Source organism: Ammospiza caudacuta, chromosome 9 (genome assembly GCF_027887145.1).
Source record: "Ammospiza caudacuta isolate bAmmCau1 chromosome 9, bAmmCau1.pri, whole genome shotgun sequence".
Classification (NCBI taxonomy): domain Eukaryota; kingdom Metazoa; phylum Chordata; class Aves; order Passeriformes; family Passerellidae; genus Ammospiza; species Ammospiza caudacuta.
The window spans coordinates 20,515,946-20,587,032 of record NC_080601.1 but is presented as its reverse complement, the minus strand read 5'-3'; the positions used below and the strand labels follow the sequence as shown (position 1 = coordinate 20,587,032).

Genomic DNA, 71,087 nt, shown 5'->3' with positions numbered 1-71,087 from the left:
AAACCAAAACTCCACCACAAAACAAACAGAAAACCATAAAACAAATTAGGCATCTTTGAACATATACCAGTTTGCATCACCCTCAGTTTCCTTGCTTCCATGTGCAGGGGAATGAGGACATTGTGGAGCACCTTCTGTATGCTTGTGGACCATATGCTTAGAGAACTAAAAGTCATTATACAGCCAAGAAAGTGCAGTGACAATTTGAGATGAAATTTACAAGTGGTGGGGACAAATAAAAAAGTTTCAGCGGTGAAATGAGATTGGTGGAATGCAATGCATCACTGATTTAGAGGAAGCAGTTACTAAGAAGCATTCAGTGTTTTGCCAGGTGGTGGGCTCTGGGAGGCAGCTCCTAAAGCAGATCCTGAACTCTGAGACTCCATGTGAAAATCAATGCCCTGACAAGATCCAGCTTGGAGATTTACATTCTGCAACCAAGCAGAATGGAGGGGAGAGCTCTTGCTCGTGTTCTCCTTGCTTTGGCATGGTTTCAGTGTACATGAAACTCATCCTGGGCAAGCCACACACGCTCTTCGGCCACGTGCCTGTAACAGGACACAGCTGCTGGCTGTGACACTGAGCAACACCGCATGCAGCAGTTGTACAAACGGGTGAATTTCACTCAGGGCAGCAGAACTTCCTTGTGCCTCAGGTTTCTCTTCTGCCAAGTGACTGCCACGTTTGCCTGCTTCAGGACACTGATATCAAACTCCAGGTGTGTGTGTTTTGAAAGAGGCTGTGAATTGCAAACGGGCCTCATCGTGTCTCTTTTACAGGTATCATCTTGTCCTGCTCTTGTCATGAGCTGCTGCCTAGTGCTGTTCAACACTGAACAACTGCAGTATTTCCTCTGGAGGGGGAATACTGTTTTGGAGGAAAGGTGATATATGAGAAATCACATGCACTGTGCACCAAAGTTTCAATCCTGTAGTACAGCTTGATTTTCAGGGATAATGTGGGTGTTATCCAAATACTTCAATGTACTAAGAGAGGCTCTTCCAGTTTTATGTCCTCTTTTTTATGTCATTTGTTCTGTCATTTTGGGTACTAGCAGCAGATGGTGTTAAGGAACCTTTCAAGAAAACTATCAGCTTTTCTGAGCATCTCTGTAGAAAATTGGCCACTCATTCCTTTGAATTCTAGCTTTTATTATTTACCTCTCTGTTTTGCTACTTTGTTCTTAGCTGCAGGATAAGACTAGCTATTTCACTACTTTGAGATTCTAAAGCTTGGAGTTTTAAGTGACTGGAAGAGGTTTGCCTCAGCAACTTTTCACTGGAGATGAGATGTTTTCTTCACTTGTACACATTAAACAAGGGAAGCCTACAGGGAGTATGTCCAAAGACTCACAGAATTTTTCTAGACCTGATACTTAAATACCTCTATCTCCCTGTTTGGAGGATTATTAAAACTTGAACTGTAAGGGTAATAGGAAACTGTCATAACTGCAGGGTGAACTGTTACCTTTTGATCAGTTGTAAATGCATTTTCCTTTGGGTTGATTCCCATTGTTCATGATGCTTGTTTTGTTGCAGGAATCCCTGCTCACCAGTCTCAGGTCTTGCCTGACCTAAAGAATCATTTAATCTCATCCATGAATTTCCTCCTAGATGCCTGTGAAAACAGGCATTCCTCAAAGCATAGCACATATGTGTAAGAAAAGATGAAAGGAAAACAAAGAGATAAAATGCAAAAGATGATAAATGTATCTAACCCTTAGCTTTTCCTTGCAAATTCAGATCAGTCTCACTCCTGTTTGGTAACTTTGTATTGAAGCACAAAACCTGGGAATTTTAAATATAGCGGATTGTGAATGTGGGCTACAATGTTCTGGTTTGAGTCCTTGTACATTTAAGTCTCTGTATTTCAGAGCCCAGTCCAGTTTTTCATGCGGGTTGCATCCTTATCCCATGGTACTGTCTGATCACTCTCACTGCCTGCACTTGCAGGATGCAGCTCAGCAGCATCTAATCCTTCCCCCTGCCTTTTCCCACTGTGCTTGTTGTGCCAAATCATCTGTTTTGTCTTTTAGAGAATGCTTTGCATATTTTTTTTCTTGCTGGCCGCCTTCTGAAGGGCCCCTTTAAAACTAAAATCTAAGAGAGATTTTTGTTCCATTTTGTAATGTCCAGATAAGCAATATTGTTTGCCTGGGATTTGGCTTTTAAGAAAAATGGATTTCCAAAGCAGTTGTTACTTTTCTTCAATCTCTAGGAAGATGCTTCAGCAGTCATTTCACACTGGAAGGATGGTACTTATGTTCAGGGATGATGGGTTTTTTTGTGTTTTTAAAACTAAGGGGAATCAGAAATAGGCTTTTTGGGGTGTGTGGACTGAGAAGTTTCAGTTCTGGATCAGAACTTTGTTTTAAAAGGATCAGTAAGCATGTGATTGGTGTGGTGTTCCAGGTATAAAAGCTTGCAAACTGAGGATCCTGCCCCCAAAGGGAATCTTCTCTGCTGGATTCTAGTACCAGTGGTGAAGCTCCTCTTTCATTGTTTCAACTTTTCACTTAATTAAGAGGTGTAAAGGCTAAGAGAAAACAGCCTCCCTTAAAGGTATGATTATATATGTTTGTAGCAAGTATACAAAAAGGCCTTTAATTGTTCATTGGTTCTTTGTGACGTTTTAAAAGTTAATTCAAAAAATTTAAAAAATGTGTTTTAATAATATGTATTGTTTTCTAAACCAGTTGCAGATTGCACAGATTGCTAGTGTGATTTCTACAGATAATGAATGTGTAGAGCAGTGAGCATAGAAAAGATGGAAACTGAGTTTTTAAAATCTAGGTTTGGTGGAGGTCAATTTAAAGTCAATTTGACAAAAGTCAAATTGTATAAGTTAATACAGTTTTCCTGATAACTTTGATGCAATTTCCTGTGACAAAAAAAGTCCTCAGTCAAAGCTTTAGATAAACAAAGATCAGGAGATTTAATGTGAGTATGAGGCTTAGTTATAACCTTTTCCTCTTGGGAAGTAAACTTTACAAAATGCTGCGTCAGTGCAGAAATGCAGCACTGTCCCCAGTAGGTCAGCCAGCACACTCCACAGCTGCAGTTCCTTTTCTGTTTCATAGGAATACATGAGTGAGACAGAGGAACCCAAAGAAGTGAATTGCTTAATACTGCTTGCATAATATCAGTACTTTTGAGCTGATGCATGTGTGTTTCCATAAAAAACTCCGAGACTGAGCAGGATTTCACTGGAACTGGAGCATGAGAGTTGCAGAAAGAGAATGAGTAAATGTCTTCAGTTAAGTGGAAAAGCTTCTGTTTCAATAGGCTAATGGCCCAGAGATTTTATTTTAGCAGGAAATGCAGGCGTTCCTGGGACTGTAGTGGTAAATTTAGTTCTTAGGCAGCTGCTGGCATTTGGCTCATTCAGACACACAGAAGCCTCAGCCCTCCTTATTAGACAGTGTGTGTGCCGAGTTCCCCAAATGGGTGAAGGGCAGTGCTCTCCTTCTCTTCAGCTCATAGGTTTTGTAAGTCTCCCATCCAGTTGCCTCAGACAGTCTTCTGCTGTTCTCTAGGTTTTTAGGTTTTGAGGCTGCCCACACGGAGCATCCCCTTTCCAGCTTCAGGCACCATACTCTGTATCCACACCACCTGCTCCAGAAAAATCTCTTTTTCTTTTCCTTTTACTGTATGCTGGCCTGCAGATTGATGGCCCTGCTGTGCTGGGTCATCCCTGTTTAATTTAGCCAACAGGGCTTCATTGGCTTCAGTGTTGCACAGTGTAAGCACTGCACATCTGTCCCTTCCTGCACACGGGTTCTTTAAGATGTGTTCCTGCTTCTCCCAGCTGATTGTGTAGTAAATGTAGATTTCCATGTGCAAAGGCAAACATGTTTTTCTAGCTGACTCTTAGTGCAATTTTTTTCATCTCTGTTTCTCATGCCTTAAGGTAAATTAGTGTTTTTAAAACTACCTACTACCACTTGTAGCTATTGAAATACTTTTCTTCCGGTCAGCGTGTTGTAGTGACTCAGTCAGAGTCTTTGAGCCAGCAGTGCCCAGATGGCAGGAAGTACATTTAGAGTGTGTTAAATCCTGTGTGCTTTTGCAGCCTCTAGCACTGTGCAAATCACAGGGTTTCTTGGTCAGTGAGAAATGACCATCTCAAGTCACTCTTGTTCACACATGACTGTGAACAAGCAGAATGGCCCTGACAGACAGACGTGTAAAAGCAGGAGATATCATACCTTGGCTTCTTCAGCTCTGAATTTCTGCAGGAAGCCCTGAATTTCACAGTTGCAGAAGTGTTCTGCTGAGCCAGGCTGTGGAGGGTGTGGTTAACAGTGGCATAGGAGGCTGGGGTGCAGCCAGGTGTTTCAAAGCCCTGCCTTATCAGGTTCTTGCCGTGCACTGTACTGCAGGACTGCAGTGACTTTAAATGCTCGCAGCACCAAACAGTGCAGAACACCAGTGGGTGCCCATGAATGATGCCCCAGGTAGCCCACTATGGACTCACACTAGCATCAGGAGAGGCCTTGTGTGAGAACAACTGTGCTTTCTTGACAAAATTATATAAAATGCTCTTGGGTTACTGGGTAGGGTAGCCTGCTACATCTCAAGGGGCTTTTGCCATTTGTTTCTGGTATCAGGGTGTGACTTTTGGGGAAACAGAGAAGATAGATGGCTGTATATGTGCTTTCTCTAGTTTTGTAGGGGTTTTTCTAAGAGGAGAAGGGGAGTGGAACATTTTTAATTTAAAGAGCAGAAAAGTATGTAAATGTGGGCATTCACACATGCATGCATGTTCTTCAAATTTTTTATGGTATATAGTCAGTCAACATGTTTGGAATTTACTGGATAATTAGTCAGGAACTCTGAAGAGTCATTTAATAAAAATTTTTATTAGCTCATTTATGCTTTAAAAGATTCTCATTTTGCAGTTCAAATGCTCTGTCTTTTAAATAAAAAGTACATTTTCCCTTAGGTGTGAATAATTTTTTTTTCCCAGAGCAGTGTTTTCTTTAAGGATGGCTGAATATTTTGCTTTTCTAAGACCCTATTTGTAGTGAGTTGTCTGAACTTACAAACAAATGTTGCTAGAAATATAACATGAATAAAACTCTCTAGAACATCACAATTTAGAGTCTTACAAGAATCTCAGTGTAACCAGTGCTTGGCTCGGTGAGTTTAATGGCAAATGTAGGCCCTAGTTGATCATTTGCCTAAATTTTTGTGATTGTTCAATGCTAAGTTTGAAATGCTTCAGGCAGAATATTTTGCTGACCGCACTAATAAAAATGCAAAGATAAAATTTCAGGAAAAAGCAAGCTGGTCTGTACTGATTAGGTATTGCTAAATGTGTATAATGTCTACAAGTGTTCTTTCAAGAGTTCTTTTGTCATGTGCTTTCAGCCATATCACGTTAAATGGTAACAAAAATACCCTGAGCACTTTCCCAGCATCATTTGGGAAGTGATCTCTCCAATTTCTCTAGGGAACATTGTTTGCCCTTATGATCCATGCAGTCAGAAATAGGTTAATAAGCAATCATGTTACATTAAGATGTAAAGGGAGGAAAAGAAGGTCAAATCTTTGAGCAATATAGAAACTACTTGAAGTATCAATATTTATTTGGGAAATAGACAGTTTTCTAGTGTTGTTCTGAATCTGATTTTAGATTGAGGAGGCCTTTGTTAGCTTGGCTAGGAGATTATTTCGCTGTTTTAGCAGTATACTGTGGTGGTATGAGTTGAAGATAAAAGCAGCTTTGTGGACCATGTTAGATGAGCAGAGGCAGTGATGTGAGGAGCAGGTGCCAAAACATGGCCTGACACCTGCAGGGCCCTGCAGACACGGGGAGCTCAAGGCCAGCTCTTCTCACAGGCTCTCCAGGATGCAGGCTTCCTCCTGCCCGCTGGCAGCTTGAGAAATTCCAAGTTACCAGTTGCCTGGAGGTTTTTTTAATCGGTGAATGTTTAAAATAGTCAATTGATTTGGCATATTGACATGTTTAGTGTACCATGAGAATTCCAGTGGTTGCATTAAATGCAATTACTTTGTAAAAGATAGACTGTTATTCCTCTTAATGTGTTTATAATTGCAGACTTCCTCAGCGCCTGTCTCTTTCTTTCTGCGGTTAAATACACAAAATTGTTTGAAATGGCATTTTTGCTGTAAGCTTAACGTGTACTGCTTCCATTATCAAGAAAGGTGTGTATTTTTGGATCACGTCTTTTGTAGTTCATATAATTTGTTCCCTGAGGGAAGGATTCATTTTTTTGTGTTGCATCACATAAAGTCGTGCATCGATTTTAGGCAGGTTGTCTGGCAACAGCAGATAAGAACATCAGTAAAACATGTTGGGTGCCAAACTTTGTAGTCTACTTTCTTTGTTTGAAATTGGGCCCAGGGGACCTGCATGTAGAAAGTGTGCAAATTGATACATTTTTAGTGAAATGTACCAGACTGATGGTCTTGCACAGAAATAAAAATTTGTGCTTCCAGGTAAGGCAGCCTTTGGTCATCAAGAGGAAAACACATATATCATCTTCTAGCTCAGACGGTTAAAGAAGGGAGATGGAAGTCAGGTGTCCATTTTGTACTAGCAGCTGGAGATGCAGGGTATCCATGATAGGAGGCACTTTGCAGAGTGTTTGCAAGTAAAGCAAAGCAATGAAAACCCCAGAAAAATGGTACGTTCAACAAAGCCATGGAGAAGAGGGCTTTTTGGAGAGAATGCTATTGTCACCTTATCCACCATCTGGCTGGAGGCAAGAAAGATTCCAGGCATTGTATCTCTCTCATAGTCCTAGGACCAAACTGGCAAAGCCAGGCACAGAACAGTACACAGCAAGTAGCCATATCTGTTCCATGTAGGGACCTGTGCCTGACGAGTCTGCACATCCATGGATGTTGTGAGAGCTGCTCCTCAGGCAGGGGGAGATGGAGTGCATGGTGCTTCTGGCCACACTAGGTGCAGACATGGGCAAGAGATTCCTGCTTAACTTCTGCACTCTGCTGTGTTTGCCTTGTTCTTTGAATTTCTTCTCAGTTCTATTTCTTGTTTGTGATCTGCTAGCCTCCTTGACCTGCGTCTCCAAACCCCCAGGGCCATGGCCGGTTTTTGAATTCCTCAGTTCCTTGAACTTTGCCACTGAAGCCATTTGGTCTGTTTGTTGTTTTCTGCTTTTGTTGGCCACTCTTTTCTGTTAGAGCCGTATGAGCTCATGGTTTTATTTCTGTGGCTGATGATTTCAGGCACAGCTGTAAGTTCAGTGCCTGGAATAAAGCTTGTTAATTCTCCTATGTTTTACTTTCAGGCTTATCTTTTGCCTTCAGGTTGTTTTTCTGCATTTGTCTCCCACTATGTGAAGTGGCTTAATATGAATATGAATAAACTAGTTAGAGATCTCTCTGAATTATCCACAGTGAACTTGCTATAGATTTTCCCTTATGATACATCTGAAATCTTACATTGGTTTTCTGCACTTAGCCATGGATTGCTGGTTGCTATGAATCAAGTGGGATTATCCAGTAACAGAAGATACTGGACTAGATGCAAGGGGCATGATTTGGATTCCTATCTCAATATTGATACTGTGTCTCCAGAAAAGCAAAAAAAAAATGGAAATAGGTGATGTGATTTCCATCACCCTTTTGCTTTCAAGTGTCAAGTAAACACTGCACAAGTATTTTAAGTTAATACTCCACAAGAGCAGAGATGCTAAGCATAGATGCCATGAATGTTTTTTGACCAGGCATTACTCTTGTATGGCATTACTCTTAATTTCATTTCTCTTCTAGCTATGTGCAAAAATCATTGATGAACCTTGATGATAGTTATTGCTCTTCCACAATGACATGGTAACTAGAAAGAAATAAAGGTCATAGTCAGATGATAAGATGCCATTTCTTACTTGAGTAATTATATGTCAAGTTCTGTCAGTGACAAGATGTAGTGCTGACAAAGCTTTTGTAACTTAACAATCCATTGGTTTTGACAGGTGAAGGAAATAATTGCCAACAAAAGTGTTCTCCCATTTCTTTCCTCTCATTCTATCTACTTCAGACAATTAAGTGCACTTGCCAATATTATCAGCAGCAATTTCCTATTCCCAGACTAAAAGCATATGCTCTTTTTAATATAAATTGTTCAGGTTGCAGAGCAAGATTTGCAGAGAAATTCTTGGAAGAAGTTGTCAGGAAATTTGACCCAGTCATGAAACCTGAAACAATACCTGGGTGTGTACAACTGCATGTTTGTAGAGCAGTGATGCATTCATGCTCTGGCTGTGGGACTCAATGGAAGAACAGAGTTTCACTTCTGATTTGCTGCTTTGCCCTGCATGGATCAGCTACTCAGTACTTCAGCACCTCACCATTCCAAGCAGTGCCATTCTGTGTTCCATTCTGTAATTCTCATCAGATCTAAAAATGAGAATTGCTGTATGAATCAGAGAAGTTTTTACTTATTTATTCTCTTCTGCAAAGTTTTTTATTAAGAAAAGCAACCATTTACCCAGAAGACTTTGTTAAAATTTACTGACATTAATTGTTGATAACAGTAAGTATTTTGCTAGATATCAATCTCATGCTTAATCTGTCATTGTAAAATGGAATTGTAATGCACAAAATAAAATTAAAATGCAGTTCAGAGTCCACGTAGAAAACCACAAGTTGTCAGTGCTCTAGCCAGTCTGACCTGGTTTGGTTTTCTGTCTCTTTTGGGGTGAAACATTAGTACTTGCCTTGTAGGGATGTCTCTCTCTGTGGCTTTGCAGTAACACAGTCCTCAAAAAAATGTCTCTGCTCTTTGTTACTGGGATTTTAGATGGAGAATGCCTATCTTCAGATGAAGCTCTTAACCCATGATATTGTGTAAGATAATGTAAAACAGAACTCGTATTGCAGAATGGGGAATACAGTGCCCTAACAGGTCACTGGTGTGTTAAAGAATGAAGACTTCAGGAAGCAAGGAATACCATCCTCTGGTGCCCTCTGTCCTCCTTTCCCAGATGGAAAGAGAATAAAAGTCATCTTGCTAACCCATTGGGATCTGGCTTGCAGTTTCTTCTGCAGGTCTATGAGCAGAGATAAAAGATGGGTTTAGCATTAATCATAGGACTGGATTTAGGTGTGTAGTCACAGTTGTAACCAGAAGATAGTTGCACAAGCTATGAATCTTCTTCCTCTCTTGTCTTCTATTTGCCTGCCTTAAGGACTAGAAAGCAGAGTGTTGGAAATACAAAACCAAATTATTTTACTGATATATTGTTAACCTTTCATCTGGCCAAGATACTTAAGTTTATTTCTTTCGGGTGCCCACTTGCTGATGCTGCAGTAAGTCTGCAGCTAAGTTTGGAGAAAGGTCAGTTTGATACAGTGGTGTTTGGAGTGGACAAGAGCAGCTGTGGCTGCTGTGGCTCTCATGGTAGGAACTGATGTGTTGGGGTTCACAGGAGTTCTGGGCTTGGCTGTGTGAGCTATGTAGCTGTTGTGCTTAGTGGAAAATGGATACAGTAGGGTAGGGAAGCAAGGTTAAAATAACTTGAAATGCTGAATATATGAAAGACTGAGGCAAAAGAAAGGACAGAAGGGAGTTATCATCTTCTAGATATCTGAACTGAAAAGGCCTTGAGAGATGGCCTCTTTGGAGAAGGCAAAGTTTAGAGCCCTGAAGAAAGGCAGATGTGAGCTGAAGCAGCTGGTGAAGGAAAAAGGCAGCTCTGTCACTCACAGTTGGGAGCAAATTCAAGGGGAAGGTAGAAAAAGAAAGGAAAGCTGGGAGGAGTATTCTGGTCATTGCAAGCAAGTGCATCCAGAAGACTGGGTAGCAATTTTTCTGGTTTTCAGTCATTTTTCTAGAGCCACACTAGCTGCTGGGGACCTCAGAGCAGCATCTGCTGGTGAATGGCTCAGGAGGAGTAACAAGCTTCACTTGTAATTTTTTCCTATCTGGGTGGAGTTTATTTGTTCGTTTTTTAAACACCTGCCAGGTGGTTCTAGTTGGGGAGGATGCCTTCAAAAGGCAGGATTCCCATTATTCCATACAGAAAAACTGAATTGCTAAAGGAGAGTGACACTTACTTTAACTGGTGATAATTGTAGGGTCCTTGCTTGCAGATGTTGCTTTTGTCTTCCTCTTTCATTCAAGTGCAAAGTACAATGCTTTTGCATGAGGGAAGGAGAGCTTATTTGGAGCTCTGATTACCAGCCAGAATGTCTTACTGTGCAGTGGGAACATACTAGAAATAGTCTGAAGATTTCTATTTGTTGAGAGTACCATGAGAGTTTAGCCTTGCCATTCCCATGTCTTTGTTAATTTGTGCATAATTCTATGAGATCCCAGGACTGATGTACTGGTGATGGATATAGAGTGAAAAGTGAGATTTGTTTGTTTGCCTTTTAAATAGTTTTTATCTATTTGATGTTTCTTTTCCTCATTGATTGTGCCTGCTATTAAAATCTACTACTGTGAATCTCCTGTTGATGTTATGAATGTACCTGCATTGTATGGCTGAGAAACAGAGATGTTCAAAAGCACTTAGGTGCTTAGGAGTCCATTAGGAATATCACAGATTCCTAAATATATGTGTGCATGCATTCACATGTAGCCCTTATGGGAATACTTTTCAAGATTGTAATTTTGTTTTAAAATGGTCACTTTTTCAATAACAAAACCAATAGTTTGGGGTCATCTGCTGACTGAAACCTCTGATAGATATGTTTCCAACAGTAGATGAATAAAGATAATATGTGCAGCTGTCTCTTGGAGGCTCCTGGAATCTATCAGATAAAATCAGTTCTGGGAGCAGAGGCAGAGAGACAAGTTTCTGTGGCAGCAGCTAAAAGTCTGTTTACTCTGCATCATCTACTGTGTTGTGCAAATACAGGTCTTGTCTTCCAGCCTGTGATGCTTATTGAATTTCAGCACATCCTTTTCAGTGCAGGTGCCTGTGTAAATTCAGTCATGCTCCCTTGCAAGCATCTTCTTCAGCTAGACAGGAGTTTTGGTGGGGGGGAATTGAGTTAACATGAAGAAACCTCTGCTCTGTTTAATTTCGTCCTTGTCTTTGGCACCTTGGGCTGGATTTGAGACTGTCACCTGTCTTGCTTCAGGGAGACTTCTCACCCAAGGGTTTCACTCTCTGCTGTCATTTTCTCTTGTTGCATGTAGCCTTGCTCTGTTTGCTTCCCACACATCCCTAGAAGGCCAAGCACAGCCTGCTCCCCCCACACCTCACACAGGCAGTGGCAAGTCTTTGTGCTTGCCAACTGGTGTTGGTCTCTTTTCGTCATAGCTTGAGAACATGTTCCTGCCCCCTTTTTTCTTCCTCCTGTCTCCTGTAGCTTCAATGAATTGTTTTTTGCCCTGTTGCTATGGTTACAGTGCCTTTGATGAAATCAGCTAGGCTGTCCCTTATGATTGGAGCCAGTTCTTACCACACAGGTTCTGGCAGTAGTCCTGTTCAACATTAGTCTTTGCATAAGTATTATGTCCATATTTTTGAGGGTCTTTGTGTGTTTGTCTGTTTTAGATGAAGCAGGTCTTCATGATACTGAGAAGTATCCTTTCTAAAATTGATGGCATCTGAGAAAAGGCCTTTACAGTACCCTCAGAAAAAAGAAATAACTGTTTTAGTATTTGTCAGTTTGTACATGTGTTGCCTATGTGATATTCTGCAAGGTAATATCTTGTTAAACAGACAAAGCAATTCAGTGATTATTGTAAATCAGGCTGATGTCAATAGAAGCAATGTCCTTAAAAGCCCCCAGCTGTAAGACTGTCTCCATGGAATTTGATTTCTAATGCCAACTTTTAAGTATTCTCATAGCTGTGACTTGTTGCTGCAGTGATCCTGTTCTTGCTCTTTCAGAACGAGAAGGCTTTGGGGCATTCCGTGAGCCGCTCCAGTAACATCTCAAAGGTATGTTGCTCCATGTAACTCCGTTTTGATAAACTTGGGGATACTGGGATTTCTTTCATTTCGAAATTGGGTGATACATTTGATGATGTGACCAGTAGAAAATGTTTTTTATGCCTGTCATTGATAGTCACTCCTGAAACATTAGAACTCTGGTGTTTTGCAGACTCTCTTTACAGGTCAAACGAAATGGAAGCTACAGTCGGTTTTCTCTTTCACACTGTCAGCCTCCTTAGCTTGATAGGAGCAAGATAGATGACAGATGCCTGAGATCTTATCTTGGAGGGGAAAGTGGCTCCAAAAACATCACTCCAGTGTGTTGTTTTGTAAGATAAAGCTGTGTAAGATATGTACTGATGTGCATCCCCTAATATGTGTAGGATATGTGGTTAAATGTTATTCTGTTGTTACTTCAAGACCAAATTATTTTTAAGTGCCATGAGCTTATTATCAGGACATGACTATGTAAGTATTTTTAAATGTTTGATTTTACTGAGCCTGGTCATGTAAGGCAAGCAGGATGCTCCACCCCTTCTAGTCACTCTTCAGCATAGCCAGTGGGCACATCCAAAGCATAACTGCTTTGTTGTGCCTTTAGGAAAAAGGTATCTTCTGTCCAAGATAATTATTGCAATACTTACTGTTCTTTCTGCATTGCACATAAGATTTTCTATTGGCTGTGTTGATTGAACAGTACTTTTTATGGGGTGTATAAGCTTCAACTCTTTGTTGCCACAGTTTTAAGTGGCTGCTTGTAGTTACTTTTAATGAAAGACTGAGTCATTACGGCTGCAACATAATAAGTATTGTGAGTACTTCTGGATCTAGGGAACTGTTCATGACTGTCGGCAGCAGAGGAGACAGTGTCTGCATATAATATTTGATTTATATGGGCACAGACAACTTTCACTTTGGAGCCAAAAGGGAGGGTTACTGGGTGTCCTAAACAGTGAGCAGGGCAACTTCATGGTGCACAAGGTGTTGACCAAGCTGTAGGTGTTGTTATCATGGATTGATAAGAGATAATTTTGCATTTGGCATCAGAAAATGTGCACTCATATAAGGGGTTTTGAAATAAAAACTGTGTGAGTATAATAGTCATGTAGATTTTTCTAAAAACGGACTATGCTTATGCCTTTTTACCCTGGTTCTTGTCTTCTTAGGGATCTTTAATTGGATTTTCAGGTTTTGTTCAGCAGAGATAGTAGTTTTGCCATTAAGTATCATTGTACTTTTCCCAGTGTCTCAAATCAGCACAAACCTTTTGGCAGCAGCACTTTGGTACCCAAATGAATCTGCACAGTTCATTCTTAATTCATCAAGAACTGGTGGTGTGGCAGTGCAGTGGGAAGGACCTTGCACTCTGGTAAAGCTCTCCCTGGCAGTGCTGGCAAGTGAGACATCAATATTTACATTCATCTTGCAGTGCTGAAATGTTCAACATGACTGCTGTGTGTTGCAAAAGCTAAAGTTCTCAAGGGGATCAAAAGTCAGTCTTGCCAGTTTAATGGAGGAGACTTTTTGGTTGCAAAATGAGCTTCCCAGAGGTGTTGATGTTCTTGCTGCTCTTGTGTCACCTCTGCCTGATCCATTCTGTGCACCTCTGGAGATAAGTTCAGGCAAGGGCAGAGGGTGAAAGCCCCATCAGTGAAGTCAGCCCCTGATTTGCCTGCCTGTCTGAATGCTGCCTTGTGCATCCAGGCAGTTCAGTGCTAAACTGCAGCAATTATTTTGTAGTTGACAGGTGTTTTGGCTGTTGCATGTAATTTCAAATGACAAATCATGAAACATTGCAGTAGTGGAATGCTGCATGAAAGCTTAAGTACATGAAAATTTTTTCTTTAATTGTGAGTTTGAATAGGAAAGGGCCCATTTTTTAAATTCAGAATACCATAGCAACTTGGCCAATAAGGCAGACTGGGTACACATTTTGAGTATGGAAATGCTTGGCTGCCTGTATAGCCCTTTCTGAAATCCACAGGATTTGTTGATCCGACACCATTTTAAGAGGAGCTTTTTAACCAAAATTGGATTAAATCAATTACATGCTGCATTTCCAGATGTGTTGAAGTGCGTGTGAGTGTGTACAGAAATAATGGTCATGCTTTCTGCATGACTGTTTCAGCCATTGTTTTTCCACCCAAATCTAGCTTACAGCACAGGAACATAGCAAATCTGCCACAGATTCTTGGCACTGGCACTTGAATCAAAGCCTTACTGGTGCTGATATGTCATTATGAACCCGCTGTGATTATTACTGTGTATCTTTCCACTGCTCTCAGTTGCACAGTGCAATTTGAGTGGAAAGGATTGAGTCAGAACTCAGCCTTCAGCCAAGAGAGGATGCTGTGTTACTTATTGTGACCAAGGAAAGCAATGCCCATGGGCTTAAAGTGATCAGGGAGGGAGGCAGACAGATGGTGCTACTGCAAATGTGATCAGCTGGTAGAGGTAGCAGGACCTCTCTGAATGTAGACCCCCAGTGTCAGGGCCAGGTGGAGCTGTCCCCTGGGAGAAAGGGGCAAAAAGGGCACTTCTCCAAGAGGCAGATGCTAAGAGAGGCAGAGGAGATGCTAGTACATGTGGCCAAGCCAAGAAAAAGCAATCACCTGAATACTTGGCTGGGGATGGAGGCCAGAAAGAGCAGAAAAAGGAGCAGGGAATAAGATGTAGGAGGATCTTCATATGGTGTCATTAGGCTGTGTGCAGTATGTTGCACACTGGGGGATGTGGCATTCCTCCAGGCCCTTCTTTGCTTTTTTGGTATATATAGTTCAAACACTCCTTTTAAGTCTGCTACACACGAAACATTTAATTTTTTGAAATCTTTTATATTTGTTTTTAAAATGAAAAAAAAAAACATAGAAGGCAGATTTAATTGATTTAGTCATGACACTTGAACACAGCCCATTTTCCCCAACTTGCCCTGTTCAGACACATAAACAGCACTGATGCTGATTGAAACAACCCCAGTTGGCACAAGGGAATACAGCTCAGATCCACATCTCAGCTGTTTACCCTATGCCAGCATTTTTTCCAAGCAGCCACTGATTGCTGCAAAGTGCCTTCATCATTCAAGCCCCACAGAGAAATAATTAAGCTTTATAGAAGTTTCGTCCTCTAAATATAAAAGAAATTGACCCTAACACACAGCTAGTCACTGGGAGCAGCTAAAAGTGGGATTTTCACAGTAATGGTAATTCATGCCCTCAGTTCATAGATAAAGGAATTGTGCTTACAAGCAGATGAAATGAGGTCACTTACAAAGCTGGTCTCTAAATAGTTATTCTCAAATTAGTGGTATTGTTTACCTTTAAAGTATCTGATAAATCCTGAAACTGATGATGTGATGTCTGGAAATACCTTCAGGTCATCTGTGTGCTGTTCTTGTCATCTGATTGCTTTGGAAGGTTGATTCTAATGTAAAGGGGAAGCATTTTGTGGTCTTATTTTCACAGCCCTCCAAGGGACTATGAAACTTCCAAACTTTGAAAATGCTAATACTGGGAACACAGCAAAGGAATCAAAAGTGAACTCCTTAAAAAATGTAAATTCTTTGCCTTTTCTGAAGGCCTGTGTAGTTTTATCTTTTGAACAGAAGCATGCTGTAAAGTATTAGATTATTCTTAGGCTGAATAGCAGCCAGTGCAGACACAAAGTGGTAGCCTAAGCTTGCTATGAAATTTAAAATCCATTTAGGCTGTTCATCAGCTTGGAACAGATTGAGGAAAGCATATGAATACACACGTCCACTGTTGCCTGAAGCTTTAATGCATTCAGTGAGCATTTGTCTGTAGAAAGTAGTCCAGGTTTTTGAGTTGCAAAACTTAACTATCCTGCAGTCTGTCAGATGACCAAGGCTTACTGAAAAAACTGTTCCTCAGAGGTGTTCTGTTCAGGTACGTGAGCCTGGGGGTAGGGAAATACAAGTTTCCTAAAAAAACTCTTCTACTGAGTTACTGGGGAAGGAAGAGACATGAAAAAACCTATAGCATGAAGATTAAAGTATACTTTTTCCCCAGGTACAAGAGCAAGTAATCTCATGCTGGAGCACAGTGCAGTCATGTTTGTAAGGAATGTGAGAGTCTCCCTGTGCTGTGATAAATTCCCTCTCCTGGGGCTGGATTCTTACATATAGGTATGAGGGCACCCCATTCAGGAGGAACCTGCAGGGGTTTCCTTTCTTTTTTTTGTTCTCTCAGTCCAATGAAGGTATTTTGAGGAAGATTTTTAAAGACAAAAAGCCATAAGTAATTTTTTCTTCTCCCTGCAGAACCTGTGTAGTTGTTACTGGGTTTAGTCAACATTAATCCTGTGGTATAGGCAGGTTGTATAATTCTTGGGGAGACTTTGAAGGGATAGATAACCTCCTTTCTCTAGTATCTTTAGCTCTGGAATCTCTAGAGAAAAGGTCCTGACACAAACCTCCTTTAGATTTCTTTGGAAATAATAAGGGGAAGCTGACTTTAGCTTTGCTTCTCGTTGCTAGACATAGTTTTAATTATAGTCATATCCATTATATAAAGTATGGAAGAAAGTTCTTCCAGCAGCTGACTGCTGGTTCCTATCAAATTGTTGCCAAAATTGCATGGTGGAGTTGATCATCCTGAAATTTTCAGATGCCTCTTTCCCATATCTCCTCTGCAGTTTTTTAACCACTCTCCATTTTAATAATTTATCTTAACCCTCTCTAAAGACACTTGATTTTAATATGCACTGGAAGTCAATATGGCGTGAATCTGGTAGGGAGAACTTACTGGAGAAGATCAGAAGTTGCTGATGGTTGATCCTGCCATATTGGTACAAAAGCTTTCAAAACCAGCCTGTGTCAGCAGGGCTGTCTGCCCATGACATCCCCCAGTCTGTCCATGGTGGCCTGTTCTGCCTATCTCAGGTGTCAGCTTTGTCCACTTTGGTCTCCTTGCACTGCTGGAGGCCTCCTTTGGCATCTGCTCCACAGATGAGCTTCAGAGACTGTGGAACTGCTGTGCACTCTAGCAAGAGCCACACATGGAACACAGGACTTGCTGAAAGCACTCGAGAGCACATAAAATAAAGGCCAGCCCATAATCAAAATGCCAGTTGTGGAGTGTTTCGCTCCTTGCTCTATTGCTAAATTTGTATTTGCCTGAAGCTCCTTGTTCAGAAGTTCCTCCCAATAAAAGACTTAAAATTGAGCTTCTTTTCATTCTTTGTCTGCACAAAAGAGAGTTGTGTTCTGTTATTAAATGTGCATAGTTCTTTGTATATTAGTTCTAGATCCTTAGCTGAAACCTCTAGTTGTTTTTGTAGCATGAGTAGTAGGGTCACAGTATTATTCCTAATCCTGTGGCACCTACAAAAGACAAAGTTTGCATGTGTGGGGGAAAGCCTTTGTTTGCTTGCTTTAGACTTCCAATCATTAAAAAATTCTACAGGAGTTGTTTCTAATTTTTTACTTTCAATGAATAATTGAATAACGTTTTTAGGATGTGACAGGCCCTGTTCTTTAAAATGAAATTTAATTGCTGTTACTGAAGTGCAGCCTAGAGTGGGACAACAGCAACTATACCCAGAAGTGTCATCTCAGATAAGCAGGTTATCTTGAAATATACCCGAGCCATTGGCACGTTCACTATGGCTCACTTCAAAGATGCCTTTATTTTCTTAGGCAGGGTGGGGTTTTTGGGTTTTGGTGTGCAGCATGTAATCAAAAGTATGTAGTAAGAAAAGGCTGAGTTCTCTTACCAACAGATAACACTGTTCATGTGGAGGCAGAATGAGAACATCTATGTGTACATATGCATGGACACCTGCATATAAGCATATTAAAAAATGTATATGCTCCTGAGGGCAACCCTTCAGAGAACGGTAGAATCCCAGGAATTGTTACCTTCAAAATTGCTGTGAGTGTTGGAGTGCCAGTTCAGAAGGCCGTGCTGTGACCTCAGTGAATTGCATTAGATAGGAATGTCAATATACACAATTAACTAACTATTGACCTTTAGTACTGAGCTATTTTAAGCAACCAGTCAGGCTGTACAGAGTAACTCACAAGCACATGGCTCCAAGGCTTGTCACTGGAGGTGGTTTTCCTCCATGCGAAGGGCATGACAGTCCACAGAGTTTCAGCAAGTGATTATGGGGTTAGAAGGGTCAAATTCAGGCTGTCAAGGTGTAGGCTACATGTCACATATCAACATGGCAGAAACCTTCGGTGAGAAGGAGTGCTCTAAAACCAACTGCTGCTATTGCCATTATAAATATCCAGTTTGGCCAAAGGTGCTGCTACCTGGGAGGCTGCAGCTGAGGCAGTAAGGGTGATGTGTACCAGAAGCTACAGAGTGGAGAAGGCTTTGACTGGTTATTTTCCCAGCCCCTTCAGAGCTGAGCTGTGTGTGGGAACAGCATCAGAGCTCCAAGATAGCTGGACCTGCCTGTTTCATTCACCCATCACCGCCTCTTCTTTGCCGGGTTCTGTCCCAAGGCTGCCTGTGTTTCTTCTTTTCTGTGGCATCTCTGCTGAGAGCTGCTGTGTCTGAGTCAGTAGAGCCAGGTGAGCTGGAAGGACTGGCCAGCAGCAGTGATGTGTAACCCTGCTTCTAGATGCAGCAGAACTTGGTACTTGGGCAGAAGCTTGCATTTTGCTGTGCTCTTGTCAGGGAGTTGTGCTTCCCTGTCAGAGACTCAGTCCTGTCACTGACTGGCGTTCCTAGGGAAGTGACTGGCATTAAAGCAGTGGTTTGTTTTACCTCACCTCACTATCCTACTCTGAGTTGCGGTGCAGCTGTGTGAAGTTTCATCAGCAAAAAGCATGGAATGAAAGGAGAACAGACTGGGTGACTGGAGGCTCATTGAACCATGGCTTTTGGTGGTAGCCACTGCTCGTTTGAACCAAGGGTAGGGCATAACTTCCTCCAGTGATTTGTTGTTCCTTTTTGTGGTGCCTATCCAAGTGTGTTAACTTCTGTTCATAGTTTGATTGCACTTTCATTAAGTATGAAAATAGAGAAAAATATCTTTTGTTCTGAAGCAGAAAAATGGGGGGAAAGGAAATGTGCCTCAGATACTGAGTTTCTGTAAGCCACTCTGAACAGTACTGTTATCTAGAAACAGAATACTAAGCTTGAAATGCAAATGAAATTTCATAATTTCTTTTTTGTCCCAGCCTTTTGATTTCCCAAGTGGCAAGACTTTTAACACTCTTGGAACCAGACAATTGGATCAAGAAACCAGTAACATGGTTTTGGAAGGGAAATTTTGGATCATTGATTCTATTCATCTTCTATTAGACTGTCACATCATACATTCTGCTATCCTTTTTTAGAACAGTTCATTGCTAAACTGAAGCAGCTGAGAGATTGGATTCATTCTTCGCAGGTTACCTTCTGTGATTTGCTCCTAACATAAAACCTGACACAGATTTATTAATTGATCCATGACTTCACTTCCAACAATATATAGCTGTGTCTCCAGGGCAGAATGCAACGTGCTGTTTTACTGGTTTAATATTTTGTTTTTAGAAGATTGCTCAATACGTCTTTTAAACTATTTCATTTTTTTAGTTTTAATTATTTGCAGAGTGAAACAGTTTATCAGTAAATTAGTGTCAGATCTTTCATTAAATTGTCAGACTTTGAGTTAAAAAAAAGTTACTGCACAAGCCCTTATACAAGATAGAATATGAAGTCAGGTGTACCTGCTTTTAGGAGAGGTTAATCATCAAAGAGAGAACAAATTTCCAACAAGTACCTGAATTCACATCACTGCATGATCAGAATCCTTAGCATGTGCAAGTGGTGTAAAATGTAAAGAACTGTAGTTTTCCTGGATAAAGCCAGTAATTGATCTTTGTCTGTAATTTGTTTTGTCACAGTCATTACATAGCTCAGTTTGCTTTCTGGGCCAAGGTTATTCTGCTGGGTTTTATTCTATACATGTACCCAGCTTTGGGTAAGATGGCAGATAAGTTACAGTGTCTTACTAAGGGTTAAGAGGTGTGTGTCAGTCTTGGCTGTCTTGCTTTTGGTTCCTGCAGATCCTGCTGTAAGTGGATACCTGTTTTTTCAGTGTCTGTGCACCTGAGGTGTCCTAATGTGAGGGCAGACACATTGCTGTCTATAGTGCTGTTGACTAGAGAAACAAGACCTTAAAAGATGAGTTCTGTGACAAGGAAGGTGATTGTTTTATCTGTATTTATAAAGTAGCATGTGTATGTATCTTCTCTCACAAAGAAATAGAGTATTGCATGTGACAAGGAACCTTGGTTTGGTATGACAGTATAAAAGCCTGTGACAGCCTTGTTTAAATATACAATAAGGGCTTTTAATAAATAAGTATAGAATTGACAAGTCCCAAGACAGATGCAGTGTGTGTTGCAGCATGATCAAAGCAGTGATAACTGCTGGTGTCTGAAGCTGAAGCACAGGGCTGGGCACAGCATGCTTCTGTGGTAGCACACCTTTTATCACCTGAGGCCTCCCTGGTCTGGCTGTCTGCAGCTGCCTGACCCAGGTCTCTGCTGGCAGTGCTGCTTTCTGTGCAGCCCAGTATGGAGATGACATTTCTGTTGTTCTGCTGACTGCATTGTTCTTTCCTGGGTTTCAGGCTTTGCTGTGCAGATAAAAAGAGCTGTAAAGCTTTGTTTGAATTTTGAAGTGCAAACAGTGTTTTGCAGCAGTGGGTGAGCAGTGCAGCCTGTCCAGCAGCTGTGGAACATGGGAGACCCAGGTTTAAAGATTCTGTGTAATGAGGTTATTAATGCAGGACTCCTCCCCACAGATATCTCCAGGAGGAGTTGAGAAGTTTGTCAAAGTGACGTGCAGGATACAGCAGTAGAAAAGGTCTTTAATAACCGCCAGAGGAGTGACAGCTGAGACAATGCTTAGCACACTGAGTTCAGATTTGTCTATTAAGTGTTAAATGTGCCAAGAGCTTCACTTTATGTTTTTGAGTTAGTTCAGCTAATTCTTAATTCTTCAGTTATTCTATTTCTCACTGTCTCTTGTTGCAACTTACAAATATGACTGCTTCCATACCTCCTGTCCAGTATGGATCTTCCAGGATGGAAGATCCTGTTCAAGTAAGAGCAGGACAAAAGGCCTCATAAAGTACACCAAATACTTCAGGGAATGGTGTGGGTTGGCAGATGGTGCTCATGTGCATATGCTAGTAAGGAATATAAGCCCTCAGGTTGTGTTTGAGTTACTGAATTACTGCTGGTTCTGTTTTGTGAAGAAAACCCCAAGCCTCTAATCTCTTGCCATCATTGTTAGAGGAAGGATTAGCTATTACATGGCAGCTAAATTCCAGCTAGTTTATACACACACTTCCATCTAATTATTCTAATTACTGTAGCATTGCTCATTTCCTGAGCTATTGTTCTGTGCAATGTTTGACAGCTGGCAGGTTCCACTCCAGAGATATCTGCATTTGACCTTGGAGTAAAACATTTCTGTTCTAATCACTACTTCTCCAGGGATGGGACTCGGTGACCTTTCTCGCATTTAACAGTAAAGTCACTTTCTTACAACTAGCCCTTGAGTATCTGCTGTAGAGTGATATCTGACTCCATACGCTGTGTTTCACCCTGAAGGTAATTGCTCTGCATACTGACTTCTGACTTGAGGGTGTTTTTGTTTGTTTGTTTTAATTTCACTGCAGGCTGGAAGTCCAACCTCTGTCTCTGCCCCTCATAGCTTCTCTCGGACTTCTGTCACACCATCCACCCAGGACATCTGCAGGTAACGTGTGCCATTTGTGTGGCTGCAGGGAGGTTCAGACAAGGTTCAAATTAAGGAAAAACAAAACTGAAAAAGCATGTTTGTGGGGAAGTAAGCAATGTGGGATTCCCACTTGAAGCATCCCATTTGTTTGACTCGACTGCTGTCTAACACTGCTTTGTTAAATCCTACTGACTGTTTGGCCCTGCTATGTTCACCATTCACACACTAGCTGTAATTCTCATTTCTTCACTTTTAATTATACATGTTCTCCTTTTTAATTGCTTTTTTTTTGCTTTCTGTGCTTTTATTCCACTATTCTGCATGCAGTTCCAGTGCAGTGTTTTCTGAGTGTTGTCATCACAGTCCAGTGCAGTCTGCTGTTGTCTTGAAAAATCCGCACTGCCAGAGCCCTCTGACACAAGGGGTCACTGTGACAGTAATCTGTCAGGACGTGGTACATGCAGCAAAGAGAAACTCCCGTGGGCAGGATCGGGGCCAGGCACTCAGGTCTGCTAAGAATGTAAAGCCCACCCGCACCCTGAAATTCTCCAAGTCCCTCAATGACGTGGACCAGAAGGCGCAGAGCACCAGCGAGTGCTTTGATTATGTGGAGCGGACACGCTCAGAAGGCAAACTGACCCTGAACCAAGAGCAGTGTTTAAGGATTAACAAATTTCATCTTAAAGAGAGGAAACCGCTGAATCTCAGGCCTCTTTCCGTTAGCAATTCTAAGCACTCCTATATCCCTTCCCTTTCCAACTACTCAAGTGCATCGGGAGGAGCAGAGAACCACAGCGCTGTGCATATCCCCCTGCTGGAGGACAAGGTGGACCATGACTCCTCAAGGAGCAAAAAACTGTTGCGTTACCTTTTTTCCTTCTCCCACACCTCCAGCATCAGCAGCCTGCATAAATTTCATGAACTGGAGAGCTATTCCAGTCACTTCCAAGCTGACAAATCCTCCAGCATGCTGGTGGAAAGCACAGACTTCTGCTCTGATGATATGGGAGATGATGACGTCTTTGAGGACAGCACCTCAGTGAAACTCAAACCAAAAGAGCAGCGGGCACCGCTCTGTTCAGTTGAGAAGGACAGTGACCTTGACTGCCCTTCCCCTCTCTCAGAAAAGTTACCCCCTCTGTCCCCTGTGTCCACATCGGGGGATACCTGCAGGTTGGTTTACCAGAGAACCACCTACCTTTTTAACCCTCCCATGGGCAGTGGAGACTGTTCTGCTTTCCCCTGCTTTTGTGCTGTTTCTGTCTCTTCTTTTACCCTGTCACCTTGCTAATCCAGTATGTGTGATTTGAAGCATGCAGCCTTCTCTCTGCAGTCCTGCACCCCTCTGATGCACTTAACAAAGCTACTAAGCACAATAACTTCCTTTGGAGTCAAATAAATTCTCCTAAAATTTATTTCAGGTTTGGGGTTCTGAGATATTTTATCAGTGCCCAAACTGGCAATACTATGAGAGACACAGCTACGCATCATAAAGGTCAAGCTGAACGTGTTTTAGCTTTTAATGAGCAATGTGTTGGCCTGACAGCACTGCTAGTTTGGTCAGAGGGGCGGAATCAGGAGGAAAACAGACTGCTTGAAAATTGCTTGTGACATCAGATCAATATAGCTTTAGATTTATTTTCCCCCTCAGTTTGTATCCCACCACACTTTTTTATTTGTTACAGGCTTCCTGGTTTTCTTGGTCAAAGGGTATCTGAGCGCTGGCTCTTAGTGATAGGCCTGTGTGATGTCCATAGAGTGAGATTCAAAAATTATGGGTGTCATTATTCCAGCTGCAGAGGATTAATCATGTGCACAGGTATCAGGAACAAGATCTGGACTGTCTTCATGGTGACTTGGCTGCTGGTCTGCCCTCTCCCACATCAAAATTGTGTTTGAGGAGCAGGAATCATCAAGTTCAGGAGCAAATGTCTAATCCCTCTACCTAGCATTTTATTATCCTAGTCTTTCTCCTCCCTAACAGCACTTCCTAAAGCTGCCTTTGTTATTACTTTCCAATATTATTTGATTTCCCCCCTCATTACCACCATATCTAGTTCTGTACTGGTTTACCATCAAGATGCTGTTGTAATCCACCCACGCCTTCATTTCCACTTGCCAGCCATCAGCAAGGTCCCAAGAGACAAGATGCTACACATCAGTATGAGATTTCAGCAATAGACAGGGATGGCAGCAGGCCAGAATTTACTTCACATATGCTTAGTAACTTGTATTCATTCCCTGTGCTCCTCACCAAACCCCTTTCAATTCATGACCTCTGCCCCATGGTTAGAAGGACTTCACAATGCTTGATGCTACCCAGGGGTTGTGTATAAATTGAATCTGGAAATCAAATGTCAGCAGCTGGTAGTAACTCTTTATCAGATGTCTTTGCTGTTTGCACAGTTAGGCTGTGAGAAAAATAGGGAATTTTGCTGATGCTGATGCTTCCTTAGAAAGTCTTGCTAAATCAGATTTGGAGAAGCAAAGCCATTTAGAGTAAGTGTGTTTTGGGGTTCAGATTCAGTTCTGTAGTTTTGAATTGTGAATCTGTCTCTTAGGAATTTGCATTGGAATTAATCACTTGTGTAAAATCCAGGCTGTCTAAATTAGTTGTTCATGATCCTGGGGTGGACTGTTTCACCACTGGTATTGGAATTTTGTTTTATCTTCTATTTCAGACCATAGTACATGAGTAGCTGTACCTCTCTGTGCATATTTTTTCTTGGGAAGTGCTGTCTGATCTGTTTAAATGCTATTTGCAGTTAAGTGCTATTGGTCTGGGTGAAATGTTGTCATTTCTTGCTCTGTTTTTTCTTTCAGGTACTGCATTTCTGTCAGGCTCTACGTGTGTGCATCATCTGTGAGAAAGCAGCTGTCTAGTCATCTGTGTCTGTGCTTAATTATTTTGTGCCTGTGTATGTGCTTGTGCAGCAATTGAGTTGTTTAGTTTTAGCTCCTTTGTGGAACACATTCCTTTAATTTATGTCTCGGGATCCCCAGTGAACATCCATGTGTGATCACAGATATTACATGGCTCTTCCACATCCTTTCTGCTTCCTCTTCTAATGAGCAGCTTTCCTTCTGATCCAGGATCTGTCACTGTGAAGGAGATGATGAGAGCCCTTTGATTACCCCCTGCCACTGTACGGGCAGTCTCCACTTTGTGCACCAGGCCTGCCTGCAGCAGTGGATCAAGAGCTCGGACACGCGGTGCTGTGAGCTGTGCAAGTATGAGTTCATCATGGAGACAAAGCTGAAGCCTTTGAGGAAGGTAGGCACAGCACCCACTTCCCCGAGAACATGCTTTATCCACTCTGGAACAGGCTGTGCCCACGAGCCTGCAGCACCCACCATGTCTTTGTGAATGGTTTTGTAAGTAAGTCTGGTCAGTTTTGTATAGGTACAAAAGGATTTGAATTAACACTCACCCTGGCAAATTCAACATCACAGGAATCCAGCTCTGATAACAGCTCTTACAGCCCAGCAGCTTTCTGTCTGTATATGTGTGTGTATATATATATATATATATATATATATATATATGCAACAATCTGATTTTTTTCTTTAGATTTTAGAGCACAAAATTCTACAGTCAGCAGGTTTTTTTTTTTTAATGGAGCACTTTCTATTACTGTTAGCTGCTTTAGTTTGTGGCTCTAAGATCCACATGGCTTTTAAGTTCACTTCAAAAGATGAGGGTTTCACATTAAATTTACTTTCAATCACACTTCTTGGATGTAATTTAGTTAAAATTTGTAGCTTTCCTTTTCTTTTTAAAGGATCAAGCTTAGTGAGGATAATACATTGGCAGTAGAAGGTGGTTCCCTGTTAGATGTGTTTTCATTTTTACCTTTTCTTAGGCTGTGAAGGACTAGAACCTGTATTTTTGTTTAATAGATAAGTATCTATTAAGCAAAATCTGGTGATTTAATGTATAGGTGCTTCTATCCTCAGTTTGTTCTCCCACATCCTCTGAGCTTCCAATGTCATTTGTCCTGACATCAGGATTTTGAGATGGAAGTCACTGATATTCTTAGCACAGACAAATCTTGCCATGTCTACCAAAGTGGAAGAGGTTAATAATGATAACCTCAGTCTGGAACTAGAATAAATGAGAAACATTAAATTCAGTTATGATGAGCCTAAATCATGTAGGGTGAGAAGTTTGGACTGCAGGTATCCAAAAACTATTATGAGAACTTGTCCAAATCCTAGAAGCGTCTTCTAACAGAAAATAGAGCAGATTTCAAACACTTCTTATTTTTTTAGAGACGTGTACTGTCTGCAAAGTGTAGAGCTTAGCATGTCCAGTGGATGGGATGTCCTTTGCTTATGACTGTGGTGGATCATTGCCTACTAAAAATGCGGATTTTGGCTTCATAGCCCCTTGGCACAGAGTGTAGTTGTTTCTGAGCTGCAGAATTGGTCATCATAAGGTCTGTTGTCTGCACAGCCAATACCCTGCACAACCCAACCATAGGACAGGAAAGAAATTATTCCAGAGAATCCAAAGAAGAGTTGCTATAGTTGTCAGTTGACTGCTGGTTTTTTTCTGTGCTCCCTCTGCCTGAAGTGGGTGGTGAACATTTTCTGAATATTTGTGCCCTGTGGAAAAAAAAAGATGTTGTGCACCTTCAAAAATGAGTCACTCAACATCATTAGTTATATCTGAACAGGTCATCTGTGGGAAGCAGACAAGTTGCCAGAAGGCAGGAATAGAGCCATAAATAGAAGGATTTTGCCTCTCAAATACATATAGAGTCCTTTTAGGGGTTCAGCTGCAACAAAGAGATAAGATGCCTCTGTATCTTCAACTCAGCCCTTATGGTAGCCTTTCAGTCAGGAGAAAACAGCCTGGAACTGTAAGCATGATCAGGATGGAACAAATAATAGGGCTTCTCTTTGTCTATAGGGTAGGAATGGAATTAAACTTCCTTGGCATCTTAAGGTTGTATTGCAGCATTGGGCTGTTCAAACACTAAGTTACTAAGGGAAGACAGTGAGAACAAAATGTGTCATGGCTCAAATGAAGATGAGGGCAGACAAAAGAGAGATGCCTAATTTGAAAATTTCGATGAAAAAAAAAAGACATTAAATTTTCCCCTGGGCTTTTTTTTTTCTTGTTTGTTTTAACAACACTTGAAAAGTCCAGAACTGCTGACTATTTTAAGTGGGAACTGGCACATGCTGTGTCATCAGAATAATGCAGCGGGGACCTACAGATTTGAGTTTCCTCTCTGGGCTAGTGTGCAATTTGCAGAATATTTTCTGTTTTGCTTTGCAGTCATCTCTCTTGAAGCAGTGAGGTGGTGCAAGCTGGTTTTGAGATTGTGGAGCCAGCAGTTCACAGGAGGTATTGTCCAGCAGAGGAGCCCAAGCTGTGGAACAGAAAGGAGAACTGTAAATTAGTCAAAGCACAGGTCCTCCTAGCTCTGTAAAAGCATTTGCAAATAGATTTAACATGGTTGCTTTTTGGCAAAATAATTTGATTAATTTGTACTTCTATCAAAGGCAACACCTTTTTATAGAAGCAAAAGCAATTTTCTGTTTAAAATACAACATGCAAAGGGAATGTTTTGTCCAATCTTTTTCTAAAATGACTGGAAAATATAGCTTTCTAGTACAACAACTCTAGCATGTAATTCCTGGAAGTACTCAATTATTTTGCCGTGATGAGGTTGGATGCCCACATAACTGGAAATGTGGCTTGGGCTGGACAGAGAGATGTGTCTATTGGCAGCACAGAGATGATCACAAAGTCTCTGTCTCATGTTTCAACCATTCTCATTTTTGTGGCAATGGAAGCAATAATTCAACATAATGGATGATTTCAATCATACCATTCAGTTCATCCTGACCCCCTTCCACATTATGCTTCCTTTTTGAAGTCCTCTTTTTCTGCAAATTATTCTACAAGACATCAGATGCACCTTTTTATGCATGAGATGTTTATATGTCCCAGCATGTATTTTGTAAAAGTATGAGAAAAGCCTGTCATAACTCTCTTCTGAGCAGATATGCTGAGGGATGTGTGTCCCGCATGCAAAAACTTTCATCATATACATAGGCAAAATTACAGAAAAGAAATTAAAACACAGCTTCTGGGTGTCCCAGGTATGTCTGGCATATTAGAAGCATCTATAATAATTGTCTGGTTTCCTTGTGTCTTTCTGAAAGTACATTGGCCTGATTTTGTGGTTTTGTTTTGGGCTATATAAGCATTGTTGATAGATGCAGAACTCGGGATTTAATTTGCTGCATCCTCTCACTTAGAAAACCTCTCACTCCCATTCTGTATATTCTATGGGCATATGTATTGAGGTGCACTTGAAACACTGAAAATAAAGTGTGTCACTGCTATAAGTGGTGTTAAATACAAGTGAAGATTGAATGAAACCCCCAGAGGAGGAGGTGAGAACTGAACAGCCATGGGACTCTGAGAGCTCACCCTGAGGTGTCTTTACACACCCTGAATCCTGTGCCACTTCCATTGTTCTGTTGAATGCCTCCCTGAGCAAGGGTACCACTCCCACTGGAGATGCTCAGCTCAGCTGGGGGTACCCAGGAAGGAGCAGCGCTGCTCGGGGCCCTGTGTGGCTAAGCAGGGTGTGATGGCATTGTGCTGAGGCACAGGGTGGGAGCTGAGCACTGAGTCCCCTCTGGCACCAGGATGGCTCCTGTCACAGCAGGGTGAGCTGCCAGCCCTCACACACGTGCTGTGACCAAAGCAATGATGCCATCTGACTTTCACAATCCCTGTTAGGAGGAAACTGGTCTCCTGCCTGGTTTTTGTTCTCATCAACGTTCTCTTTTCATACTCTCTAGTAACTACAATAAACTCCTAATCTCTTGCTCTGTTTCCTGGTTTCTTGCCAGTGGGAGAAGCTGCAGATGACAGCCAGCGAGAGGAGGAAGATCATGTGCTCTGTAACATTCCATATCATTGCCATCACCTGCGTTGTGTGGTCTCTCTATGTCCTGATAGACAGGACTGCTGAAGAGATTAAACAGGGACAAACTACCGGTATGTTACTTGCTTATCTTCCCACTTATTCTCTTGGAATAATTCTTTATCCTGATTGCAGAGAGGATGTGGAACTTAAGTGTTAAACTTAAACCAGTCAGCTTTACCCTGGTGTTGGTTTGGTTTAAAAGCAGAGTTCTAAAATTATTTAGCTAAATCAGTAAATTAACCAGTGAATTAATCCATGGGTACTTTTAAAATCTGTTTCAGGTCAATTTAGTTAGCAGTTGTGAAATGCATGGATATGAGAGCTAAGCCACTGTAGCCAGACACAAAGTAGCACTGCCTCAGCAAATTTAGGTCTAAATTTGCAGATAAGGATATAAGCATTTGTTTGCTGCTATGGCTACCTTTAAACTGGGCAAAACTGGAACAGTTTTAAAAAAGAGAAGAAGTAAGAGGAACCTAAATTCAAATCTTTGAGGTAAATCAACAGGGTTTTCTTTCTGCCCAGTCATCTGTGGGGTGGGTTAGTCATCAGCGAGAGCCATGTTAGGCTGGGAAAACTTTCATGAATGATTGCACTTGAAGCAGAAGAAATTCAAGTTGAGTATTAGGACTCCAATTTGCACAAATGAGATAAGATGCTTGCAATCTTATCAAGGGCTGCCACCCCAGTGCACAGGTACCTTAGAAGGTTTTCTTTAGTATGCCAGTACAGGTTTGTCTTCAGTCAGGAAACATGCCAAGCTGAAATGTGTTTACTCAGGTATGCTGGGCTGCAGATTTGCACCTGTCACAAAACTATTCCTCAGGCAGCTGAGCCTGAAGGTGGGGTAGAATGGATGGAAGCTGTTGGAAGGCAAGTGGTCCTTGCTTACAGAGCACTGCATGCCAACTAGACATGCAGGTGGAAATTGTTCTGCTGGGGATTGAACAGTGTCCTTTGGGGAGGTGGTTGAGCACTGATAAACCTGTAAATCCACAGAGTTGTTACAGTCTCTTCAAAGCAGAATCACTTGAAATTAAAAAGTTATCCTCTCATTTCTCATTTAAGCTATAGCTGCATTGTTCACGACTTCAGTCAGGAAGCTGCTTTCAGTGAAATCTCTTAGTTTCTGTTCCATCCAACCCCATTTCTTCCATGAGCAGTGAACATTCTTGGCCTTTCAAAAGTGTAAGGCTTCCATATGATAATGAAAAGGATATGTTTTCAAAGGTTATTTTTTCCTGTAAATATATTAGATGAACATAACTAGGAGGAATGTTGTGAATATTTGGTCCATATTATAGTGCTTTCTTTTCTCCTTTCATTTGGATTCTAAATCCAGGGAGTGCTGTAATGAGCTGAGGGGTGCAGGAAGTGTGTGTGGATATATATTCATGTCCACACAGGGGCAAGCATGTGCTGTCGCTGCCTACAGACAGCATGAGACAGCTCATCTTTGAATGAGAGGGTCAGATATGAATCACAAGTGAGATTTCATCAGTAATAGAGCTGCAATGCCCTTTGTATTTTGGGACTAAAATATTTTAATTCTTCCCTCACTGCCATGCCTTTCCAAAACCACACCAGCCCTGTATCTTGGTTAAGATTTTGAAGAGTTGGAAAGATATGATTTTATTCTCTGAAAAACCTGATAATGATTGATTCAGCATAGTTTCATATCCATCTTGTGATGGCACTTATTTTAAAGAGGCTGGATGAATACAGGAGCTATGTAAGAATATGTATTAAATGAATAGTTTTTAATTTAAAAGTGGTTGATAGAAATGTAACAAGATCCCCTGTCTAAATGTTCAAGTTAGACAAATTTGGGCAAAGTGATGGTGATAGTTTTTAAGGGCAGAGGGTAAGCTTGGAATGCTTCAGCATCTCCAGCACTTGCAGTTTGTATCAGAGATGCTCAAGTTCAGATACAAGTTACTGAGTGTGATGCAGATAAAATTTTCCTCGTCTGCATAACAAACATGTCAAGCTATATGGTAACAATAATTCCTTTATATCTCCATGTGCTGTGTGATCACAGAGTGGAACAGATTTGTTGTGTCACTGGGTTGAATCTCTGCTATGAAGAGGAAACCATGCCATAGAATCCCTTTCATAACTGGATCCAGTCTTTGTTTAAAAACAAAGACTGGGTCCTTTGTGTAAAAGGACCTAAGTATATTAATGGTGGTTGCCTTGACTCTGTGATTGTACTGCATCAAGGCTCAAACACAGAAAATCACTTGTTTTGGTTTTTTCTCTGGTGGGGAAGAATGTGATACATGAAGCAGAAGTCTGTGTGTTTGACTTGAAGAAGAAAAAAAAAGCCAGACAGGAAAAATTGCAAAATAAGAATAGCTGGCATGACCCAAACTCTGTGACAGTTTCCTTACAGTACATTTTTGAAAGATCCAGTTTAGTCCAGCTTAAGAAAGTTTGGCTGTAGTAAATTAAGCTACTTACATAAAGTTTGGAAACCCAGCATGACCTCTATAAAAACACCCTCCTGGAGAGGTGATAGGATAATTTCCAGGACCTGCTGTTTGACTGGCAGTTTCTGAGATGAATTTAATTCTTCTTTTTATTTTTTTACTTCCAGGTATTCTAGAGTGGCCATTTTGGACTAAACTGGTAGTTGTGGCTATTGGTTTCACTGGAGGACTTCTGTTCATGTATGTACAATGCAAGGTGTACGTACAGCTGTGGAAGAGACTTAAAGCTTATAACCGAGTAATATATGTACAAAACTGTCCAGAAACTAGCAAAAAGAATATTTTTGAAAAACCTGCACTAATGGAGCCAAACTTTGAAAGTAAAGAAATGTTTGGAGTTCACCATTCAGACACAAACTCTTCACATTACACAGAGCCAGAAGACTGTGCTGCAGAAATCCTTCATGTCTGATTGCTAGCTGGAAGGGGTATTTCCATATGTCCTTGAAGATTTGAATATCATTGTTTACTGCAAACTGCTCTACCTTTTTAACATCAGCAAACAGCTGAGGGCTGGCGGATGAATTTTTTACATTTGTTTTTTTGTTGGAATTTTTAAAAATCCCTTAGGCATATCTGTCAACGTCATCATGGTTGCATACCTCTCAACATTTTGTGTCTCATACTGGCTGATCAAAGAGCCAGAGGATGAGGTATTCACAGGGTAGAATGAGCCTTGGGTTTGGTACCAAGGAAGCCGCTAGCGAGCTGTCACCAACTTCATGGAGTCTGTTACTTTAGAAGATGATTCTGAAGGGATTCTGGAGGATGTGTATTGTGGGGTTGGTTGGTTGGTCTGTTCTTTATGTGTGATGAAGGAGGTTGTCCCAGACAGTGAGAGAAATGAGAGGGAGTCTAATCTACCACTAACACTGCCACTAACATTGTGTCTCAAGCAGCAGGTGTAAAATTTTGCTTTACATATTGCGATGAGACTTACAAAGCATATAGCACTTTTAAAAATCTTTATTTTGTGATATGTATGTCAAATGAGAATGAAACTTGAAAGAATGTGTCATTTTTGAAACATTTCTTAATTCTTTACCCCATTTATTCTTCTGAAACATAAACCTCTTGCCTTATGAAAAAAAAAATTAAATTTCAGCCTGTGATTTCCCACACACGCCCACGTTATCTCACTAAACGTAACACTAAAAAATTCTGCCTATTTGGGATTACTCTGAGGAGCAATTTTCTTCAAAGGATATTGCACTTGTGACTTGTGTATGAGGAGTAGTGGATGTGTACAATGTTTGGTTTCAGTGGTTTCAGTGTTCTGTTTTGGGGATTGGTTTTGATTTTTTTTTTCCCCAACAGGTCAGACCATCAACATACCTGCTCATATATACCTGAAGTAGCTTTCATTCCAAACCATTGGCAAAGGGTTTGTTGCTATATTGATATTGATAAAAATGTGAACTGTTACAGAAAAAAGGAAACTTAATCAATACAGCTGAAACTGGTTTTCTTTCTTTAATGCTGTGTCATGTGTGAATTACCCAAGAATTTGATGTTGTCAGAGGAGATGCTGACATACAAGTCTAGGAAGTAAATATCACATTAAGTGGATAAATTTAGAAATACCTGCTTGATGTGATGCACTGTGTGGTCAGAGAATAGTATATATCTGTGCTTTTGCATTTGGGACTGGCTTTTTAATCAGTCAGCTTTCATGCAAAGAGAGGGACAGCTTTAAAATCTGTTTGCAAGGCTTTTAGTTGCCCAAAGCCTGGGGTGTCTGCAGTTGATTTGTTTGTCTAGTCTGTTTCACTGCACCACTGTCCAGCTTTAAGCCCTCATTTAACCAAAGTCTCAGTGTGACTAGAGCAGAAACAAAGCCCCATGAAAAGTCAGCACATGAGGCCTCTGCATTTGAAAGCTGACTTTCCCTACTTGAGCCCTGTCTACATCTCTGTCAAGTCAATGATGATAATATGGCTGGTTTTAGTAGGAGTTGCCTGGACTTCTCAGGTAAAAGTTTCTGTTTACTTGTTGAGATAGTGAACTAAATTCTTAGCTCTAGTTCAAGTTTCACTTAGTATTTTTTGAAGTACAACTTTGGGTACATTTTTTCATAGTAAAAGCAGCTGCTTTAAGACTTCTTAAAATATAACAGTAAGAGATCAGGGATTTTTTCCTTAAAATGTAGTATTAATTTATTTCTAAATCAATATTTTAATAGAAGGCAGAGAAGGGACTCTGGTAAGAGAACACTCATCCCAGTAGTTTCTAGAAGCTGTTAGAGGAAAAGCACATGTGCCTCTGTCACTTCATGCTTGAAGCTTACTGTCTGTGATCTCCATGAACAACATGGTACCTTGTTCTTGAGATGTGTTAAAACATCCAGACCTCTGGGCAGTCCTGGTAAAGCTGCACTGGCATGGATTTGTGTACTGTACTAGCTGTCAGGATGTCCCACGTTTAAGTGGTACAGGCAGACAAACCCTGCATACCCTGCTAGTATCAGGGCAGTCTTTGTGACCATACACATGCAGAGTTTGTTGCCTGTGCCTGCCATAATTCAAAGTGCAATTACTCAAGACCTTTCCTGAACTCTACTGTGGGTAATCCTCTTCTATTTTGAGAACCCAGATAATACACTGTCTCGTTTTGTTTTCTGTTCTGTTCTGTGAAAGATTCACTAGATAAACTCATGTGGGTTAAGTATCTGGTCTTGCACACCTTCATGATGTCCTTCAGAAATGCCCAGGTGCACAGGCCTGCCTGTCTGTGAGACGCTCACGTTACAGCTGCGAGAGGCACAGGCTCAGCTGCCGAGCGATGCTGTGCGTGTGCTCACCCTGTGTGCGGCCGGCGGAGAAAGGAAGATGGACAAGTCCTGGATGAAACCTGGCTGTTCCCAGCTCACCTGAGCAGCTCTGCTGTGAGCAGTATTCTGGCATGGCTGATACAATGAAGATGGACAAGTCCTGGATGAAACGTGGCTGTTCCCAGCTCACCTAAGCAGCTCTGGTGTGAGCAATGTTCTGACATGGCCGATTCAGCCCACCACAACTTGCTGGTTCTGCTTCAGCCACTGCTGTACATGAAATGTTTCTAGGTGAAACATTGCAAAATCTCATTAAGTGTTTTGGAAGCTGCATGTGGAGTGTGCCAGGTATTGTTCAGTGTATTCAGGGTACTGAAGGTTTTTGCTGTGCCCCTGAGTATCTCAACTTGTGAAGAAAAATCATCTCCAGCAAAATCACTTGGGGAAAAATACTTGTGAATGAAAATGTTTTAGCCAGTGTTGCTGCTAACAATTCCCTCTCCCAACAGATCTTTTTGGAATGAAAATTAAGACAAATTATTTAAACTCTTTATACGGCTTAGGAATGCTCATACCAGGAAAGACTGCAGAAGAGATCCATCTGTTGGGAGTTTCATTTATGCTGGTGACACTTCTCATGTTGATTCTTCCTTGGTGTTAATGTTGGGCTTCTGGAGATGCAGTTCTCTGCTTCTGCATGGTGCCATGAAATGTTTGAGAAGGCTGAATGGTGCTTTTTTCTTCTTTCTCCTCAAGAAAATGCTATTGACTTTTTTCAGCTTCCAGCTGTGAGGCACTGATGCCAGCTTAGGTGAGCTCTGCCCTTTGCATTCAGATGTCAGTAAGGGGAACAATCACCCCCTGTTAGATCAGGCTTTCCAGTACTTCCTTCTGGCAGCTTTTGAAATGACTGAAATAGAAGCCTGGTCCTTGTACCTTGGCCAAAGTTAGCTTGGGTTACTGTGAGACTTTCCTGAGACCAGAACTTAAGTAGGAGGGAGCAGAGGCTTAATGCCATGTACTATAGTCCCTTCCCTAGGTTGCCAGAGCCTGTGCTGATATGTTCAATGCCCCAGATAACTGACCCCATTCTATTGACAGCACTCCTGTCCAAAAAGACACCATCTGGGCCAAGGAAATTCCCCTGCTGTGTCACATTTGAATCTGCCAGGTCATGAGCTTGCATGATGTTAGAAATACAGGTGTGTGCTGCAGAAGGTTGATCCTGTGTAAGAGCTGATGAGATACTAAATTCCTGTGGATTCTCAGGACTTTTTTCAACTGTAAGCCTGTGTTTTGGGAGTGAGGGTGGTGTTTAAAATGTGCTCTGAAGAGATGGCCAGACCCTGGGACAGCTCCCTCTGGTTGAGTGTCACTGAGATTGGCTTTGCTTCAGCAAGGAGGCATTCAGTGAAGACTGAATGAGCCTGTGAAGGGTTAGAGAAGAGCTGGGCCTCTATGCTCTACCTGGGAGTTGCTGGCAAGCAGTCATAACTCTGTTCAAGCCAAGCCTCTGTACTGATAGAGCACGAGGCCCGCTTGGTGCTGTAAGGAGGGGGGCTGCTTGGCCTGCCACTCCATGGTGGGAAACCTTGGAAGTGATGCATGGATGTCACCGTGCACAGGAGCTGGTTGCTTCTGCCCTGTGTGTGGCAGAATGTGTATCTATTGCAAAGTAGGAACCAGGTCCACATTTCTCCTAAAGCTGATGTGTGTTAAGATACAGATTTCTGGTGTGGTCTGCTCTGGAGACTGGCCAGCAATGAAAGGGGGGAGGTCAGTGACTCTGGGTCGGGTCCCTCTCAGATATGGGTCAAAAAGGGTAAATACAAAAGCAAGGATATTGCTGGCTGGATTTCCTTAGTGTTGTATTAGATACACTAAGAAAATTTCTAAGTGGGACCTTTTATTTTGTGATTATTTTTTAGTTTTGAGATATTGCGGTGTCTGTAAATTCCAATGAAGTACTGAAAGCACTTGTCTTTGTATAGAAGATAACTGTTAAAAAAATTGCAGCTAATCTTGTATTTAGGTAAAACATTTGTAGATAGGTGATTGTATAATGTTGAAGAACTTTACACTGGCATGTGTTGTATAACGTTTATACAAGACACTTCATACTTCTGCAGAATTTTTTAGTTATTAAATTTCTAGTAACTTAATGTATAGTTTTGTATCCTTTCATGTATGTTCATTTTCTCAGTATTACTACTTGCAGAATTATTTTTAGTTTCTTAAACTGTAATTGGTTATTTGTGTGTGATACACAGGGTTATTGACTGCAGCAATAAAGTGTTTCTATAAAAAAAAAGAAAAACCCAAACCCCTTATAGTATCCATTTTTTTTGAACAAGCATGGAGAGAAAAATTGAGTAAGATGATGTTCAAAACACAGAACTTGATGGCTCTTCAGTGTAGCAGACAAGTGCAGATTTGATGACAAAATGATCCCTAATGATAAAGGTATTGTAACCATTGGAATAATTGGGCAATTCCTTCGATGCAGGTGCTTTGACCTCAAGTACAGGAATCATGGGAAGAAGTTTCTGGCTTCTGCCATGGAGGTGGGGAGAGAAGATTTCCATGGGCCTTAAAATCTGACCTTCTGGAATCAACACTGCATGGGGCATCAAATGCTTCATATCTGAAGTCAGCATTTTTCACATGCAGCTATGTAGAGGTGCAGAGCAGAAGATGCTCATTGCTATGATTTTCCTCTAGGAAGAATATTAATTTTGTGCACAGAAGAGGAAATCTTTAGCGGTTTCACTAGAATACATTTCTAGCACCAGTAGGTCAAGGAGACAGCACGGCTGTGAGAGAGCTTGCTACAAAGGCATACACACCAAAGAGCAAAGACCTGGAACAGACACAAGGGGGCTCAAAGAAAAGCTTTTCATTTTCTTTTAGGTAAGGAAGGGAAGGAAATCTTAAATATGCAACCCTGAAGAGGTGTCTTCCATGCAAAACAAAAGTCTCCGTCCTACATTCCCTTAGTAAAGAAAGTCTGGCTGTAGTAAATTAAGCTACTTACATAAAGTTTGGAAATCCAGCAAGACCTCTATACAAAAATACCCTCTTGGAGAGGTGGTAGAATAATTTCCAGGGCCTGCTGTTTGACTGGCAGTCTCTGAGATGAAAAGTTGATAAATGGTTTAAGGAACAGAGCCCACAAAGCCATCTGGCTGCCAGTTAAAAAGTGTTCCTTGTCTTGGGCTCAGGCATCTCAAGTTAATTATAAATTAACTTACTTCCTCTTGTAAACTGTATTTTCATCTGAAAGAGTGTTACTGTCACTGTGTGACGTGTGTCCATCTCTGAGGCACAGAACAGCATTGGCTCAGCAGCATATGGCACAGCTGGGAGGAACAGGAACAGGATTTTTAATCTGGTCCCCAGGAACTGGAGCTGGCTGGTGAGTAGTTACTGGCTGGCAGGACCAGCATGACTTTTTTCTTGGAGCAGGGCAGAAGGAGATATTTGGGAAGCAGAAGGGAAGGATTTTGCAAGGTGCATGAGTGCCCTGTGGCAGCTACAAAGGTGTCAGAAGATGCAAATCCAGCTGCCAGTTCTGAAAACCAAGTCCTCTCTCAAAAGCCTGGCTCGTGCCTGCACTGCAGCTCAGCCCCCTGCCCTGCTGCAGGACACCTCCTATCCCACTCCCCTGTGGACCAGTCTCCTGTCATCCACCCCCAAATTCCAGATTTCCCTATCCCTTATCCACCTCATGCTGTGCTTGTCCTTCTCCTTTCAGTCTATTGTGCAACCCAGATTTCCTTCCTCACTTGCCCCTGGGCCAGGCTGGCTGTGAGAATTGTGCTAGGATGTACCAAATTGCAGACAATGTGTGCTTGATAGGAATGACCACAGAAGTACCCAAAAGTGACACTGCAAATAAAAGTCTATGTCCCCTTGTGATCCCAGCGCTTCCTGTAAATCCTCTAGGCTCCAGTCTCTGATGTGTAGGATCTCTGACATTTTGGCATAGTATTGTGTACCACAATACACCAGAAGAGGATGATTTTTCACTGCCTTGGGATGGATGTATAACATAAAATCAGGCAAGAATATCTCGATATAGAACAAGAATGGAACAGAGGAAAATTCATCTTGGCTAGATGGAGAAAGGAGGCAGAGGAGGTTTTTTTTAAAAAAAAAAACAGAAATCAAAAGAGCTCTGGACAAAGGAAATATGAAGCAAATTCAGTGCATTGTACAGAGTAGAATAATTAGAAATGTAATATTGCTCAGGCAGGGTCGAGTGATGGCAAACTTGAGGAATACTCTTTAAAGTGCATTCTAGGAAAAGGCAAGAATGTGTCAGAGGAACTGAGATCTGAAAATAGAGAGTAGACTTTGAGATTATTAGGGAGATAAATGAAGTTGTCTCAAAGGCTTTAACATCAGAGGAGAGTTTGAAATAACTGAATAAAACACCAGAAGGCTGTACAGAGCAGGGGGGTGGGGAGGAAGATCACCACTCAGGGTGTGCTCATTAAATCCTGAAGCTTCAAGGAATCAGGCTTGCAATTCCCAGCATTTTTAGACATTGCTGAAACAAACCTCCCAGTCAATTTTGCTGGCACTGCTGTGCTGGGTTGTTCTGATGCTGTCTCAAAGGCCACCTGCCAACAAGGCAGGCTTAGGAGAATGCAGCACTGTTAGAGCTGTGGGGTCTGGTGCTGGGACAGCAGGTTCCTTTGTCATGGGAAACAGTTATCCTTGTGGTTGGGAGAGGACAGGAGATGTCTTGGGCTGGTGACTTGATCCCAGCTGTGAGAGCACAGCTGTCTTGGATAGTGTGTCATAGATCATGTCTACTTTACTCCTGAGCATCCCAAAATAACTCACCAAGTACCATTCCTACAGATAAACCGAGGTCTCTCTAGAGCCTGGCTTGCCTCTTACTTTGCTCTCATGTTTACCTTCTTGCTTTGGAAGTGCTGTATTAAAAGAGAACTGATTCTAATAGTGGGATTGTCTAAACCAGTATTTCCTTATGCCAGCAAGTTGATGGTTTATTTTATCCCAAAACTGTTTTCAGGATTATGAATTATTAAATTCATGGTCGTATATAAGCAGTTGATGTACTCCAGAGAAATCAGATGTAAATTAATTCAAACCATTCCATTGAGCAGCATTCTTGCAGCCCTGCACCAAGTCAAGCTGTGGTGGAAGTCAGAGGTATTATTTCAGGGACTAATTTGAACTTGCCTGATGTTGCACAAGCCTCTATCAGGATTCTACCTTTGCTTCCTGGGCTTAGGAATTTTGCAGCAGTTTTCAGTCTCTCACTGATTTGCAGTTGTCACAAGTGTGCAGGCCAAACTGATGCCTAAAGAGCAGCCACTGATGCAGCTGTACTCCTTGTGTTTGCCTTGCCTGTGGCTTATCGTGTCCCTTGCCTTTGCTCTCCCCTCCTCTTTAGCACTGTTACCTGCACAGCCTCGAGCAGTGGTTTGGGGAGGGGAAGCCTGAAAGCACATGGCTTTCCCTCTGCCTCCCTCCTCTCCTTAAGTGCAGCTGCACAGCTACATCTGCAGAGGAAGGAGAGGATTTGCACATTGAGAGGAAGTGATGAGGTCAGGCAGATCCCATGGTCCTCAGGGTGAGGGAGGTGTCCTGACATCGTGTTAACTGGGATGAGGGATCCAAGGAACACCAGTCCATAAAGAGGGCAGGAGGTTCATGGGGATAGACAAACTGTCAGCCTCTTGCAACCTGGATGGTCCCTTGCAGAAAAGGTATAAGATACTGTATTAAGTGTTGATATAGCAGCCCTGCTGGGGTTTGTGAGAGAGTCAGCTGGTTCCAGAATTGCCACTGCCTGGATGGCAGAGCAAGGACACCGTGCTGAGCTTTGCAACTTTAGAGTTCCTTTTTGAGCACTGAGGTGGGACAGAGGCAGTTCCATGAACAAGGAGGGTTTTTCCTCCCCATTCTAGTGGAGTAATATGCAATTAGCATATTCCATATGTTCTCAGCTATTAAGCTCATGCCCCTTAGATTATCTATGTAGCTTGGGAATTTCTGTAGGCTCTGCTGCTCCTCTCTGTCATTTGTTAATTGCTGCATTGTATCATTCCTCCCTACTCCCAGTCCTTATTAACATATTTCAGGAGGGCCATCTGCCTATCCCAACTGCCTGTAACCTCAGGAGGGCTGTAAGATATGTGGCATCTTCCCAGAACAACCTTGTTTCTCACTGGCACTGCACGAAGGTAAAGAGGGACAGCAGCTGACTTCTGCTGTGAGTTTCCATGTAGTAAATCTGAGGGGTCTTTAGGCAAGGGGGAGCTGTGAGTAAGGAACAGCTGTCCTGCCCCACACTAACCCTCAGCCAGACCAGGAATAGCAGCTGCTCACATTTTAAGGGCCTGGTTTCCCAGGTGGTGCAGGGAACAATTCCTGCCTGCCCAGGGAAAGGGTTGAGAGGAGTAAGCCTGAGCTGGTGGTGACAGTACAGTGTGGGTCTCCCTATGTGTGAGGTAATGTACTCTCTGGATAAAATGGGTTTTGCGTATCCTGCATTTTGTCTGGCAGGATTTTGACAAAGTGTTTGTGATAATGCCAAAAGTAAAAATTATCAATTACCTTTTGAATGTGGACCTCATGCTAAAAGTGAGAAGTGCTAAAAGAACAGACTCAAAAAGAGACATAGCTGTGAAGAGGCTGGTAAGACACAGCAAATGCATTCCTACAACTTTGCTGTAAGGGCTGAGCTTATCTAGTGTTTTTTAATGAGTTTGTAAGAGGAGTTGTAACACTGTAGGAAGAGTCCCAGTCAATCTTTGTGAAGAAGAGCCTCAAACCATGTAAAAACAGAACTCATCACTCAGGAGAATGGAATTGTGCTAAAATGCTGCATCAGAGCTGAAATGCAAAGAAATGTGGAAACCCACTGATCAAGATTTGAACACCACTTTGTTCCATATTTGCAGTGAAAATGAAGGTGTCTAGAAAGAGCCTTGGGTTTGACAAATCTGTTTCTGAAGCACTTCATGTGTTAGAAGGGTTTCAGATATCTTTCAAAAAAGGCTGTGAACCTAAATTTAGAAACTTTAGGGCTAACAGTTCTTGTGCAAAAATGAAACGGAACTGTGAGCTCTTTGAAATCTTATTTGAAAGGAAGGGGAAAGCAAGGAAGATCCTACTGGGTTTATGGTGTGCTCCTGTGTGGTAACTTTGTCCATGGAAGTGATCAGAGTGCAGCAGCAAGGATCCCTTACTTAAATCTGAGAAGTCAGATCTCCGGGCTGGGATTCTGCAACTGCCTCAGGTGGCTCCTGCAACAGCTGCCCATTTTGCACTTGTGTTTGTTATTTAAATAGTGGCAGCAGACTAGAATTAATACTGAGTACTTTTGAATCTTTGCTATGTCTATATATAAAAGCATATCCTGAATGTGGGAGAGCCTTGCAATCTAAGTCACAATACAGAAAATGCTTGAGTTACTACTTGACCTGGAGAGACATAGGACACCCTCCCTGACTCTTCTAGGTGAGCAGAGCCCAGTATCTTCATGCCTCTGCAAAAGAAAGACAGGACCCTTTCAAGGGATCAGGCTGTCCCTGTTGTCCCCGTTGGTGTGTGACCACGACATGTGGTCAAGTACCTTAAAACACAGGACAGGCTACAGCCTATCTTGGGAAGCTGAAGCAGAGAATCCATAAGCTTATCTCACAGTGTGCTCAGCAGTCTGAGGGGCACAAGGCACTTTGCAATGGGACTTGCCAGAACAGAAACAGGCACAGCCAGCAGCAACTTCCAACTTTAGTTGGCTTTAACTGCTCACTTCCTCTGTATTTGAAGGTTGCTGCCTCACCTGCGGCCAGAGTGCCTCATTCTGAAAGTGCTACCAAAGTATGATTTGATTAGTTACCATCATACACTAATTAATCCAGCACAGAGCCTCAGCTCTAACTGTACCACAAGAAAAGCACTTCTGAGGTGGTTTTAATTTAGCTTGTTATGCATATCTATCACTAAAGATTCACAGAGCCAGAGAGCAGCTAGACCAAGTGCCTGACCACAAAGAAATGAGGAGCTGGGTTTGATCACAGAGCAATGATGAAAGGACACAGATGAGCAGAAGTGCAGCCCAGCCCCTCCCAGTATCATGCAGCTGCTGCTGCTGCAGCACAGAGGAAGATGATCAGTGAGCTAACAGGGTTGGCAGCATGTAGTGTTTGTTTGCTTGATGAAATACTCGAGAACAGTGTTAGTGGTCTTGGTGTCAAAGTGGCAAGTGTGCAGTGTCTCTGCTATGGCTTTATTTCTCTGGGTAAGTTGGAATCTGGAGGAAGCACAGACAGCTCTTCTGTTCATAATGTCAGCATCTTAATGGCAGCATGTGTACTCAGGGTGGGGAGTGTGAAATGGGATGTTTAGAGGGCTTTCTGCAAATGGGGAGCTGGTTATGCAGAGTTCTGATCTGCAGACATGCTGGCATTTGGTGTTACAGAAATACAAAGACAGCAGGGTGTTTCAAAAGCTCAGAGGAATCCAGGGAATAAGGCATGGGCACATACAGGGGTCTAGCCCTGAGGAAAGTGCGAGCTGTACACAGATTTGCACATTTGGTGAATAGAATGGGGGTGCAGTATGGTGTGAGTCACCATCCCTGGGAGTGTTCAAAAAAATGTGGTTATGGCACTTAAGAACATGGTTTAATGATGAATTTGAGTGGACTTGATGATCTTAAAGGTCTTTTCCAATCTTAACAATTCTTTGGTGCTATGATAGAGTGAGTAACTTTGGATGATGAAGAGAGTGGGATATTTGCAGTGTGTAGTGTGTTGTGTCAGTGTAGTGTGAGTGTAAGGAGCACACAGTAGAGTAGGTGTGCCTGCACACTGGGGTGGTTTGGAGGTGAGGTTACAGACTGCAGAGCAGTTCAAGATGAAATCCTGTAAATGGTGAGGCACACGGGGCTGTGCCAACGTCAGCTGTGCCTGGCAGGATCAGGAATACTGTGTGGAGCACTGTGCTACAGAGCCGAGAGCTTGGATGCTGTGTAGAGTTGTGAAACTGTGGAAGGTTATCAAGAGGAAAGCAGAGCGTGGAGGGCTCTGTAAATCGTGCTGCTGTGGAACTGCTGCCAGCGGGAGGGCAGGGGCACGGACTGAGGGCAGGGTGAGGGCAGGGCTGGAATTCCGGGTGAGGGGGTGCTGTGCCAGGACAGGGTGCGAGACAAGGATGGAATTCCGGGTGAGGAGGTGCTGTGCCAGGACGGGGCTGGAATTCCGGTGAGGGGGGACTGTGCCAGGGCAGGGTGAGGGACAAGGATGGAATTCCGGTGAGGGGGGACTGTGCCAGGGCAGGGTCGCGGCCGGAGGCGGCACAGGCGGGATGGGGTAGGTGTGCCGGGCCGGGCGGGCCGGGGAAGGGGCGGGCAGCGCCGAGCCGCCCCGTGCGGTGGCGGAGGAGGCGGCGGCGCTGGGCAGGGTCCGGGCGAAGGCAGCAGCGCAGCTCAGCAGCTCCGCTGGGGCCGAGCCGAGCCGCGGGCACCGGACCATGCCGTCCTACACCGTGACGGTGGCCACGGGCAGCCAGTGGTTCGCGGGCACCGACGACTACGTGTACCTGACCCTGCAGGGCACGGACGGCTGCAGCGAGAGGCACCTCCTGGACAAGCCCTTCTACAACGACTTCGAGCGCGGCGCGGTGAGTCCCGGGCGCTGAGGCACCGGCCCCGCCGAGCCCGCACGGGGCGGCAGCCCCGGCATCCCGGCCGAGCCCTGAGCAGCGCCCCGAGGGCTGGGCACGGCTGGGCTTTCTTTTAGCGCTCGTCTCCGTGTGCCGGTGCTCTGGAGCGGGACACCGAAGTGCCCGCTGCCCTCCCCGGCCGCCCGGCATCCGCATCCCTGCCTGCCCTAGGAGCCAGCCCTGGCTGCCTCCGTCAGACCTTGGGGAGGACGGAGCCCTTTGGTTCGGATTTATGATGGGCTTTCACATCTCCTCGCACTTTCTTTACAAATACAAAAAAAAAATTAGTGTGTTTCTTGGTGATAGGTGATGTTTAGGGTCAGTATTTATTAATAGTCAGAGCATTGTTATCTCCAAAGAATTAAACAAAGAGGTAAGAGCATTTAGTGGAAAGTACAATGCCTGCCAAGAGAAACATGTAGGGCAGTGTCAAAGAAAGCTGGAGAACAGCATGAATGTGTGAGAATGAAGTTGTGGCTAGGCTATAAGCTGCACTCTTCTTTTTAGCTCAGATTTCTGCTGTTAGCTGTGCCCTGTCCTCTCTGTGGTCCTATCACCGTGTTTCAACTATCCAAATGTAATTGCTTATACTCAGAGCATTGGTTTTGAATGGCATTTATTTATTTGCTTGTTGTCCACTCTGGAAATAATAGACTTTTTTCCCGCCTTTTTCCAAAACGTGTATTTTACCTGGAAACAAAATTCACAGTTTCTAGAAGGTCTGATGAGATAGAAACAACTTTGAAAGTTTTAAAAAGATATTCAGAAGTTTGGAAGTTAGACCTCCCACCACATGTACAAGTGAGTCTTCAGTGTCATGGTGCTGCTTTGCCTTGAGGTGTGGTTTTCCATCCATGTGGCTTGCAGCCTGAATTAGGTCCATGGTCTCTTGTTGATGGTGTGTGTGGTTGTGGTCCCCCAAATATTTACCAGCCACTGTTACTGAAGTTAATTTTCTTTCATGATTAGACATTCATTAGCTTAGGACGTTGTTACCTGAATCTCCCCAGTGGACATCCAGTCATTGTTTCTCTTTATCTGCTGAATAGTCACATACTTTAGGTAAAACTGAACAACATTAGCAAGAGAGGTGGAAGGAGACCTCAGACTGTCCTGCAAACTCAAGGTTAGGGTGCTCTCCCAGGAGGGCTGAGCCCTGCCCAGCTCAGGAGATCACCACCAGGTTTTACTGACCAGGCTCTCACTCCTGGGCTGCAAAAGAGGGTTTCAGGTGGAGAGCCTGGCAGTACTCTGAGCATTCAGTTGGGCTGGATCCTGTCATGGGGAGAAAATGCCATGATGGAGCATTCAGTGTCTGCCCAGCAGCAATGGGGGAGCTGCTGTGGGACCAGATCCAGCAGGAGCAGAGATATATCCACTAGGTGATATGGTGGGTGAAATACTCGGTGATACAGAGGTGTGGGTGTTAGCAGCAGTCAGTTTTTCAGCATGTATTTATTGTGGACCATCAGAGTAGTCTGTGTTCTGTAAAGTGTCCGGCTCACTGGACACTTGCAGTACAATGTGCTGCGTTTTGGTTTTGAGGATGTTTTCTTGGGGAACGCAGCATCTTTTTCCAGGTACCTGTTCAGGTTACATTGTGCCCAAAACACTGTGTCTTAATAGTATATTGTGCAAGGGAAAGAAGGAAAGAAAAGAAAAATACCAGTACAGAACCAGAAAACTAAAACTGAAGGCGGCCAGAAGACTTTGAGTTTGGTTGGTTTGCAAAATGTAGTAATTGTTTTCACAGTTCTGCCTTTAGTTTTTCTTTCAATACCATCTTTTTAAATTTTTTTTTTCTGCAAAGCAATTAAATTGTTAATCCTTTTCTAAAACAAATAACAGTTTTTAGTGGATGAGCAGAATTTTGCAATATTATTTTGTAATTGTTGTCTACTTTCCAGGTTTGGGGTTATTTTCCCTAAATGTTGTGCCAGGCTCTGTAGTTCCATTCTCCTCATAATGTCTTAATTTGCATTATTGCAAATTGGGCATATTACTACATGTGATTAAAGAGGGCATGGGCCAGATCTGAGTAGGAGATTTGTATGGCAAATGTTGACTGAGGGAAAAATATGTGGAACACCCTGAAGGAATTTGCACAATGGCAGCTCAGTTGTAGTTTTTCGACTCAGTTCAAGCCCTGGACGCAGGCAGTGTTGAAAGTCATAGTTTCTTTTCTTTACATAGTGTCTTTTGAGTAAATTCCTCTGGTGCTGAGTGATTTCAAAGTCTATGGTATCCCTCAGTTCTCTCTTTCCTTCCCCTTTCATCTGCTTTTTTGCTTTTGTTGAAAGAAAAATACTAACATGTATTTCCAGAAAGGAAATGCAGCTCTTTGCACTTAGAGCTTTATGCGAATACAAAGAAGAGTTGTCTGTGCCATCCTTTTCCAATATAAGAATGGTCAGTAGGAATCTCTCCTCAAAAAGAGACTCAGGTTTTGCATGAGATTAAATTGCTTGAACAGCATGGTACAGGAATTTGGACAGTACAATAGTCTTATTACTTCTGTTCTCTCACTCTGCCCTCAAACTGTATAAAAGCTCCTTGTGTCTCTGGTTTGCCATAGAGCCACCCTGGTGTTTATCAAGGGACCTCACACAACAAATGGCATAGAAACCTTCAGCAGCCAAGTGTCAGTTCTTACCTTGTACATTCTCTGTAACCTGACACACCTTTATCTATTAGCAAAATTGTCATCTGAGGTGAGCCCGTGGCAGTGCTGCCTTGGAGGGAGCAGAAGCTGTGTGAGGTACCAGGAGGGAGCCCTCCCTCTCAGAACTGCCATTAAAATTGGAAGTGTGAAGGTCATAAAAAGATTAAAACCTTCCAGGATCATTTAGGTTAATTTCATGTCCTTCTTGCATTACATCAACAGTAACTACTTTAGGGCTCTGGTAATATAGGCTTATAGGCTGTTTCTTTTAAAAATGAGTTTCTTTTAAAAGTTGGCTGTCAATGTGACATTTCTATCAACACCTTGGATCCGATTCATATTGCTCTTTAATTTAAATCTTATGTGTACATATCTCCGGGTGTGATATTGTACTTCAATTCCTTTGTACATCTGAGCCTTACAAACATAAAATGTATAATTGTCCAAATTTTAGCTGTATAAACATAAAATGTACCATTGTCCTCATTTTAAAAAGGGAGAACTGAAGAAGATCAGGAAGCAAAAGGCAAAGTGGATTTTGGTGATCTGGTTACTGTCCTTAGTCTGAAGCACACATAACTAACACAAAAAGGTCTTTAAATTCCTAGTCCAATGTTCTAATCTCTTTAACATCTTTCCACTCCGACAGTTGCATGAGATGTGCCCTAGCAGTACCTCCTTCAGCTCTTGCTAGGAGAGCAGTGAATGGTTTCATTGGCCTGCATGTTTTTCTAAGACTTGCACACATTTCAAGGAGTAATACTCTTTTGAGGTTGCATCCAAAAATGTTTCTCCATTTCTGGAGTGTTTTGCATGTTATTGTTTGTTCTTTTTTTAAATCTTTCTGTTGCACTGAAGTCCAGTAATGGGACTTCCTTTTTTCACCCAGCAGAAGCTGGAAAGCTGTGTGAGGAAAGACTAGGTATGCCTGGGTAGGGCTGGGGTGCTTTCTGCATATGCAGTGCATCACTGGCTGTATTCTGCTCTGCAGGTGGACTCCTATGATGTGACTGTGGAAGAAGACCTTGGAGAAATTCAGCTGATAAAAATTGAGAAACGAAAATACTGGTACCAGGATGACTGGTACCTCAAGTACATCACTGTTAAAACGCCAGTGGGTGACTACCTGGAGTTCCCGTGTTACCGCTGGATTACAGATGAAAAGGAGGTTGTCCTTCGAGATGGAAGAGGTGAGAGCTATTAGAAACCAGATTTCCTGCAGAACACCTGGAATTCTTCCATCTCTCCTTCCCATTTCTCCACATACCTCCCAGTCTTCTCCCTTCGATGAGGACCCTCTGCCAGACCTCTGCTGCATCCTAGACAGTGGCTTTCCCTCCTAGGAATGCTTTCTGAGCAGCCTGTTGGGCACTGGCAGTTGGGTTGGATGTTTTGGGAAGCACATGCAAGAGTCCTAATGCTGGCTTGTTACACTGGTCTTGATTTTGAAGGTTGACCCTAATGCCACATTTTTTACTGCTCCACATCCCCATTGCTGGAAGCCCTTTTGATCTAATTAGAATTAGTGTTCCCTCTTTGTTTATTCTAAGCTCCTAAGTGGCCCATTATTAATTGCCGGTAAATTGTCTTGTTTTCATGAGAATGAAAGAAAACCCCAAAGCTGCTCAGCAGGTGCAAACTGAAACAGCAGCTTACTTTTCATTCATTCTCTTTGCATGCTGTCAAGTCCAGGACAAGGCAGGGTGATGGATTGGACTGCTCCAAGTAATGGTGACTAACTGAGAAAGGTGTTTTTAAGTGTCTCTGACACCTTCTTTCTGTGACCAGGGTTTGGGTAGACATTTGTCACTGATGTTTGCTTGTTCCTCTCTCTGGTACCTGGGGTAGGTTGGCTACTGTAGTGTTCTGCAGCATGAGTGCTTGAAAACAGCTGAAACAAGTGTGAGGTGGTAGGAAATAAATGTTTATATTCACCTTCCACTTTTGGCCACTTGTGGCTGGGGCATTTTGTGTTTGAAGTCTTTTGTCCTATAATGACAACTATGTGTCAGTTTATTTTTGGTGTTTCCATTTTTCATAATTTGCTTTATAACAACTGTACCACTTCCATGGAAGGCAGCTTTGTGTGGCTTTCAGAGTATGGTGAGGCAAAGGAGAAGAGCAAGTAAAACTTTCTTGGTAACTTGGACGCAACCACCTGGAAACCATTAGCCATGTACATTATCAGCTGTATTACCTCTGATATTACCAGCCCCAACCCCAAGCAAGCTTTTGTCATGAAACTTCTACTGGTTTTATCTGCCTCCACATTTGTGTATGTAAAGTGAGTCTCGTACCTTGCCCTTTCTCTGATCACTGAGGAAGTCTCTGTGTTATTTAATGTTATATTGAATTCATGGTCAAAACAGCAAAATGTCTGGAACGGAAGTGTCATTGTTTTTTCTTTCTGTTCTCATGACTGGAAGATGTGATTATTTCCCCAAGCTGGCTGGGGAGAGCATTGCTCAAGGGGAGAAGCTTGGAGATGTTTCCTGCACATGTCATTTAGCAGAGAAGATGATCTCAAGTAATGTTGTGGTTTCTCTTATTGATGGAAAGTCCCGTAGATACTGAACTGTAAAATTAGTTCCCAAGACTCTCTTCAGACCACTTAACACTAGATATGTACAGCAAATGTCTACATTAGAAAACCAAGGTTATGTACAGTTGAAACTGATATTCCTAGTTGGAGCTGATTTTCCCTTGGAAGCACCAAGCCAGGAGCTTGTCTTCTTCCACAGATTCTCTAAGGACCTGTGTGTCCACTCAAAAATACTGAATTGGATCATGTAAGCATTTCCCGCAGAAACTTTGTATAGGTATAGATCAGAATTTTGAATTTTGAAAACTTTGCTGTCCTTCTCAACACCTGGGCAGTGATAGGTAGAAGAGACTCATAACCCTGTCTCTTTTCCCTGTTAACAGCAAAGCTGCCCCGAGATGACAAGACTCAGATCCTCAAGCAGCACAGGCGCAAAGAGCTCGAATCCCGTCAGAAAATGTACCGGTGAGTTTGCCGCTGCTCCAGGGCCTGTCCTCCTCAGGGCAGTCTGGCACAGTATAGTCACATTACCACCTGCCTCTAATTACTCAGCTGCTGGATGAGAGAAAGCCTGAGTTACCATGTTGGCATATCTGGTTTTAACTCAGATGGAATCCATTGTACAGTGATGATCACCCTGATGCAAGTGGCATTATGGATACTGGTGCCTCAGATAAGCCAGTCTGTGAGACTGCCATGGGAATTCAGTGATACAGCCTCTGTGTGGGCCCTCTGGCACGCCGTTGTGCTTTCAAGGAAAATCTTCAGGGAAGATTTGAAGGCATATTTCATTTGTCTCTTACAAGCAGTACTACAGTTTTAGAACATGATCTGAACATGTCAGCTTTTCCTGGAGCATTTTGGCTGCTGCACCAAGCTAGCTTGAGCTGTTTCCTGCACCAGGGTGCAGTGAAAACCTGGCCCTGTTTGAGTGAACTGGAATGTGCTAACAGAACACAGTTGTGATGTATAAAAATCTCACATATGTATATTATACCTCTATGTTTCACACATATATATATGTACATACATGTATGTATTTTACTTATATATCACATATATATTATGTGATATATCATATATATCACATATATATTATAGACATTTTTTCCTAGTCAGTGTCATGATAAGAAAATTCTGTCCTTTCTCAGAGGGTAACTCCAGAAGGCATAGACATTGCCTTTTGCTAGAGATGTGCTCTGTTAAAATAACAAAAGTTTCTTGCGCTTGTAGCTCCTTATTGGGAGAGTAGGGGTCAGGGCAAAGGGTCTATTCAGAATTGATGGAGTGAGGCTTGGTGTGTGTGTTGTTTATTTCATTTGAACAAGAAAGGCTGTTCCCTACAAATTACAGGAAATAGAGCAGAGGAAAATATGGTACAAAAAGAGGTGTGCCACAAAATTTTATTTACATATGCAAGAAGGAAGGCAAAACCATTTGTAATTTCAGGGAAATAGCTACTAAAAATTCTGATGCATAGCTGATAATACACAATGCAGTCTGTGTGTGGCAGGCAGTTTGGAAATACCATTGAAACAGTATTCTTTACAATTCACTTTCTTTTGTTTTGAAATAAAAATGGGGCAAAGAATGTTTGCTATGGCCATTAGGAGGTTGAACAGTTAAATCAAGGCTCCTGGAGATGGCCTTTTGAAGGAATCTAAATACATGCCTGTGTAGTTTTATCTGCTGCATCTCAGTTCTCTAGAAGTGTAGTCCCAAGAATGAGCATGCATTGGGCAGCTGTGTCTTTGTCCCCTCCCCTCATAATACATTTGAAGTCAGTTTCAACCAAATGTGGCAAATGTGTCAAAATATCACAGATATTAAGTTACTTCAAGCTTTGTGAAGGTAGGCAGCCAAGTGTGTATGCCTTCCAGTCTGCTTCAGGATTCTGTGGGGTACTGGTAAGTGTTGATGTAGTGTAAATCACTTATTTTGGCCTGAGTCTGACACAAGATTCTTTTATAGCAGTGAGCCACCAAAACAGTGGAGGTCAGGACACAGCTCCCATGCTGATAAGATTTTATGGTTAGTCAAACCTCTCTTATTTTCTCAGCTGGAAGGAGTGGCATCCAGGCTTTCCCCTGAGCATCGATGCCCATTCTCACAGTGAACTGCCTCGTGACATCCAGTTTGACAACGAGAAGGGAATTGACTTCATTCTGAACTACACGAAAGCGTAAGTGTTTGTAAGTCTGCAGAATCTCTTTTGGGGCAGGGTAAGGATCTGACCATCTTTTAGGTTTCATTGAATCTCAGAATTGAATTTTTTTCTCCAAGTGCTGTATCAGCAGCCAAAGTATGAAAGTAGGAATTTAATGGATTTGTTATTTTATTTTTTATTTATCAATATTTATGTTTTTCACACTGACTGAGCCTCTGCATTCTTGTTAGCCATGGTTTTGACTGTAGGCAGATGGAGACACTGGTGAACACTGGTGGAAAGCATCAGCAGGACTGCAGGCATGTGAGACCTTGAGCTTCTCCCTCAGTTCTCAGCATTGCCCCTTGGAGATACCTTTCTCCTCTGACTGTTGGTGATAATTGAATCTTCTGGTGGCATACACAAAGAAGGTTGTTATTTATCAATGCACCCTTGACATCCTGCTGGAGAATATCTCTTCTGAGCAGCTCATCAGTTATCCACACCTGAGTGTAATCTGCTTGGGGCAGCCAAGTCACTGTCCACCCACTTGGACATATCATGTCATTGAGGAAAACATTGCCTGGGCACAGGATGAGCCTGGATAATCAATCCTGCAGAGCTCTGGAATAGCACAGTGTCAGAGAGGCAAATGGGACCTTCTCCTTCTGTGCTGTCTCAAGAGCCCAGGTCATACAACACTGTCTCAGATATCCCACCATACTATCAGGTGGTGGAATAGTCTGACATGGGACAAGATTCGTCCTTGCATGTCAGAGCATTCTGGGTATTTTATTTATTCATTTTTGCAGCTGAATTCCGCTGCCAGCACTGAGTCAAGTCAGCATGGTGTTAGCCAGTGCAAAGCAGCTGTTCCCCAGCTCAGATAGAAGATCTGAGTGATGCAGGAGCAGCAGCACCTGAATGCCAGAGATGAGAGGATTGCCACTAGGAGACATAAGCAGTTTGGAGGCTGCATTCCCCTTCCAGCAATCCCATCCTGCCAGGCTGTGGCACTTTATCAGAGGGCCTGAGCCACTGCCAAGTGAAACTTGGAAGTGACTCAACAGAGTGCAGGGACATCTATCTTTGTCATTGGCTGTAAGGGGCCCTCCCCATGAAATAGGAACCTGAAACTGTGCTGCTGACAGCCAGCCATTCTGGATAACTGGTATGACACAAAACAGATTTTCTAAGAAATGGCAATGCTTGTTGTCTGGCACATTTGGCTGAAAAATCTAGACCTATGTTTATGGTCAAGTGAGTTGTGAAAATCTTTGGAGAAGAGTTTGATGGGCCTTATCTAGCTCTCCTGATGTGCTTTGGGAGCTTGGAACAACTGTTTGCAGGAATGGGGTGGAGAAACATGGGGGAAGGCATGGGGCTTGACTTCAGTTTGGGTGCAGCAAGAAGGATGGCAGAGAGGTATGTCTGAAACCCAAAGGCAAAGTGTAGCAGTGGGCAAGGAGAACTTTTAAGGGAATATGTGAGAGCTGGGAGAGTTATATGAGACATAGGAAGATGTGGAAGAGGGGAGGGGAAAGCCCTTTTTCTAGGGACATGTAAAAATGAACTCGGAGGGAGATACGTTTCAGATATTCCTTATGCTGTTGCAAGATTGGATTTTTGGATGCTATTGGCAGTGGATAGCTCTGTAAGTTTAAAGGATTAATTGTGTGTAGGTGGAAATAATCCTGAAGGTGCCTGGTGCTGACGTGACCTACACTATCTAGCAAATGGAAGCTCTCAGCCTGGATTCTGTGCCAGAAATGCAGGCTTGTGTAGCTATTTTGGACCAGTGTTGCATTTGGGCAGATTAAGTTCTATAAGCAACTCTGACTTTTTTTTCCTTGCTCTGGTTTCTAGTATATGCCAGAGACTTCCAAGTACTCGATTTCTTGAGGAAAACATATTTTGTTTCCCGAGTCCTTTGGAAGTTTTTGTACAGTGATTCTGTGTCCCTGTTGGGTGTGAGAAGACCTCTGGAGACACCATCACCTGTTCTAGCCTAGACAGTTGTGTGACTTCCACTTCCAAACATGCCTCCAGGCACCTCTTACCCTTGACTGCCATCTGCAGCAGCAGAAGGAGCCCGTTCCACATGCACTCATCAGGGCTTAGTGCAGAAGCAGCTCCTTTGTTTTTCTGCACTGTGGTCATGCTGGTCTAGAGCCCTCCTTCCAGAAAGCCACTGGCTGTTTCTCCAGGCTTTTTTTGTCCTCTCCAGCCAGTTCTGATCCAGTCTTTTCTATATGTTTGATGATTATAAATCCAGCCTCCTGGATTCTCCTCAAATTCTTTTTGGGAGGCTTTCATGCAGCACTGTGACTTTACTTTGTTGTCTGCCCTGCATATCTTCATGTGCTGTGTGTGCTTTTATTTGTGTGTTTGAACTGTTAGTGGGAAGTCAGCTTTCTTTTTCAAGTTCATTATTTGCTTTCTAGTCAAAGTAAATGATTTCCATCTAATAGCAGGAGTTTAGCATTTATGCAATAATTTAGGACTTGTAATTTCATATAAGGGGAACTTGCTTGGCTGTGCTGTGTTTGCTGAATTAGCAGATGAAGTCAGACATTTCTGGCTCCCAGCCCACTGTGTTCATGTGATGTGTGCAACTAAGAGCCTTGGTTTCTGGGGTTAGATGTGAGCATCAAGTTTATCCAGCAGCTCAAATAAATAGAAAGCTCTCAAAAACTCAGGCCTCACATTTTTGGGATCCAGACTGGCCTTTGTCAGGTAGATATTTACAGTACTGCTGGGTTTTTTAGGAATAGTGGCTGCCTGATCCTGGGTTATCTTCTGACTTTGTGCTCCTGTCTGAGTCTCTTTATGTCACCACACCACATTCTGAGTTGGTGTTGGTAGTGCCCTCAGCACTCTTAACTGATATTAACAATGTGTGAAGCACCAGTTTTTCTGACTCCAGTTTTATAGGTGCTAAAGCACTGCCAATGTAGGCTGCTGAGAACAATTCTAGAACAGAGTTCTGTACATGCAATAGCAGAAGTTGGGCTCTTGATGTGCCTTTCAGCCTTGTGTGTAAAGGTACAGCCTGCAATATTAATTCTCTAGGGTGGCTACTCCCACATTCCACTACTAAAGTTTATTGTGTTTAGATGTATAAAAACATTGAAAATAATAGGAATGGATATTGAGAAAGCTGGAGATTATTTTTTCCAGATATGTTTTGCTTTGGTTTATTTTAGGATGGAAAATCTTTATGTCAACCGTTTCATGCACATGTTCCAGTCTTCCTGGAGTGATTTTGCAGATTTTGAGAGGATTTTTGTCAGAATCAGCAACACAATCTCTGGTGAGTTTATCAGCGTTTGCTCGTGTTTGCGTCACAGAGTGACTAATTAGTTGTCTTGTTTGATCATCTGATTAGGATGGATGTGGCTGACCTGCTCTTCTGCTCCCCAGGAAATAAACTGTATTCTCTGAAGTTTTACTCTTCTTCAGGCTGCCTAGGGATGAATTCACTGAAATAAGAGCAATTATGCTTTTCTTGGGTATAAACCCAAGCATACAAGGTGGCAGAAGTATTAAAAATTAATTATAGCAATTTGTTACATTTAATAAGGTTGCTTCCAAAAGTACTTTTAACACAAGAATTAGATATGATCTACAATTAGTTTCATTGATAATATTTCCATACTCATGAGGAAAGCTCCAAATCTGTGACATTTAAACATTAAGCATCAGTCTCAGTTATGTTAATACAAATCTCAGTTTGCTTTTTTGCAAGCCTTGGCAGGTGGTTCAAGGCATTTTTCAGTCATGCAGTTTCTGTCCAAGGTGCTGAGTAATTTTTTTCTTGATGTAGGCTTCAGATACAGCAGCAGATTAATTAGGCAGTTGATGGAGATAATGTAAATGTCATTTTATATAAACTTAACTTTTTTCTGTTTTATTAGAAAGCATTGTGGTTTTTAAGACTTTTTAAAAAGTATCACTGCATTCCCTTGGGGCCTATATTTTTAATATTTTTAGCCTTTTTAGAAAAATTAAATGCTTTCAGAAAAAGTACCACCTTGTTTAAAACTAGCCAGTAGTGGAAAACTTCTCTAGCTTCATTTTTCCCCTGAAGACACCAATGGGGTTTTTCATATTAACTGAAGTGACAACATGACATTACAAAACAGAACACTGCAACTATAGAAAATATCCAGTAGTACTACATATGTAATAATAAAGAGATGGAGTATCCAAAACTAGAATTTTATTGAGATGTTCATCTGGGTTTATATCAGCAATTGAAAAATAAATAGAGGGAAAACAAGTCAAACAAGCAAAACAACAAATGAGGAGTTTTACTGAGTCAGAGTCCAAACTCATCCCCAACTTTCCCTCACCCAGCTCTAGCCTAAAAGAACTGCTCCAGCCACTGCTGTTCTTTCCCTACACACTGATGTGCATTTCACTTCTCCTGCTTGTGCCACCTGTTTTTGAACTAATCCCTCTGTACTGCATGCCCTGTGAATCTGAAGAGGGGAATTTAAAAATTTCATGGAAGACCTGAGAAGGCAGTTTACAGATGAAGAGAGTATTTTTCATAAAAGTTAGATATTTTATTCCTTATTTCCTCTATACATGGATAAACAAATTATCATCAATTTAATTCTTCTCAGTGTGAGAAGCAAGAATTATATTTTCCATTTAACTTCAGTGATATTTCTTAAGTCTGTCATATTTTGAATCCTTTTCTTGCTGCTTTCTCTATTCAAAGTGTCAGTGCACTGTAACAAAAAGGTGAAGGGGAAAGGAGGAATCCTACAATGCAGTAGGTATTGATGCTGCACACACATTGATGCTGTAGGCTTGCTTTTCCTTTAGAATATGTGATGCAACACTGGAGGGAAGATTTTATGTTTGGCTACCAGTTCCTGAATGGATGCAATCCTGTGCTGATCCGGAGATGCACAGAGATACCCAAGAAGCTGCCTGTGACCATGGATATGGTAGAATGCAGTCTGGAGAGGAACCTGACCCTGGAGGAGGAAGTGAAGGTATGGCTCTGGGCCAGGCTGGGCTCCACCTGTTCCTTCTCACATCCTCTAATCTCCAGAATCTGTGCTTACTGCCTTCAGCCACATCTCCTTTCTTCAGGATGTGTGATAGGTCATGCAAAGATGCTTGTCTCTGCAGGCTGGCAGTGCTCCTGCTGGCTTTCCTCCTGCTGTCCTGCAGCTGCAGGCCATGCCTGTCTCCAGGCCAGTGGAAGAGCTGTAACCTGCAGATGAACACTCCTTTGTCACTGGTTTAGGTTAGGGATTGACTGAGTGCCTCCGAGGGGAAAGGTGCCTCTTCCTTTCTTGGCAGGGCCATTCCCACAAACATGCTGAAGAAGGGTTGACAAGGGTGGTGCCTTGCTTTTGTTTGTACAATTAACACAAGGCTCTCTTCAGCTGTCAGGGTGAAACTTGCTTGTGTGTCACTGCATGAGTACCAAATAGATGCTCTTTGCTGAAAGGCTCACTGCCAGACTCTGCAGACACCAGTCAGGTAGTTTGTGCAATGGTTCTTGCTGTCTCAATGGCATCATTCTTGAACTGCCATGAGCAAGGGCAGGCCAGGGGTAGCTTGTAACCACCAGGCTCATATCAGTCTCTGCCAAGGCTTCCCATTCCTTTGTTCCAAGCTGCTGCTTGCATATAATTAAAACACATAATGCTTCTCTTTTTCTTTTTCTTTTTTTTTTTTTTTTTTTTTTCCCCACAGCAAGGCAACATTTTCATTGTGGACTATGAGCTGCTTGATGGTGTGGATGCCAATAGAACAGACCCGTGCACGATACAGTACTTGGCTGCACCCATCTGTCTGCTGTATAAGAATCTGGAGAAAAAAATTGTACCTATTGCAATCCAGGTGGGCTTGCTGCCAGGGTCAGCTGTTTGTTGTCTCATTTTAAACATGAAGGACTTGGGGTTTCATGTTCTTTCTATATCTTTCAGCTTGGTCAAAAGCCTGGACCAGACAATCCCATCTTCCTTCCTTCAGATGCCACCTATGACTGGCTGCTAGCTAAAATTTGGGTCCGCTCGTCTGATTTCCACATCCACCAGACAGTGACCCACCTCTTACGGACACACTTGGTCTCAGAGGTGTTCAGCATAGCCATGTTCCGGCAGCTGCCTGCTGTGCATCCCCTCTTCAAGGTTAGTTCTGGCACAAAGGGAGGGTCTCTGGTGGGGTGGGGTTGTTATCACCTCAGTTGGAAAAACCAAAAGGAAGTTCTGGTGATCGTTCAGCTGAAATAGTTTGACTGGCTGCCCTGCAAGATAAGATGCAGCTAAACCACCAGGACTTCAACCTTTACATCTGGCTGCTGTTGAATTCAAATTGAGAATTTTCCTTCTCTCATTGTTTGCTTCATTTCCCAGCTCTTGGTGCCACATATGCGGTTCACAATAGCCATCAATACCAAAGCCCGAGAACAGCTTATCTGTGAATGTGGCCTTTTTGACAAGGTGGGTAGACTCCTTGTGAATCTTCATTGTTCATGTCAGCTCATCCTTATCCATGGTTCTTTGCTCTTCATGGTTCCATATGTACATATGTACATATCTTGTAATCATCACATATTGCTTTGTTCCCTGACCTTTCTATTAAAGGGCAAACGTAAGTAATGCCAGCTGAGGAACAGGCACACAGAGCTGATGCCTTGTGCTAAAGATGTTCTCTTTTACCTCTAAGTAGCCAAATCAGATGTGGCCAATGTCAGTCAGTATCTTGCCCAATGCTGATGTGCCTTTGGGTTATAATATAGGAGTGCATATAAATTCCTTCATATGTATCCACATAGTTAAGCCCCCAACTTCTTTTAAATATTCAGTTATTCACCTGTGAGCAAAGGGATTTGTAATTGCAAATGGAAATCTTCATCACAGAAGGACACGTAGGTAAGACAGATTTCTAAGACCACAAAGAGTGTGTTTGGATTGCAGACTGTCTTCTTGAGTTGCCATAAGCAGCAGACCTGCTAGGACTGAATTTCAGCTTCCTCTGAGTCCGTGAAACGTAGCTGTATGTCACACCTTTATCAGTGGTTTGGGTGAGGGCTGGCATGCATCCTCAATAAGTTCACAGGTGACACCAAGCTCCCTGGGAGAAATGGAATGCCACATCTAGGAACTGCATCAGCCTGGCACACAGCAGTCTCTGTGGCAACATGCTAGGAGCGTGCTATGAAGTTTGGGGAGGCTTCAGAAACCCTTTCAAAGAGGGAGCCTGTGTTTCTGTCCTCGTTGCACCACTGACACCAGGTCAAAAATAGCTTCCTTGCTTCAGAGTTTTTCATCCAAGCAGAAAAGAGGGGTTAAATCCAGACACCTTTCCTTGTTGTCTATACTCCCCTTTGCAACCCTTTAAACAGAAGTGTCATGAACATACCCCATGCATGTGGGATGAATGTGTGGGTAAGAGCTGCCAGCAAGGATCTGGAGTTCCAGAATTTGCTGGTTCCAATGCAGATGAACAACCAGCTAGAGGACAGTAAATGTAAGGTCACAACTACTGCAACACTATATCATATGCTAGAAAAGCAACTTTTGGGAACTCTTGCACAGTGATTATCTGAAGAGTTTTGCTGTGCTGTCTATTGTGGACATGCTGTGTTTTTCAAATGTAACATATACTGAAACTCTGGGCATTCCTCATTAGTCTTAACCCAGCAGGATTGATCTCCTGGCATTATTTCCAGTGTGACTAAGGGTAGCCTGCATCCCGGAGAACTTGCTCCTAAACTCCTCTGTAACAGCACTGGCAGTTCAACTTAAGTCCTCTTCTAACACACTCAGGGCTGCCTTCCTTCACACATGCACTGGTGCTGGAGCACAGGGCTGCAGGGAGTGCCATGGGGCTGCAGGGAGTGCCATGCCCTGATCTTGCTGTGTTTTGTTAGTGTATTCCACTATAAGCAGTACCCATGGTGCAGATGTGGATATTAACAGTGGTTCATGGGAGAGGTGTGAAATCCCTAAAGTCAAAATGCACAGTTCCAGTACACCTCTGCACTTTGGTACTTTGTGTGGAGATGTGGTTTTCTCCTTGAAAAACAGATTCACCAGCATTCTGTATCCCATCTCCTGCAGATTTGTAAAGCCAGTCTTGTCACAAAGGGAGCACAATCTCCTGCCGTTCCCATCTTGCTGTTTTTCCTTCAGGCAAATGCCACAGGTGGAGGAGGACATGTACAAATGGTGCAGAAAGCAATGAAGGATCTGACCTACAGTTCCCTCTGCTTCCCTGAGGAGATCAAAGCCAAAGGAATGGACAGCAAAGAGGATATCCCCTACTACTTTTACCGGGATGATGGCATTAAGGTCTGGGAGGCTATAAAGAGGTAATAGAACATGGTTCTAGATATTGGCTAATACAGTCACAGAGACACAGACCTCATTTTTTTCCTCCTCACTTTGATCTTCATGGCACCTTGTAAACAATACCTGTGCTGGTTAGTCACATAGTGCCTTTTCCATCCAGTATATTTTATCTGAGGAAAAATATTTAGTCACACACACACTCTTGAAAGACTGGTAATTCCTGCTTTTTTCAGTGCTGTTTCCTTGCATTTTGTGTTTCAGAGGACCCTTTACAAATATGTACTCTTCTACAGAATTTCACAGAAATTTAGTGAGTCAGAATTTATCCTACAAAAGGAATTTAGTTATTCTTTTTTTAGCTATGCACAAGCCAAGAAAGGACCCAGTTCTCTGAGCCAGCCACATAAGCTCATCAAGATTCTTGTGGACGGAAAATATAAGCTTGGCTTCCATGATGGTTCTCTTTTGAAACTCTGTAAATTAGGTATAAACTGGTTGGAATAAAACCTTTCTTAAAATGCCTTAAAATTTCAAAGTCTGAGTTTAATCAGGAAGAGCAGCAATTTTGAATAAGGAGAGGTACTGCAAGGCTGCTCGACCACAAAATCATGGCTCCTTTTCAGATCTGAAACACTGCCTTGCATGATTTATATGGATTTTATTCTGCAGTGGCATTTAATTTAACAAACAACATATTTTTGCATGGCATACATTGCTTACCAAATATGCAGCTGTTTCTGATCACATGACTTTTGAAAAGCATGATCATTAAAAATCAGATCTTTTGTGTACACAAAGTAGGAGTTTTATGTTGCAAGGATAATGTTGGAAGTTCTGGGGACATCTTTGCCTCCTGTGTTTTCTCTGTGTTTTTACAAGGGCTTATCTTGCAATATTTCCTGCAATTGTGAGTGCCCATTTGAGAGAAAAGGAAGTTGTTACTTTGCTGTGGTTGTTTTCTTCATGACGTCCTTTTTTTTCTTTTTTTTTTTTTTCTGTTCTCCTACTCTTTTCTGTGTTTTATTTGTGGATTGAGATATGCCTTTCAAATACCAGGTAATACTCAGTCAGCTCAATTCAGTTTGAGTGTTTGTGGGTGTTGACCTTGCTGGAGGGTGATGTTGGTGGCCTCGAGCTTGGCTGGGAGCTGTGAATCATTGGGTTTATACATGGAGTGGGCAGTGCCCTTCTGAGTGTGTGAGCTCCTGACCCATGAACCCATGGCCATGCAGTGTCTGCTCACCAGGAATCTCCTACACTCTGCAGGGCTATCAGTCTTCACTTTTCTGATGAAATAATTTCTATCCCCAGCATTACTTCCCGTGTTGTAGAAGGCCTAGGCCTAAGGAAGCTGATAAGGTTGTTCCCACAGAAACCATGAGTCTCACATAGCAAATTTGTTAAGTCCTCTAGTCCTCTTCCTGTTTCTGATCTAGCTGCAGATAGATACACCAACCCAAAGACATTTCAGCCCAAAAGGTCTCACCCACACTTCATATACTGACTTCTGTTTGTATGGAAGGGGGTCTGAAATACTGCCATTTTGTGAGAGGAGGATCCCCTTCCTGTATCACCTGGCACCAGTGCCAAATGCATGGAGAAAGAACTCATGGAGAACAGCTTTCTCTCTGCATGTTGCAAAGTTTTTGTTTCCTTTGCATTTCCTCTGGAAGCTAAAATTACTTAAACTTTTGGTGTTTATTCAGTTATTTGTCTGCCTCAAATGACAGCTCTTGATTGGCTGATAGGAACCACATTGACAGATTTGCAAAAGTCTCCAAATTGCAATAAATGTATAAAATGTATAAATTTCTATTTTATTAAGGGATAAATCTCTGTTGGGTAACAATTCTTCAGTCAGCTTATACAGTCAAGTGTTTCATCTTGTGGGTTGCTGTCAAAATATTTAGCAAGAGATTTAGCAGGGTACCTGCAGAGCTAACAGAACATCTCAGCACAGCTCCATTAACCAGTCATTCAGTCATGAACTGCAGTTCTTAAGGAAATCAGGATTTCCTGTTTTCACTACTTTCAAAACTACTTGTGTTAACTGAGTGCTTTAAGAGCCTGTCTTTGAGAGGTGAGCTAACCTGGGAAGTTTTCCTAGGAAGAGGCATCTTGAGAAGAGGAACTGAACAGGAAGGTGTCTGCTGTGAACAGTGGGCATAGGAAATAGCTCTAGACCTCTTCTTCCCAGGAAAAGTTTCCAGAGCCACTTAAGTATTTCACAACAAGGATATCCAATGGGAGGGGTCAGATATTGGCATTCAGGAGCAGCTTTGGAGTGTCCCACAAACAGGGAATGGTACTGGTATCACAGTGTGGGAATCCCACTGCCCAGTGTGGGAGCCATGTGGATATGCAAGAGGGATTCTGCATGGAGTGAGGAAAAGATGTAGATATGATGACAGAGGCCTGTGCAGGAGCAAAGCCTCAAATAAGAGAATAAAGTGCACAGGATTTTTCAGGGGTTGCAGTGTGGTCCAGGATCTTGTTGTTGGGGAAAGAAGTGATGCTGCAGTCCTAAATGAATCTAAGTTGCCTCTGTTAATTGCCACTGCTTGTGGGAAGGAGATAGGAGGGTTTTGAGACCTTCTCTTGCCCTTTTCTGTTTAGCATCTGCAAGGTCAGAAGAACATCTTCTGGAATGGCAGACTTGCATTCTCCTTTCATTTTCTTTGTTTGTTCCTGTCCACAGTTTTGCAGAGGATGTAATTCACATCTACTATGAGAGCGACGAGGTGGTGTGTGAGGATGTGGAGCTGCAGGCCTTTGTCAAAGACATTTATGTCTATGGAATGAGGGGTGTGAAAGCCTCAGGTAAGGTGGGATGGCCCAGCTGGGTGTGCAGCTTGTGCAGTCCCTGCTGGCAGCAGTGCTGAGGGCAGAGCACAAGTCAGAGACCTGCTCTCTTCTTGGGCTGAAGGAGCTGGGTTTTGTTGTGAGACCCTGCTCAGGCCAGTTCTCAGGAGACAGCTCCTTCCTTTGACACAGATTCTCATAGTGAGTTTGAGCAGCTTGTGTAATCTCTCTACACAGGGGACAGGGCCTTTGATTTTGTCTGCTCATGCTTTAGGCATTGGGGGCAGTGTCTGTGTGTGCCACAGCCACCAGGCAGACTGATGGACATCGAGGAGGAGCAGGGCCCCTTGAATCCTCTCCTCCAAACCTCACACCAAATAAGAACATGTAATAACCTCCCAGGGGTATATTGCTGCATTTCACATTTGCTCAGCATTGGTGTCATCATTGAACTATTCTACTCTCTTCAAGAACAGATACTCATAATTTCCATGAAATAGTTTCCTTTGCTCTGTCTCTTCTCACTGCCTCTCTTTTCTTGCAACCCATTACTTGGCCATGGGAGCTCTCATCGATAAGATGGCTCACTTTGCCTACCTGATTTAAATACTCTCCTGTTGTTCCCTAAACATGTTGCTTTTCTCTTCCACACACATTTTTTCCAAGCAGATTTTCAGGAATTTATAGGGGTGGCTGGGGATTCTTCCTATTGTCCTGTCTGATTTAAATCTGTTAACACCTGTTGGCCAGTGACCTAGGGCAGATGGCTCTGGTGTTGCATGCACATTGGAGTGCCAGATGTCCAGGCAAAGGTGTGATGTTTCCAGTCATTATGTTCTGGTGGATAAAAGGCTTCTGGGTTCTGTCAGCCTGGACAGGCAAAGGTTAATTTTTGTTTGTCTATCTGTCTCTTAGCAAAAGCTTAGAAATGTTGTTCCTCCTGGTAAGGACGTCATGCTTGACCTAAGCATGAGAGAAGCATATGAGAGAAGTCCTGAGCTTCCAGGGCTCCAGCTGGGGTGGGATGCTACAAGCACCACTGGTGGGAGGACTGCCACTACAGATGGGAAACCAGGCTTGCAGCATCTCTTTCTGCGCTGCTGCTGCTCCAAGGGTTGTATCATAGAGAATGGAGATTTGGCAGGGTCTCTAAAGAATGGGAAGAGGCTAAATGAGGGAGACTGTGGCTCCTGTTTTTTCCCTGGGAGGGCAGCTGTGACTGGGAGAATGCCAAACTCCTTTAAAGATGAGCACAGTGTACTTGGAATAGCAGGACACAGGAGGGGATGGTGCATCCTCTCCTCTTTGGGCGCAGTGGCTGGCCAGAGCTACCCCTTCCCTCTTGCAGGCTGAGTTCTGCATTAGGTTGGTGGTGGAGATATGAAGTAGCTGGCACAGGCAGCCTGGGCAGGGGCAGCTTGCATACTGGGACCAGTGGTCACGTTGGGCTGGGACAGGGGTACAGCACAGGCCTGTGATTTAGTGAGGGCAGGACTGATACAGGGCTGGGGTTACTTCGCTTGCAAACTATTTCCCTAGCCCCTGACTATTCTGTTTTTTCTTTATATAACTCTGATTATTCTCCTTCAAAGACAGCTTAATGCAACTATTTCTGTTCCTCATTCTGTTTGTTTTTCAGAAGTTCTCATTTCCTCATTTCCCATTTCAGCAAATCAACTCTCCCTGCACTCTTTCTTCCAATTCACTTGATTGCTGAACCTCAGACCTTTATAAATACAAGCACATGGTCGCTCCCTCCTTGGCATGAACCTTCCCTGCTCACACTGCAGACTGAAGAAAAGTGGAGCACCTGAGGTCCCTGCCCTGGGGACTCTGGGAGTTCCTTGCTGCGGGGTAGGTAGGACAGGAACACTGGTTTTTAAAGGCATAATTACACTTTTTCTTTCCCTCATGGAACACCACCTACTTTGCAAACAGTGGTGATGCCTCAGAGGCCTGAATGAAGCAAGGCTGTTTTTACAGCTGCACAGCCAAGGCACAGAGAGGTGAGGAGCTCCTGTGGGACCACACAGCACCACCCACAGCCTGCCCTGCTCTGCAGACACTGCTGCAGGGCCCTCTGACCCGTGGGTTCTCATCACTGCTGGGTGGCAGGGTTACTTCATTGCTGGGTCAAGCTTTTCTTCTCCCTCATTTAGGGTTCCCTAAGATGATCAGGACACGAGAGACGCTGGCAGAATATCTCACAGTGATCATGTTCACTACATCGGCTCAACATGCAGCTGTGAATTTTGGTCAGGTAGGAACCTGTGGGAGCACTGTTCTTCTTCCTGGGCTGGGAGGTACATCTACCAGGGCAGGGTCTGAAAAGCATTTTTTAGTAGGTATACAGAATTTCATTGCTTTTTTTTCAAAATAACTGCAGAGCCATCTACAAATCCCTGTGAAGTCTGTGGAAACTGAAGTAATTTGGAAGCTGAGAAAGGCATTTCAAGTCCTACCAAAGATCAGATTAGGGGTTCTAACTCATATATTTTAGTTTTGTTGATTTTATTACAGGAATAATTTTTAAAGCATTTAAATGGCATTGCTGCTCATCTCTTGAGTTTACAAACCAAGTGGCAACTTTGGGCTTCCTCTATGATGTTTGATGTGTCACATACTGATAACCTGTGTTATCCCTGCCTGCCTTGACTGACATATATCTGCCCTGAATCTGTAGTAACCACCGCCTTTCAAATGCTGTTTCTTTTAACATCACAACATTTTGGAAAGCAGATTTAACAGCCAGAAGCAAATCACTTTGTCAGTCACAGAGCTTTTTCACTGAGTGGTGGCCAGTCACTGGAGCAGGCTCCCCAGGGAAGTGGTCGCAGTTCCAAGCCTGCCAGAGTTCAAAGAGCATTTGAACGATGCCCTTACTCTGATGGTTTAGTTGTAGGTAGTTCTGCAAGGATCAGGGAGCTGGACTAGATGATCCTTATAGGTCCCTTCTAACTTGAGATATTCTATGATTTTATGAGCTTTTTTTTTTTTTTTTTGCGTGTTCTCACTTCAGGCATAGGTGATCTCGGAGATGATATCTCAGAGATAAGCAGAGAGACCATCTTTCTTATGGTGGTTATTCCCAAATACCCTACATCATTTTTTATGCTGACCCTCCTGTCCACCCCTGCAGCTCAGGAGCTCTGGAGAAGTCTGGAACCTGGTGTCCAATGAACTCACATTACTGCTGTGGCATGTCCATAATCAGGGACCTCTGCAACTGTTCCCTTCTAACTTATCTTTAGAACTGATTCAGACAACTCCCAGTGCCCCCCTCAGAAAATCCTGTCTGTTCAAGTACCACCAAGAAACCATCTCTTAATTTGGCTACAGAGGATATGCAGCCCATCAGTAAAAGCATCTTCAGGCATGGAAGGAAAAGGCAGAGAGGGCTGAGGGGAGGAGGAGGTGGCTGTGCACTTCCCCTCAGGCAGAGCAAGGGCAGAGTAGGTAATGAAAAAGTGCTTGGGATAGAAAGGGTTCTGGTAACTGCAGCATCTTAGATGGTGGCAAAACTCAGGGTCATATCTGAGCCAAAATGAGACAGCAGCATCTCACTGCACTGAACCAAGCCAGCAGTGACTATGTTCCCAGTCTGCTGCTCACCATGGCCATATCTGCGTGTCATAGTCCATATTTCTTGATGAACCAGCATGCTTTATCTCTGTTAGTATCTGAGCACATGGGCATTCGCTGTGGGCATGTTCTTGGAGGAAATTTAGCATAAAAGAGAAGCTAGAGTAAGGGTGATCGCCTGAGGTTATCAGAAGGGAACTTTGTTTAATAAAATATTTAAGGCCTTAGCCAGTCTGCTGAATTTGGGCTGTGAGGCACATGCCTGTGGTTAGCAGAATAAATTCTCCCATTTAGATTACCCAACTCTCTCTCTTGTGAGTTCCTGGGCAAAGCAGTAGGGACTTCCTTGTCACCTCCAGTCCCTCTATAGAACTTTTCTGTCATTAGTATTGTCTCTTTCTGAGGAGCTCCTATTACAGAAGCAAAGTCCCTGTTGGCAAACTCCTGCTTTTCTTTGGTGTGTTGCTAAGCACCGGCCCCTGCAGGTTCTCACTGTGCTCTCCTGCTCTCTGTGCAGTATGACTGGTGCTCGTGGATTCCCAATGCCCCACCGACAATGCGCTGCCCTCCCCCTACAGAAAAGGGCACCGTCACCATCGAGCAGATTGTGGAGAGTCTGCCAGACAGGGGACGTTCCTGTTGGCATCTTGGAGCTGTCTGGGCCTTGAGCCAATTCCAGGACAAAGAAGTAAGTCAACCCCCCTGCTCTAGGTGCTGGAGATGTGAAACCATGAGGGCGACGACGAGACTGCACAGACTCATGAGACTGTTCTGCTGCCCTGTGCTTGACTTGGCCATTTTCACCTTTCTGTGGAGATGTATCAGTGCTGTGGGTTTGCCTGAGTTCTGCCAGGTGCAAACCAGCCAGGTGCAAAACCAGGGAAAGAAGTTGTATTTTTACTCTGAGGCTGTCTCAGCTATAATCAAAGTTGTTAAGCTTGAGCATGGCATTGCTTAAGAAGGATGCTGGTGTGGGAGGCAGAGGGCTGCAGAGGCATAAGGCTGCAGTGCTGGGGAAGTAGGTACAGCAGTGCTGTGTCCCCCATGTCCTGTTCCTTTGGAAAATCTACTCCAGTGCCATGTGCACTACAGCTGTGGCTTGTGCCTGGCAGGTGAGGAAGGAAAACAAAACAAGCCTACAGAAGGCTTGGCAGGCATGTAAAGCCATGCATGGCTACAGGTCTGTAGCCATTTCCGTCATGTAAAATGAGGTTGTAGGTACCTGGTTGTTTCACACAAGGGCTCTGGAGAATGTGTTTTGAAATCCTTAAATAGAAGATGATGGACAGTGGGTACTTTAAATTCAGTTTCTCTGTAAGAACACAGTACTAGCAGAGAAGCTTGTACTATGGGAAATAGTTCCCAAAGTGCCCAAAGCAATGCCAGTGTGCATCTTGGCTGTGCACTTTTCAGAGCACCCTCAGAGTCCAAGCTGATTAAGCAGCTGTCGTATGAACTCTGAAGGACAGTTTGAAGTCAACAGAATCTTCCACTTTCACTGAATGAAGTAGTCATTTTCCTTTTCAGCCTCTGGCTGGGAATTCCCCTCTAATGCTATCCTTTTTTCTAGCAGCATAAATGTTTGGATGGCTATACAGAGATCTGGCTTAGGAGGCTCATTGGACTGACTACCGCCTGAATAAAAGTGCATGGTTTTCAGTGGATGAGATCTCTTCAGGCCAAGGAGTGCCATGTAGACACCTGAACCACACCACAGAATGATGCAGGGATGGAAAGAAGCAGCCAGCAGTAGAGGGAAGGTGTAGGCTAGTTTAAATATTGATAATACTATTTTAATAGAAGCATTTGTGAGGAGAGGCTCTGGGTGGTGTCCTGCCAAATGGCATAATACTGAAAACTAATTGCCTTTGCTTTCTCAAAGCCTGGTTTCTTGGTGTTTTTCAATCAGCTGTTTCTGGGCATGTACCCAGATGAACACTTCGTGGAGAAGCCAGTGAAAGAGGCTATGGCAAAATTCCGCAAGAATCTGGATGAGATTGTCAGCACCATCACCGAGCGCAACAAGAACAAGAAGCTCCCTTACTACTACCTCTCCCCAGATCGTATTCCCAACAGTGTTGCTGTCTGAGCACATAGCCAGGAGAGTTTGAAGGCCTGTAAAGCTAATGATGTTTTTCTGTTACATGCTTCTTCAATTAGCTTTTCAGAAATGGGTAAGAAACCCACCCTCTCCATCAGAACTTGCTTACGTCTGTTTGAACTTTCAAAATAAATTTGGTTATGACCAATCTTGTAAACAAAATCTAACTGACAACCCTCTAGGTCAGATTTGTTACAAATTTATTTTTCCAGGATTTTTAAACTAATCTTAGAATCAATAGACTTGTTATCTTTCCCTCTCCTTGTCAAAACAATGTAATCACAGATTCCCTTATTCAGTGGAAATAGGATCATGAACAATAAGCAAGTAACATTTTAAAATCCTTCCTGTTTTTAATAGGTGACAGTGGTGACATAAAAAAATATAACATTTAAAGTTTATGTATTGTTTTGAATCTGATTAATGTGAAGTATTTTCACTACCATCATGAATATCCTAATCAGGATGAAAGTAGAAGCAGGAAATTTTTTGACATAGCTGATGGGGTTTTATTGCTTTCTTACCGAGTTCATGTGAGATGACATCTCAAAGGAGATGAAAATTTTGTACCATCCTAAACCTAAGTATTTTCTACATGAAACTAGGAGAGTTTGTTTTAGCCTCTGCCAGCAGAGTTTGATGTTATTCACATGTAGGGACAAATGTTCTACTTAAGGGAGTGCTGGCAAGTACAGACCTATGCTCAGTTTGTTTCATTGCTGAGGCTGTGGGGTTTGTGGACAGATTCTTCTGTTTTGTGGGGAATGAAGAGGCTACTTTGCATAATGGAAAAATTTGTGGAGAAGGCTCAACTGACAGCTTCTAAGAGGAATCTTAAGATTTGGCCAATTAAGCATAACTGGCATGTTCCATCTTAGTTATAAACCACTGAATTTTGTCTGTTTTGTGTAGAGGTGTTTATGTTCGAACACTTGGGCTCTGGTAAAAGTTGAGAAAGCCACTGAAAAAAAACCAAAATTGTGGTTTGTGAAATTTAAGTTGTGGTTTTGCTGATTAGAATTTGGGGTTATTTTTCTGAGAATTTGTTCCTTGTACTTGATCTGCCAGCATGCAGTGTGTTTTCTCAATAGATAAGAAAGTTCCTTGTGCTAATTAAACAAAACTGAACATCCAACTTCTATTTCCTAATTCAGCATCTAATGCTATATGTCTCGAAAACCTTGTAGGAATAAACAGAATGTGCTGTGTAGAGAAATGAAGCTTATGTAATTGAGAAATTCAGTTATTTTTATGTAATTGAGAAATACAGTTATTTCTATCATTCATGTGTAATTTGGAAAATAGTACTACTAAAATATACACCCTTTCATATGAAACAGGTGTGAAAACTGATTTTAGACCCTTTACAGCAGACTGATTCCTGTTTTTTCCCCCTCAACCAAAGACTTCAAGAAAAATGTGGAAGGTAAAACCATTTTCTATTATTGAGTAGTACACTTATGATTTATGCATCACCTTCTCGCTGCAGCCCATGAGAATTGATGAGTGTAGAAGCAGAGTAAAGCATCAAGGAATAGGACCAAGGAATCAGAGACACCTTGTGAGCTCCCTGCCTCGAAAACAGAAAAGTGCAACTTAAATGCAACAAGCTGATGCAATATATCCAGCGTGCTAGCTCCAAATTTTGTGTTCTTACTAAGTACAAAGAATGTCCTCTGGCTTCAGCTTTCATTTGATAATGATTTGCATAGTCAAGTATTTTTTAGAAAACAAAATTTGGAAGGAGACTGGTGGATGTTCTCTCTCACTTGTGCACTCTGCTGTAGCCTGTGGACCTGGGACGCAAGTACAGTTGAGGGGAGGTTTGGGGAATTAAATGCACAGCTTTGAAAACTGGCATTAGCATCTGATTCAATGGCAGGAAAGGCTGTGGAAAGAGGTAAACAGTTTAAAACTATTACTGACACAGGAAAGAAGCAGATACCTGCAAATAGTAAAGTGCTTACTCTTCCAGGGGGCCTGGCTGTACATGTTGCTGTCCCACTCTCAGCTCCATTTTCAGCTTGTCTCCATCTCTCAGAAAGTCACCTTCCTGTGCACAGGCCATGGGTTCCTTCCCCACATCTTAGAGCTGTCTCCTAAAGTCATGGCACTAGGGTACAGCACCCACCTGCAGGTGCCCTCCTAGGTGGAAATGAAAGTATCAGCTCTGTCTGGAGTGTGTCAGACATTGGAGTTGGATGTGCCTGGCCCCAACTCTTCCAGGTTTGACAGTCAGTAGCTCGTGGCTTGGCAGGGTGGCTGCTGCTACTGCCAATCCAAGGGAATGTAGCCTGGCTCTTCAACTCAGTCCCTGTGCTGAAAATCAGCTGCAGTGATTCTCAACTGGCTGAAAGATTGAACTAGTACCAGGAAGTCCTGCCAGCATACCTGAATGTGCTTTCCTCTTTTTTCAGGGTGAATTTAACTCTATAAACTACTTTTTGTAGGATTGTCCCTTTCCCATCTCCCAGACAAACCTTGCAATAATGTGAATCTCACTGCCTCGAAAACAAAGCCCTCATATTTCTTAGTCATCTAATATGAAGTAAGCTACCCTTTTCCCATCAATCCCCATTTTACATGTGGGGAAAAGGAACAAGAGCAATTAAATTCAGTAGATCAGCTCTGATTTGAGGTTCTTCCTTTACAGAGAGACTGTGAGAAAGCTGTGTATCTGAAGCATGATAGTTTCATCCTTCTAGAGAGGGAACAACAAGTTCAGGCTTGGTTGCTCAGAATTACTTGCTCTGTTGTTGTGTGTTGAGCAGAACATAAAATAACTCCCCAGAGATGTATTTCTAACTAGCAAGCTTTAACCAGCAGCTGTCCTTTCCTGCTACAGTAATAGTGACATGGTATCCTGGAAGAAATCGCACACACTGAGATAGTATCAGCAGGGCATAGTTTGCTTTATTTATACTATAAAAAGGCATAAATATTGCACAATCTGATGTGGCTGGTACATTTAGAGGTTAACTGAGTCATGGGTTTTTATGGCCAGAAGATGGGGGTTTGATTGCTTAGACTGATCTCACCATAGCACAGGCATTTGGATTTCTCTGAAGCATTCCCCTTTCCAAATTTAATGCAGGAGTGCTTGATCTAGGAATCATCTGTGAACATGTCCACTCACCATGTACCAAAACATGGTTCACCCTGGTGCTTGAGACACTTGTCTCACTGGTGCATCCCTCATGCTGTGAAAGATAAATGCTGTGTTTCTAGTTCAGTGTGCATTCTAGCTTCACATCTTGCAACAGATGGCACGCTTCTTGCAGCAGCCTTGTGTGACTGCAAATCCTTCTCTGACCATGTTCCCTACTTCATGCTTCCCCTTTCTTTTGATAAACTGAATAATTTCCTGGGTCTTTTGCTGTAAGACTTACTTTAAACCTCTTATCTGTTACCACT

The 71,087-nt window shown here is 42.7% G+C and overlaps 2 protein-coding genes across 3 annotated transcripts in view; both read left to right on the top strand.

Annotated features, from left to right (window-relative positions):
* MARCHF8 (membrane associated ring-CH-type finger 8) overlaps nucleotides 1-36,083 on the top strand; it is an 88,119-nt gene extending 52,036 nt beyond the window's left edge. Inside the window, exons 3-8 of one of the 2 annotated variants that reach the window (XM_058810405.1) lie at nucleotides 11,837-11,887; nucleotides 21,527-21,606; nucleotides 21,916-22,761; nucleotides 24,682-24,862; nucleotides 28,468-28,615; nucleotides 31,144-36,083. In XM_058810405.1, the coding sequence (XP_058666388.1) occupies nucleotides 11,837-11,887; nucleotides 21,527-21,606; nucleotides 21,916-22,761; nucleotides 24,682-24,862; nucleotides 28,468-28,615; nucleotides 31,144-31,448 (1,611 nt within the window). In that variant the 3' untranslated portion in view covers nucleotides 31,449-36,083. The remainder of the gene's footprint in view (nucleotides 1-11,836; nucleotides 11,888-21,526; nucleotides 21,607-21,915; nucleotides 22,762-24,681; nucleotides 24,863-28,467; nucleotides 28,616-31,143) is intronic. The other variant, XM_058810407.1, reaches the window with a different exon arrangement.
* Nucleotides 36,084-43,263: 7,180 nt separating this feature from the next.
* On the top strand, nucleotides 43,264-69,139 carry ALOX5 (arachidonate 5-lipoxygenase). Its single transcript, XM_058810413.1, has 14 exons — nucleotides 43,264-43,472; nucleotides 47,168-47,366; nucleotides 49,102-49,183; nucleotides 50,778-50,900; nucleotides 54,071-54,177; nucleotides 55,701-55,873; nucleotides 56,586-56,732; nucleotides 56,819-57,022; nucleotides 57,248-57,334; nucleotides 59,030-59,208; nucleotides 61,887-62,008; nucleotides 64,150-64,250; nucleotides 66,090-66,260; nucleotides 67,482-69,139. The coding sequence occupies exons 1-14, from the start codon at nucleotides 43,323-43,325 to the stop codon at nucleotides 67,659-67,661; spliced, it is 2,025 nt and encodes a 674-aa protein (XP_058666396.1). The 5' UTR covers nucleotides 43,264-43,322; the 3' UTR covers nucleotides 67,662-69,139.
* The last annotated feature ends 1,948 nt before the right edge of the window (nucleotides 69,140-71,087 follow it).

Excerpts from the sequence above, each read along its gene's own strand:
- ALOX5 (XM_058810413.1), top strand. The coding sequence starts at position 43,323 with ATGCCGTCCTACACCGTGACGGTGGCCACGGGCAGCCAGTGGTTCGCG. Across the intron at positions 59,209-61,886 it reads GTCTGGGAGGCTATAAAGAG|TTTTGCAGAGGATGTAATTC; the intron begins GTAATAGAACAT and ends TCCTGTCCACAG. Across the intron at positions 66,261-67,481 it reads GCCAATTCCAGGACAAAGAA|CTGTTTCTGGGCATGTACCC; the intron begins GTAAGTCAACCC and ends TTTTTCAATCAG.